The sequence below is a fragment of the Zea mays genome, chromosome 7, assembly GCF_902167145.1.
Source record: "Zea mays cultivar B73 chromosome 7, Zm-B73-REFERENCE-NAM-5.0, whole genome shotgun sequence".
Lineage (NCBI taxonomy): Eukaryota > Viridiplantae > Streptophyta > Magnoliopsida > Poales > Poaceae > Zea > Zea mays.
In genome coordinates this window covers 166,941,528-167,012,408 of record NC_050102.1, presented here as the reverse complement: position 1 = coordinate 167,012,408, position 70,881 = coordinate 166,941,528, and the positions used below count along the sequence as shown (strand labels likewise).

At 45.0% G+C, this 70,881-nt stretch overlaps 3 protein-coding genes across 6 annotated transcripts; 2 read left to right on the top strand and 1 right to left on the bottom strand.

Moving 5' to 3' along the window:
- Positions 1-33,145: 33,145 nt before the first annotated feature.
- On the top strand, positions 33,146-47,718 carry LOC100383058 (uncharacterized). 4 transcript variants are annotated; one of them, XM_008653469.3, is made up of 32 exons: positions 33,146-33,613; positions 33,708-33,874; positions 38,356-38,477; positions 38,559-38,617; positions 39,002-39,059; positions 39,153-39,237; positions 39,328-39,531; positions 39,623-39,681; positions 39,792-39,861; positions 39,946-40,014; positions 40,091-40,213; positions 40,332-40,385; positions 40,490-40,578; positions 40,701-40,797; positions 40,907-41,005; positions 41,087-41,290; positions 41,394-41,504; positions 41,612-41,796; positions 41,883-42,506; positions 42,610-43,027; positions 43,138-43,377; positions 43,490-43,613; positions 43,726-43,874; positions 43,963-44,319; positions 44,474-44,640; positions 44,724-44,935; positions 45,059-45,204; positions 45,999-46,112; positions 46,420-46,556; positions 46,632-46,920; positions 47,028-47,123; positions 47,218-47,718. In XM_008653469.3, the coding sequence occupies exons 1-32, from the start codon at positions 33,499-33,501 to the stop codon at positions 47,278-47,280; spliced, it is 5,106 nt and encodes a 1,701-aa protein (XP_008651691.1). In that variant the 5' UTR covers positions 33,146-33,498; the 3' UTR covers positions 47,281-47,718. The 4 variants fall into 4 exon arrangements, with proteins under 4 accessions (XP_008651691.1, XP_023156318.1, XP_023156317.1 ...); XM_023300550.2 differs by having other exon boundaries at positions 33,160-33,613; positions 39,623-39,702; XM_023300549.2 differs by having other exon boundaries at positions 33,160-33,613; positions 39,623-39,702; positions 45,041-45,204.
- A 3,871-nt stretch (positions 47,719-51,589) lies between these two features.
- On the top strand, positions 51,590-56,779 carry LOC100303986 (SC3 protein). Its single transcript, NM_001165524.2, has 13 exons — positions 51,590-51,874; positions 52,196-52,258; positions 52,369-52,473; positions 52,580-52,642; positions 52,929-52,962; positions 53,404-53,526; positions 54,500-54,562; positions 54,645-54,738; positions 54,833-54,878; positions 54,994-55,061; positions 55,546-55,594; positions 56,087-56,152; positions 56,237-56,779. The coding sequence occupies exons 1-13, from the start codon at positions 51,818-51,820 to the stop codon at positions 56,321-56,323; spliced, it is 918 nt and encodes a 305-aa protein (NP_001158996.1). The 5' UTR covers positions 51,590-51,817; the 3' UTR covers positions 56,324-56,779.
- Positions 56,780-57,405: 626 nt separating this feature from the next.
- On the bottom strand, positions 57,406-60,623 carry LOC100279865 (Internal alternative NAD(P)H-ubiquinone oxidoreductase A1 mitochondrial). The gene is made up of 6 exons (NM_001367332.1): positions 60,439-60,623; positions 58,922-59,817; positions 58,610-58,770; positions 58,446-58,511; positions 57,878-58,336; positions 57,406-57,771 (listed from the first exon to the last, which is right to left on the bottom strand). Exons 2-6 carry the CDS (start codon positions 59,751-59,753, stop codon positions 57,616-57,618), a joined length of 1,674 nt encoding a protein of 557 aa, NP_001354261.1. The 5' UTR covers positions 59,754-59,817; positions 60,439-60,623; the 3' UTR covers positions 57,406-57,615.
- Between the last annotated feature and the right edge of the window lie 10,258 nt (positions 60,624-70,881).

The window sequence follows — 70,881 nt, the reverse complement described above, 5'->3', positions numbered from 1 at the left end:
CGGCCTCAGCGGTGGATAGGGCAACGGAAGTTTGTTTCTTAGAAATCCATGACACCAGGGACCTTCCTAAGAATTGGCACGTCCCCGAGGTACTCTTCCTATCGACCTTACATCCAGCATAGTCGGAATTTGAATATCCAATCAAGTCAAAGTTAGATCCCTTTGAATACCAGATCCCGAAGCAAGGCGTAGCGACTAAATATCTAAGAATTCGCTTCACAACCACTAAGTGACACTCCCTTGGATCGGATTGAAATCTAGCACACATGCATACGCTAAGCATAATATCCGGTCTACTAGCACATAAATAAAGTAAAGACCCTATCATAGACCGGTATGCCTTTTGATCAACGGACTTACCTCCTTTGTTGAGGTCGGTGTGTCCGTAGGTTCCCATCGGAGTCTTTGCGGGCTTGGCGTCCTTCATCCCAAACCGCTTTAGCAAGTCTTGTGTGTACTTTGTTTGGGAGATGAAGGTGCCGTCCTTGAGTTGCTTCACTTGGAACCCAAGGAAGTAGTTCAACTCGCCCATCATCGACATCTCGAATTTCTGCGTCATCACCCTGCTAAACTCTTCACAAAACTTTTGGTTAGTAGAACCAAATATTATGTCATCGACATAAATTTGGCACACAAACAAATCACCATCGCAAGTCTTAGTGAAAAGAGTTGGATCGGCTTTCCCAACCTTGAAAGCATTATCAATTAAAAAATCTCTAAGGCATTCATACCATGCTCTTGGGGCTTGCTTAAGTCCATAGAGCGCCTTAGAGAGTTTACACACGTGGTCGGGGTACCGTTCATCCTCGAAGCCAGGGGGTTGCTCAACGTACACCTCCTCCTTGATTGGTCCGTTGAGGAAGGCGCTCTTCACATCCATTTGGAACAACCTGAAAGAATGGTGAGCGGCATATGCTAGCAAGATACGAATGGACTCTAGCCTAGCCACAGGAGCAAAAGTCTCCTCAAAGTCCAAACATGTGACTTGGGCATAACCTTTTGCCACTAGTCGAGCCTTGTTTCTTGTCACCACCCCGTGCTCGTCTTGTTTGTTGCGGAACACCCACTTGGTTCCCACAACATTTTGCTTAGGACGAGGCACCAACGTCCAAACTTCATTCCTCTTGAAGTTGTTGAGCTCCTCCTGCATGGCCAACACCCAGTCCGGATCTAGCAAGGCCTCTTCTACCCTGAAAGGCTCAATAGAAGAGACAAAAGAGTAATGCTCACAAAAATTAACTAATCGAGATCGAGTAGTTACTCCCTTGCTGATATCACCCAGAATTTGGTCGACGGGATGATCCCTTTGAATCGTCGCTCGAACTTGGGTTGGAGGTGCTGGTTGCGCTTCTTCCTCCATCACATGATCATCTTGTGCTCCCCCTTGATCACACACCTCCTTTTGATGAACTTGTTCATCATCTTGAGTTGGGGGATGCACCATCGTTGAGGAAGACGGCTGATCTTGCTCCTTTTGTTCCAGTGGCCTCACATCTCCAATCGCCATGGTGCGCATTGCGGCCGTTGGAACGTCTTCTTCATCTATATCATCAAGATCAACAACTTGCTCTCTTGGAGAGCCATTAGTCTCATCAAATACAACGTCGCTAGAGACTTCAATCAAACCCGATGATTTGTTGAAGACCCTATATGCCTTTGTATTTGAGTCATAACCTAACAAAAACCCTTCTACGGCTTTGGGAGCAAATTTGGAATTCCTACCCTTCTTCACTAGAATGTAGCATTTGCTCCCAAATACACGAAAGTAAGATACATTGGGTTTGTTACCGGTTAGAAGCTCATATGATGTCTTCTTGAGGAGACGATGAAGGTATACCCGGTTGATGGCGTGGCAAGCCGTGTTCACGGCTTCTGACCAAAAGCACTCGGGGGTCTTGAACTCTCCAAGCATCGTCCTCGCCATATCGATGAGCGTCCTGTTCTTCCTCTCTACCACACCATTTTGTTGTGGTGTGTAGGGAGCGGAGAACTCGTGCTTGATCCCTTCCTCCTCAAGAAACTCCTCCACTTGAAGGTTCTTGAACTCGGACCCGTTGTCGCTTCTTATCTTCTTCACTTTGAGCTCAAACTCATTTTGAGCTCTCCTTAGGAAGCGCTTGAGGGTCCCTTGGGTTTCAGACTTATCCTGCAAAAAGAATACCCAAGTGAAGCGGGAAAAGTCATCAACAATAACTAGACCATACTTACTTCCTCCTATGCTTAGATAGGCGACGGGTCCGAAGAGGTCCATATGTAGCAGCTCCAGGGGTCTTGATGTGGTCATCACATTCTTGCTGTGATGCGCTCCTCCCACTTGTTTACCTGCTTGACAAGCTGCACAAGGTCTATCTTTTTCGAATTGTACGTTAGTCAAACCTATCACGTGTTCTCCCTTTAGAAGCTTGTGCAGGTTCTTCATCCCTACATGTGCTAAGCGGCGATGCCACAGCCAGCCCATGCTAGTCTTAGCTATTAAGCATGCATCTAGACCGGCCTCCTCTTTTGCAAAATCAACTAAATAAAGTTTGCCGTCTAATACACCCTTAAAAGCTAATGAACCATCACTTCTTCTAATGACAGACACATCTACATTTGTAAATAGACAATTATATCCCATATTACATAATTGACTGACAGATAGCAAATTATATCCAAGGGACTCAACTAAAAACACATTAGAGATAGAGTGCTCATTTGAAATTGCAATCTTGCCTAAGCCTTTCACCTTGCCTTGGTTCCCATCACCAAATATGATTGAATCTTGGGAATCCTTGTTTTTGATGTAGGAGGTGAACATCTTCTTCTCCCCCGTCATATGGTTTGTGCATCCGCTGTCGATAATCTAGCTTGAACCCCCGGATGCATAAACCTGCAAGACAAATTTAGGCTTGGGACTTATGTACCCAACTCTTGTTGGGTCCTACAAGGTTAGTCACAATTGTCTTAGGGACCCAAATGCAAGTTTTATCATCCTTGCATTTTGCCCCTAATTTCCTAGCAACTATCTTCCTATCCTTTCTACAAATAGCAAAGGAAGCATTTAAAGCATGATATATTGTAGAAGGACCATCCATAACTTTCCTAGAAACATGAATAATATTCTTTCTAGGCACATGATGAACATATCTCCTAGACATATCTCTATCATGCATATAAGAAGAACTAGAAGCAAACATAGCATGTGAATTATAAGCATGTGAATCATAACTTCTATAGTCATTTCTAGCATGTCTCCTATTATGATACATAAAAGCATGGTTCTTTTTTGTACTACTTGCCATAGGAGCCTTCCCTTTCTCCTTGGCGGGGATGGGAACCTTATGGCTTGTTAAGTTCTTGGCTTCCCTCTTGAAGTCAAGTCCATCCTTAATTGAGGGGTGTCTACCAATCGTGTAGGCATCCATCGCAAATTTTAGCTTATCAAATTCGCTCTTGCTAGTCTTAAGTTGAGCATTAAGACTAGCCAATTCATCATTAAGTTTGGAAATTGAAACTAGGTGTTCACTACAAGCATCAATGTCAAAATCTTTACACCTATTACAAGATGCAACAATTTCTACACAAGATGTTGATTTACTAGCTACTTCTAACTTAGCATTCAAAACATCATTAATGCTCCTTAAGTTAGAAATTGTCTCATGGCAAGAAGATAATTCACAAGAAAGCATTTCATTTCTTTTAACTTCTAGAGCATGAGATTTTTGTGCTTCTACAAATTTGTCATGTTCTTCATACAACAAATCCTCTTGCTTTTCTAAAAGCCTATTCTTATCATTCAAGGCATCAATCAATTCATTAATTTTATCTACCTTGGTTCTATCTAGGCCCTTAAATAAACATGAATAATCTATTTCATCCTCATCACTAGATTCGTCCTCACTTGAAGAAGCATAAGTAGAGTTTCGAGTACATACCTTCTTCTCCCTTGCCATAAGGCATGTGTGACGCTCGTTGGGGAAGAGGGATGACTTGTTGAAGGCGGTGGCGGCGAGTCCTTCATTGTCGGAGTCAGAAGAGGAGCAATCCGAATCCCACTCCTTGCCTAGATGAGCCTCGCCTTTTGCCTTCTTATAGTTCTTCTTCTTCTCCCTCTTGTTCCCTTGATCCTGATCACTATCATTGTCGGGACAGTTAGCAATAAAATGACCAAGCTTACCACATTTGAAGCATGAGCGCTTCCCCTTTGTCTTGGTCTTGCTTGGCTGCCCCTTGCGACCTTTTAGCGTCGTCTTGAATCTCTTGATGATGAGAGCCATCTCTTCATCATTAAGTCTGGTCGCCTCAATTTGTGCCACCTTGCTAGGTAGCGTCTCCTTGCTTCTTGTTGCCTTGAGAGCAAGAGGTTGAGGCTCATTGATTGGACCATTCAATGCGTCGTCCACGTATCTTGCTTCCTTGATCATCATTCGCCCGCTCACGAACTTTCCAAGTATCTCCTCGGGCATCATCTTGGTGTACCTAGGATTCTCACGAATATTGTTTATAAGATGAGGATCAAGGACAGTAAAAGACCTTAGCATTAGGCGGACGACGTCGTGGTCCGTCCATCACGTGCTTCCATAGCTTCTTATCTTGTTGACAAGGGTCTTGAGCCGGTTGTACGTTTGGGTTGGCTCTTCTCCCCTTATCATAGTGAATCTCCCGAGTTCGCCCTCCACCAACTCCATCTTGGTGAGCATTGTGACGTCATTCCCCTCATGAGAGATCTTGAGGGTGTCCCAAATTTGCTTGGTGTTATCCAAGCCGCTCACTTTGTGGTATTCATCCCTGCACAATGAAGCTAGAAGAACAGTAGTAGCTTGTGCATTTTTATGAATTTGCTCATTAATAACATGGGACTATCCGTACTATCAAAGTGCATTCCACTCTCTACAATCTCCCATATACTAGGATGGAGAGAGAACAAGTGACTACGCATTTTGTGACTCCAAAATTCGTAGTCCTCTCCATCAAAATGAGGAGGTTTACCAAGTGGAATAGATAATAAATGAGCATTTGTACTTTGAGGAATACGAGAGTAATCAAAATAAAAGTTCGAATTGACCGTTTTCTTTTTCTCGTAGTCGTCGTCGTCCTTTTGGGAAGAAGAAGATTCGTCGCTGTCGTAGTAGACGATCTCCTTGATGCGCCTTGTCTTCTTCTTCTTCCCGTCTTTGCGCTTGTGGCCCGAGCCCGAGTCGGTAGGCTTGTCATCCTTCGGCTCGTTGAAGATAGACTCCTTCTCGTTGTTGTTGACCACCATCCCCTTTCCCTTAGGATCCATCTCTTCGGGCGATTAGTCCCTTCTTGAAGAGAACGGCTCCGATACCAATTGAGAGCACCTAAAGGGGGTGTGAATAGGTGATCCTGTGAAACTTAAACTTAATGCCACAAAACTTGGTTAAGCGTTAGCACACTAATTGCCAAGTGGCAAGAAAGGAGTTTCAACAAAACACAATAACCAAAAAGATATCAATCACAGAGATGGCACGGTGGTTATCTCGTGGTTCGGCCAAGACCAACGCTTGCCTACTCCACGTTGTGGCGTCCCAACGGACGAGGGTTGCAATCAACCCCTTTCAAGCGGTCCAAAGACCCACTTGAATACCACGGTGTTTTGCTTTGCTTTTCTTAATCCCGTTTGCGAGGAATCTCCACAACTTGGAGCCTCTCGCCCTTACACTTGAAGTTCACAAAGAAACACGGTGCAAGGGAGGGATTAGCAACTCACACAAGACACTAAGATCACAGCAAATACGCACACACAAGACCCAGACTTAAGCTCAAATGACTATCACACTAGAACGGAGCTCAAATCACTAGAATGTCGAACAAGTGCGCAAGAATGATGTGTGAGTGATCAACAATGCTCAAAGGATGCTTGGTATTCTCCTCCATGCGCCTAGGGGTCTCTTTTATAGCCCCAAGGCAGCTAGGAGCCGTTGAGAGCAATCTGGGAAGGCAATTCTTGCCTTCTGTCGTCTGGCGCACCGGACAGTCCGGTGCACACCGGACACTGTCCGGTGCCTGATTTCTTACCTTACATGGCGAAACCGACCGTTGGCAGACTTGGAGCCGTTGGCGCACCGGACATGTCTGGTGCACACCGGACAGTCCGGTGCCCCCTTCTAGCCGTTGGCTTGGCCACGTGTCCCACGCAGATCGCGCGGCCGACCGTTGGCCCGGCCGACCGTTGGCTCACCGGACAGTCCGGTGCACACCGGACAGTCCGATGAATTATAGTCGTACGTCGCCGGTGAATTCCTGAGAGCGGCCACTTCGCTCGAACCAGCCTGGCGCTCCCACCACCGGACAGTCCGGTGCTCCCAGACTGAGCAGATTCTTGGCTGCTCGAGCCAAGACATTTCCAATTGGATTTTTCCTGTTTCCAACACTTAGACACAATACATTAGTCCATAAAACAATGTACTAAGTCTGAGAAACATACCTTTATCCTTGGTTTGTACTTTGTCCACCATTTTACACTTAAGCACTTGTGTTTGACACTAAATCACCAAAATACTTAGAAATGGCCCAAGGCACATTTCCCTTTCACGGACACTGTCCGGTGCGGATCTCTTTCCTTATTTGGCGAAGCCGACCGTTGGCGCCTTGGAGCCGTTGGCGCACCGGACACTGTCCGGTGCACACCGGACAGTCCGGTGCCCCCTTCTAGCCGTTGGCTCGGCCACGCGTCGCGCCCGGATTAAGCGGCCGACCGTTGGCCCGGCGACCGTTGGCTCCCCGGACAGTCCGGTGAATTATAGCCGTACGCCGTTAGTTAGTTCCCGAGAGCAGCACGATCGCCTGAGTCTGCCTGGCGCACCGGACACTGTTCGGTGCACCACCGGACACTGTCCGGTGCACCACCGGACAGTCCGGTGCACCCAGACTGAGCAGACTTTGGCTGAACAAAGCCATTACTTTTCCAATTTGATTTCTCCTGTTTCCAGCACTTAGACACAATACATCAGTCCATAAAACAATGTACTAAGTCTAGAAACATACCTTTTGACTTGATTTGCACTTTGTCCACCTCTTTGCATAGATCAACACTTAGGCACTTGTGTTGGACACTAAATCACCAAAATACTTAGAAATGGCCCAAAGGCACATTTCCCTTTCAATCTCCCCCTTTTTGGTGATTTATGCCAACACAACATAAAGCAAGTAGAACAAGTGCAAAATCAATTCAAATAAGAACTCAAAATTGTTTTGATTCAAATTTGACATATATGGATCACTCTTTGCCGCCACTTGGTTTGTTTTTGCAAATCAACCTCGAATTCCTATCTCTAGGTCAAAAACACTTGTTGAGACATAACAAGAGTTGTTCCAAGAGAAATTGATCAAAGATTTCAAAAACTCCCCCTTTTCCCATAATTAATCCTTCTCCCCACAAGAGACCAACTTTTGATAATAAGAGGCAAACAAGAGTATTTTATCAAACAAAAACTCTAACTCTACTTTTTCAAAATTTCTCAAGTGGTAGCTGATCCATTTCTTGCTTTGGCCTTATTTTCTCCCCCTTTGGCATCAAGCACCAAAATGGGATCAATTTTGGCCCTTTAACCCCATTGCCTCACCAAAATCTTCAACTAAGAGTAAAAGGGCAATAAGAGTACAAAGATGAACTTGGAAATAGTCACTCTTTCATCGGAGTGCAGTGGAAGTCTTGTATGGTCCAAGTCCACCTTTTCCCTTTCAAACCTCCTTTGAGACTAAATTAAGCAAACTCAAGCACACAGTTAGTCTCAAAGGGTCAAGTTGTAGCACATCTCCCCCTAAATTTGTGCATCACTTGCAAAGGACTTGTGAGGTCCGGGGAGTGCTTGTACAACTTGAGCACCATAAATAAACAACAAAATGCATTAAGGAACATGATCAAAGGCATAAACACATGTATGCTATAAATCAATCCAAGTTCCGCGAATCTAAGACATTTAGCTCACTACTCAGCTTGCAAAAGGTCTGCTCATCTAAAGGTTTGGTAAAGATATCGGCTAGCTGGTTCTCGGAGCTAACATGAAACACTTCGATATCTCCCTTTTGCTGGTGGTCTCTCAAAAAGTGATGCCGGATGTCTATGTGCTTTGTGCGGCTCTGTTCAACAGGATTATCCTCCATGCGGATAGCACTCTCATTATCACATAGGAGTGGGACTTTGCTCAAATTGTAGCCAAAGTCCCTGAGGGTTTGCCTCATCCAAAGTAGTTGCGCGCAACACTGTCCTGCGACAACGTACTCGGCCTCAGCGGTGGATAGGGCAACGGAAGTTTGTTTCTTAGAACTCCATGACACCAGGGACCTTCCTAAGAATTGGCACGTCCCTGATGTACTCTTCCTATCGACCTTACATCCAGCATAGTCGGAGTCTGAATATCCAATCAAGTCAAAGGTAGACCCCCTTTGGATACCAGATCCCGAAGGAAGGCTTAGCGACTAAATATCTAAGAATTCGCTTCACCGCCACTAAGTGACATTCCCTTGGATCGGATTGAAATCTAGCACACATGCATACACTAAGCATAATGTCCGGTCTACTAGCACATAAATAAAGTAAAGACCCTATCATTGACCGGTATGCCTTTTGATCAACGGACTTACCTCCTTTGTTGAGGTCGGTGTGTCTGTCGGTTCCCATTGGAGTCTTTGCGGGCTTGGCGTCCTTCATCCCAAACCGCTTGATCAAGTCTTGCGTGTACTTCGTTTGGGAGATGAAGGTCCCGTCCTTGAGTTGCTTCACGTGGAACCCAAGGAAGTAGTTCAACTCGCCCATCATCGACATTTCGAATTTTTGCGTCATCATCCTGCTAAACTCTTCACAAGACTTTTGGTTAGTGGAGCCAAATATTATGTCATCGACATAAATTTGGCACACAAGCAGATCACCATCGCAGGTCTTAGTGAAAAGAGTTGGATCGGCTTTCCCAACCTTGAAAGCATTAGCAATTAAAAAGTCTCTAAGGCATTCATACCATGCTCTTGGGGCTTGCTTAAGTCCATAGAGCGCCTTAGAGAGCTTACACACGTGGTCGGGGTACCGTTCATCCTCGAAGCCAGGGGGTTGCTCCACGTACACCTCCTCCTTGATTGGCCCGTTGAGGAAAGCGCTCTTCACATCCATTTGGAACAACCTGAAAGAATGGTGAGCGGCATATGCTAGCAAAATACGAATGGACTCTAGCCTAGCCACAGGAGCAAAAGTCTCCTCAAAGTCCAAACCTGCGACTTGGGCATAACCTTTTGCCACAAGTCTAGCCTTGTTCCTTGTCACCACCCCGTGCTCGTCTTATTTGTTGCGGAACACCCACTTGGTTCCCACAACATTTTGCTTGGGATGAGGCACCAATGTCCAAATTTCATTCCTCTTGAAGTTATTGAGCTCCTCTTGCATGGCCAACACCTAGTCCGGATCTAGCAAGGCCTCTTCTACCCTGAAAGGCTCAATAGAAGAGACAAAGGAGTAATGCTCACAAAAATTAACTAATCGAGACCGAGTAGTTACTCCCTTGCTAATGTCACCCAAAATCTGGTCGACGGGATGATCCCTTTGAATCATCGCTCGAACTTGGGTTAGAGGTGTCGGTTGTGCTTCTTCCTCCATTACTTGATCATCTTGTGCTCCCCCTTGATCACACGCCTCTTCTTGATGAACCTGTTCACCATCTTGAGATGGGGGATGCACCATTGTTGAGGAAGAAGGTTGATCTTGCTCCTTTTGTTCCTGAGGTCGTACATCACCAATCGCCATGGTTCGTATTGCGGTCGTCGGAACATCTTCTTCATCTACATCATCAAGATCAACAACTTGCTCTCTTGGAGAGCCATTAGTCTCATCAAATACAACGTCGCTAGAGACTTCAACTAAACCCGATGATTTGTTGAAGACCCTATACGCCTTTGTATTTGAATCATAACCTAACAAAAACCCTTCTACAGCTTTGGGAGCAAATTTAGAATTCCTACCCTTCTTCACTAGAATGTAGCATTTACTCCCAAAAACTCGGAAATACGAAATATTGGGTTTGTTACCGGTTAGTAGCTCATACGACGTCTTCTTGAGGAGGCGATAAAGGTAGACCCTGTTGATGGCGTGGCAAGCCGTGTTCACGACTTCCGACCAAAAGCGCTCGGGGGTCTTGAACTCTCCAAGCATCGTCCTCGCCATGTCAATTAGCGTCCTGTTCTTCCTCTCTACTACACCATTTTGCTGTGGTGTGTAGGGAGCGGAGAACTCGTGCTTGATCCCTTCCTCCTCAAGGTACTCCTCCACTTGAAGGTTCGGACCCATTATCGCTCCTTATCTTCTTCACTTTGAGCTCAAACTCGTTTTGAGCTCTCCTTAGGAAGCGCTTGAGGGTCCCTTGGGTTTCAGATTTATCCTGCAAAAAGAATACCCAAGTGAAGCGGGAAAAATCATCAACTATAACAAGACCATACTTACTTCCTCCTATACTTAGATAGGCGACGGGTCCGAAGAGGTCCATATGAAGTAACTCCAGGGGTCTTGATGTTGTCATCACATTCTTGGCATGATGCGAGCTTCCCACCTGTTTCCCTGCTTGACAAGTTGCACAAGGTCTATCTTTTTCGAAAGTGACATTAGTTAGACCTATCACGTGTTCTCCCTTTAGAAGCTTGTGAAGGTTCTTCATCCCCACATGTGCTAAGCGGCGATGCCACAGCCAGCCCATGCTAGTCTTAGCAATTAAGCATGCATCTAGACCGGCCTCCTCTTTTGCAAAATCAACTAAGTAAAGTTTGTCGTCTAATACACCCTTAAAAGCTAATGAACCACCACTTCTTCTAAAGACAGACACATCTACATTTGTGAATAGACAATTATATCCCATTTTGCATAATTGACTAACAGATAACAAATTATATCCAAGAGACTCAACTAAAAACACATTAGATATAGAGTGCTCGGATGAAATAGCAATTTTACCTAACCCTTTTACCTTGCCTTGATTCCCATCACCGAATATTATTGAATCTTGGGAATCCTTGTTTTTGACGTAGGAGGTGAACATCTTCTTCTCCCCCGTCATATGGTTTGTCCATCCGCTGTCGATAATCCAGCTTGAGCCCCCGGATGCATAAACCTGCAAGGCAAATTTAGGCTTGGGTCTTAGGTACCCAACTCTTGTTGGGTCCTACAAGGTTAGTCACAATTGTCTTAGGGACCCAAATGCAAGTTTTATCTCCCTTGCATCTTGCCCCTAACTTCCTAGCAATCACCTTCTTATTCTTTCTACAAATGGCAAATGAAGCATTGCAAGCATGATATATTGTAGAAGGTTCATCAACTTTCCTAGGAACATTAACAACATTTCTCCTAGGCATATGAACAACATATCTCCTAGACATATCTCTACCATGCATATAGGTAGAACTAGAAGCAAACATGGCATGAGAGTCAAAAGCATCATAAGCATTACAACTCCTATAAGATTGTCTTCTATCATGGTACATAAAAGCATGGTTCTTTTTAGCACTACTAGCCATAGGGGCCTTCCCTTTCTCCTTGGCGGAGATGGGAGCCTTATGGCTTGTTAAGTCCTTGGCTTCCCTCTTGAAGCCAAGTCCATCCTTAATTGAGGGGTGTCTACCAATCGTGTAGGCATCCCTTGCAAATTTTAGCTTGTCAAATTCATTCTTGCTAGTCTTAAGTTAGGCATTAAGACTAGCCAATTCATCATTCAATTTGGAAATTGAAACTAGGTGTTCACTACAGGCATCAATGTCAAAATCTTTACACCTATTGCAAATCATAACATGTTCTACACAAGAGTTAGATTTACTAGCTATTTCTAGCTTAGCATTCAAATCATCATTTATGCTCCTTAAGCTAGAAATTGTCTCATGGCAAGAAGATAGTTCACAAGAAAGCATTTCATTTCTTTTAACTTCTAAAGCATGAGATTTTTTGTGCCTCTACAAATTTGTCATGCTCTTCATATAAAAGGTCCTCTTGTTTCTCTAAAAGTCTATCCTTTTCATTCAAGGCATCAATCAATTCATTAATCTTATCTATTTTAGTTCTATCCAATCCCTTGAACAAACTAGAGGAATCTATTTCATCACTGGGCTCATCATCACTAGAAGAATCATAAGTGGCATTGTTTCGAGTACATACCTTCTTCTCCTTCGCCATGAGGCATGTGTGACGCTCGTTGGAGAAAAGGGATGACTTGTTGAAGGCGGTGGCGGCGAGTCCTTCATTGTCGGAGTCGGATGATGAACAATCCGAGTCCCACTCCTTGCCAAGGTGTGCCTCGCCCTTAGCCTTTTTGTATGCCTTCTTCTTCTCCCTCTTGTTCCCCTGTTCCTGGTCACTATCATTATCGGGGCAGTTAGCGATAAAATGACCAATCTTACCACACTTGAAGCATGAGCGCTTCCCCTTTGTCTTGGTCTTGCTTGGTTGTCCCTTGTGACCCTTTAGCGTCGTCTTGAAGCGCTTGATGATGAGAGCCATCTCTTCATCATTTAGCCCTGTCGCCTCAACTTGTGCCACCTTGCTAGGTAGCGCCTCCTTGCTTCTTGTTGCTTTAAGAGCAAAGGGTTGAGGCTCATTGATTGGACCATTCAATGCGTCGTCCACGTATCTCGCCTCCTTGATCATCATTCGCCCGCTCACGAACTTCCCAAGAACTTCGGGCGACATCTTGTTGTACCTAGGATTTTCACGAATATTGTTCACCAGATGTGGATCAAGTATAGTAAAGGACCTTAGCATTAGGCGAACGACGTCGTGGTCCGTCCATCGCGTGCTTCTGTAGCTCCTTATTTTGTTGATGAGGGTCTTGAGCCGGTTGTATGTTTGGGTTGGCTCCTCGCCCCTTATCATTGCAAATCTCCCGAGCTCACCTTCTACCAACTCCATCTTGGTGAGCAAGGTGACGTCGTTCTCCTCATGAGAGATCTTGAGGGTGTCCCAGATCTGCTTGGCATTGTCCAAGCCGCTCACCTTATGGTACTCGTCCCTGCACAAAGAGGCTAACAACACAGTAGTAGCTTGTGCATTTTTATGAATCTGTTCATTAATAAATATAGGACTATCCGAGCTATCAAATTTCATTCCATTCTCAATAATCTCCCATATACTTGGATGGAGAGAGAACAGGTGACTACGCATTTTGTGACTCCAAAATCCGTAGTCCTCCCCATCAAAGTGTGGAGGTTTGCCAAGAGGGATGTAAAGAAATGTGCATTTGAGCTATGCGGAATACGAGAGTAATCGAAAGAAAAGTTCGAATTAACCGTCTTTTTTTGTCGTAGTCGTTGTCGTCGTTGTCCTTTTGGGAAGAAGTGGACTCATCGCTGTCGTCGTAGTAGATGATCTCCTTGATGCGTCTTGTCTTCTTCTTCCCATCTTTCCGTTTGTGGCCCGAGTCCGAGTCGGTAGGCTTGCCATCCTTCGGCTCGTTGACGAAAGACTCCTTCTCCTTATCGTTGATCACAATTCCCTTCCCCTTAGGATCCATCTCTTCGGGCGATTAGTCCCTTTGTGAAGAGAACGGCCCCGATACCAATTGAGAGCACCTAGAGGGGGGATGAATAGGTGATCCTGTGAAACTTGAAACTTAATCCACAAAAACTTGATTAGGCGTTAGCACAATAATGCCAAGTGGCTAGAGAGGAGTCTCAACAAAACACAATAACCACAAGAGATCAATCACAGAGATGGCACAGTGGTTTATCCCGTGGTTCGGCCAAGACCAACGCTTGCCTACTCCACGTTGTGGCGTCCCAACGGACGAGGGTTGCAATCAACCCCTCTCAAGCGGTCCAAAGACCCACTTGAATACCATGGTGTTTTGCTTGCTTTACTATATCCCATTTGCGAGGAATCTTCACACTTTGGAGCCTCTCGTCCTTACACTTAAAATTCACAAAGAAGCACAGAGTAAGGGAGAGATGAGCAACACACTCAAGACAAGAAATCACAGCAACACCACGCACACAAGTCGCAACAAGAGCTCACAACACGACTCAATGAGTTCACAACTCAACTAGAGCTCTAATTGTTATCGCAAGGAATCAAAAGCACGGAATCGATGTCTTAGTGCTTAGGAATGCTTGGTGTATCTCCTCCATGCGCCTAGGGGTCCCTTTTAGAGCCCCAAGGCAGCTAGGAGCCGTTGAGAGCAATCCAGGAAGGCAATTCTTGCCTTCTGTCGCCTGGCGCACTGGACAGTCCGGTGCACCACCGGACACAGTCCGGTGCGGATCTCTTTCCTTATTTGGCGAAGCCGACCGTTGGCGCCTTGGAGCCGTTGGCGCACCGGACACTGTCCGGTGCACACTGGACAGTCCGGTGCCCCCTTCTAGTCGTTAGCTCGGCCACGCGTCGCGCCTGGATTAAGCGGCCGACCGTTGGCCCGGTGACCGTTGGCTCACCGGACACTGTCCGGTGCACACCGGACAGTCCGGTGAATTATAGTCGTACGCCGTTAGTTACTTCCCGAGAGCAGCACGATCGCCTGAGTCTGCCTGGCACACCGGACAGTCCGGTGCACCCAGACTGAGCAGACTTTGGCTGAACAAAGCCATTACTTTTCCAATTTGATTTCTCCTGTTTCCAGCACTTAGACACAATACATCAGTCCATAAAACAATATACTAAGTCTAGAAACATACCTTTTGACTTGATTTGCACTTTGTCCACCTCTTTGCATAGATCAACACTTAGGCACTTGTGTTGGACACTAAATCACCAAAATACTTAGAAATGGCCCAAAGGCACATTTCCCTTTCAACAACCCCCCGACTTTGAGGACGACAGGTATCCCGACCACGTGTATAAGCTCTCTAAGGCGCTCTATGGAAGCCCCAAGAGCATGGTATGAATGCCTTAGAGATTTCTTAATTGCTAATGCTTTCAAGGTCGGGAAAGCCGATCCCACTCTTTTTACCAAGACTTGTGATGGTGATCTTTTTGTATGCCAAATTTATGTCGATGACATAATATTTGGTTCTACTAATCGAAAGTCTTGTGAGGAGTTTAGCAGGGTGATGATGCAGAAAATCAAAAAAATCTATTCGCGTGTAGTTTCCCAAATTCGGTACGACGCTTCATCACTCAATAGAGATTTCTTAATTGCTAATGCTTTCAAGGTCGGGAAAGCCGACCCCACTCTTTTTACCAAGACTTGTGATGATGATCTTTTTGTATACCAAATTTATGTCGATGACATAATATTTGGTTCTACTAATCAAAAGTCTTGTGAGGAGTTTAGCAGGGTGATGATGCAGAAATTCGAAAAATCTATTCGCATGTAGTTTCCCAAATTCGGTACGACGCTTCATCACTCAATAGCCAATGTGGTGCTCTACATCGCTACCGGGACACAGATTGGTCTTTTCGTGTGATTTTAGAAAAAAAGTATAATTGAAAAGTATCTAAAATCACAAGAGATGATGTATGTATAATTATAGTAATTAGATACGTGTTTATTTTCTGTTCTTTTCTTATGAACCAAGATCAAAATTAACACAAATGTGCATATATCAGAAACGGAAAATGAATCTAGTTTAGTTTGTGCAGAATGATGGAGTAGTTCGGTATGTTTTATCGGCAGGGGATTGATGATCGACTGACCTGTCGGAAAATTAGGCACGCCTATCTCGGAGCAGCATGACAGGAAGTCTGATGGCGATGCCGAAGAGGATGCGATAGGTGAGGAGCACGAGGACAGGGAGGGCTCACCACCTAATTAGTTTCTGCTCAAAATGTTATGTTTCTTGATAGAAGGGTTAAAGTAGCACTCAGATTAATTGTTCATGGCCGAGTTCCTATTTAGTAACTTATGCAAATTATTAGCTGTGTAGAAACCATTGAGCAAAATAAAAACCTCATTGGTAAACTCTACATCGCGTCTAAAATTAGCCCCCATAAAACAGGGAGACACACTAACCAGGCTGCACACAAGTGTTGCACTTTGTTCCAAGATATTCTAAACAAAAAACCACCAAGTGAACTAAAATGATTTGATAAGAACAAAAGAGATACAACGCTTGGAAAGAAAGTGGTACCTAGCCAACTTTGCTGCATCCGCTCCATGAAGTGGCACGTGGACCTCGACGCCATTGGAGCGAAGCAAGGAGCCAGAGAAGGCGCGCCACTCCTTGCGCCCCCTGTGGGCTCCATCTACGGTGAGGCGGCCCTCGCCTCTCCGGGCCATCCATCTATTTCCGACCAAGGTTGACAACAAACATTAGTCACCTTCAATCAGTATCCACCACCATTTAATTCTCAGAAAAAGGGGAAAAGGTTTCGAAAAATTTATTCGCGTGTAGTTTGTGACACCCCAGGTGTCTATTTTGCGTTATGTCAGGAGATTAATCCTAATCTCGGATGCTCAGTAAAAATTTCTATTTCTCGATCGTGCTTATCTCTGTTTATCAGGCTTTCTCTTGGAAGTTCACCGAATTCAGAGTTAATCGATCGCGAGAAACAACCAATTTTTGGAGCGTGTTAAAACTTTTATTTCTCGGAACGAATGCAAACTCGATAATCATTCTCAATTTATCAAACTCGTCTAAAGCTCGTTTAATCAAACGCTCGACAGCTGCTAGTCGAGCTGTGTCCGACTTCGATTTCTCGATGTTCGATCTATGTCCAAAATTAATCCGACTCTGTACACTCAGACGGAATACTCAATATGTCGTCCTCTAATTAATTCTTACTCGACTCAGCCGAATATCTCTATGTCCAAACCGAACTCAAAACCCCGTATCGACAGCAATTTTAAAATATCACGATTTGCCTTCTCCGACTAAAAATCCAAAGCCGATCAAATCTTAAGACGATTTATTTTCAAATCACGCGTAGGGAATTATTTTCGAGCGAAATCAGATCAGACTCTCGGTCGAATTAATCGCTCAATCGTCCGTTCGCTGAAACTCTAATTCGCTCTGTTCTCTGTAGAAACGAATTCTGCGGGAGCATTTTTATTTTGGAAAATAAATTAGCGCAACCCGATAACGTGTTTGGGCCAGCCCAACCCAGCCCATTTGGCCCACTAAGGAAACCCTAACCCTAGCCATCTTCTATAAATAGGGGTGCCCTTCCCTTGCACTTGGGCAATTTTGCACTCCCACCCCTCAAAAAAGTTCAGCCGCCACTCCCTTTCTTCCTCCTTGCTCCACGGCAGCAGGCTTGGCTTCTCTCCCTGTTCATGGCGCCTCCACCCCCCTGCTTGGGCGCTGGCCGAGCCCTTGGAGCAGGCGCCTCCAGCTCTTATCCATGGCACCCTTCTTCCCCACAGCGGCTAGCAGGGAGACCGGCCAGCCATGGCGTCCTCCCCTTCTTCCCCAGCGCAGGGAGCACGGCTCCTTCCCTCCCATGGCCGCGACACCCCCAACCGGCCGCCATCTTCCCCAAGTGCTGGCGCATGGGAGCCATGTTCCCTCTGTCCAGAAAATGTAGAGCTCGAGCACACCCCTCTGCTCCCGCGATGGACACCGGGGCACCCTCCTCTAGCCCATGGCCGCCAGGATCCATAGAGCAGAGCAGCACCTCTGCTCCTGCTTCCTTCCTCCAATGTCGACCGACGCCATGGAGCTGAACCCGAGCCCCCCTCTCTAATCCAGCGCTCAAGGCTCCTCTCCCCCTCTCCCATCCATGGCGCCACACTCAGCAGCAGCTTCTTCCCCCTAGCGCTCGCTCCCTGCAGGCGAGCAGCTCGACCCCTTCCGCCCTGCGCAGCGCCTCTGCTCAGCTACCTCTCCCGCAGCCCCACAACGTTGGCGCTTCGCGGGTGTTCGATGAAATGCTCGGGTGAAGCGGTATGTCGTGGACAGCATGCCATGAGGCCCGTTGGATGCTTATTGTGTTGCGCAGTCCCGTCCGCGGTGTCGTCGACCCTCGGTGAGACATCCCGCTATCCTTTTTGTTTTTGTGACCATGGTGTCGACGATATGCCAAGTCCCTAAACTCGTGTGTTATCGCAGCCACCGTCAAAGTCGCGCTCGCGCCTTGCTCGTTCGACGAAATACCGAGCCATGTGGACAGCCATGCGTCTAGTCACGACTCGTTCAGGTTGATTGATTTATAGTTTATGATACATATGCTTTGGTTGATGTCGGGCAATGCATTTATATATGTGGATGTGTGTAATATGTTTCGGCTATACACGTTAGTAGGATCGCATTTGCGGTTAAAGAACAAGTGGTTGTTGATGTGTGCGATTTGTAGTTTGTATAATTATATTTTGGTCGATGTGGTGTACATTGGTGTTGGAATGTGTGTGGGTATAAAAATGTTTTGGTAATATGCCGTAGCAAGGTTGCCTTAACGTTTAGGTAAGCAAACGTGTTGTGTTGTTTAATATGATGAGTAAATTGGAAATACATGGAATGCGAGGATTTAATTAGTACACGTATGTGCGTGTGTGCCGTGGTGTATTATAGGAATGGTGGCGTAAGATATTGATTGAGGCGTGCGGGTATATGCCGTGATATGGTTATACTCGTAACGGGGGAAGATGTATGTATTGTGACATGACGCTTAGGTCGCTATTATATAATCGTGTAAAGGGTGCTCGAAGACTGTATTTGTCGAATATGGTTAACTAGATGCTATGCACATAATAATTGGTAACGATGATTTGGTGTAGAACGTTAGGGAGATGATCGCCTCTATGGTTGAAATGTTTGGTGGTAGGTCGTAATTGGTTGTGTTAGCAACGTGGAATTATGGTAAGCATCGTCAGTGTCCATGATGTATTAGATTAAGCGTTGTTATGCGATAAAACTAAAAACGTGAATGTCATATGTTGTGTTCCAATTGAGTTAGCCCGTAGATTTAATATGTGTCGTTCGCAATGAATTATTAGTAGGGCCTAAATGGTGAGTTATGTGTGAACTGTGTTAGAGCCTTCCGAGATAAATAGATTTAACCTATGCTATGTTGTCATGCAAATAACCTAGAAAGGTGGTATATGTTAATAATTGGAAGGACAGTCGTTCAGATTGGTCAGTCCAATTAAGAATGATTTTGCGTGTGAGGTGAGGTGGTGACATGCCCAAGTAGTCACTGCTCCCCTATGTTTATAAGCCGAGTCAATACCCATTAGGCATTCATTAATTTTCACGTCACGCATAGTGTATGGTTGTACTCGTGACAAGGAGGTGTATGTCTTACTCAATTAGAAGTTTGGTTGGATGTGATAAGTAGATTGGAAGTGTGGGTTTGTTGAGCACTGTGTTGTTGGACGTGTATGTCGAAGTACGTTGTAGTAGTAATTGCGTTAACTTGAATAAGAGTCTCAAGTGCATGTCGTGCTATGGTTGTATTTGAGGTAGTAAATTATAAGAGTTGCGCGATATGAGGTTCGATCGATGTAGTTAATATGGATTGGACTGTAGAGAGGTGGTGACATGCCGAAGTAGTCATTGCTTTCTCTGCGGTTAAGTCGAGATCATGTGTGATCATGCTATTTACGTGGTGAATGTGTTTGTTGAATTTATGTGGTAATTTTAGTACACTAAATGGCACGGATAAAAATTAGTAAGTCTACTTATTAGTTCCCACTTGGTTATTTTAACTCTAACAATTGTCAAAGTGCTAGAATAATTCAAGTATCTAGAACGCGACAATTCTTGAATTATATAAGAGCTGAAAATTTATTGATTGTTGTTTTGGACTGCACGCATTGTTTTTGTTGTGCTGTTTGTTTGATAAACCAAATCATGTTTTCTGTAGAAAGGTCATATAGAAGAGTTGTAGATAACATGATTATCTTGCTTGTACTAAAATTTGACAGCCATAAACCTGATCGTTTAAGAGTTGTGCTTTTCACAAGCCCAGCACCTGAATCTGTCGAATTTCTGAATAGATTTCAGAAATTGCAATGGTTGCTTAAGTTAATGTTGAAATAAGTTATTAGTGTTCACAAGAAAGTTGTAGACAACTCTATTATCTTACTTGTGTTAAAATTTGACAGTCATATGTCTGACAGTTTAGGAGTTATGCTTTTTACAAATTCAGTAACTGAATCTGTCCAATTTCTGTACAGATTTCAGAAACTGCATTGTTTGCTCAATTTAATGCTGCAATCTGTTCATGGTCATTATAAGAAAGTTGTAGATGCTTTTCTGATCTTGCTTGTGTTAAAATTTCATAACTAAAGGCCTGACGGTTTAAGAGTTATAAAATTTACGAACTGATTGTTGTGTTCTGTCCTCTGTCAGAACAGATTTCGAAAACTGTAATGTTTGATTTGATTAAAACTGGAATCACTTCTTGGTGATTATAAAAGTTATGTAGGGATTTTTCTAATCTTTCCAAAGAGTCTTGGATCACTCTTTTTGGTGGTCTGAAGATTTAGTTATGAATGTTTAAAGTCGGAAGACTAAATCTGTCCAATTCTGGACAGCAAGGTCTTCTAGTGTCTTTTATCCTTAGTTAAATATGGAATCACCTTGAGATGTTTATAAATTATTTGTAGAACATTTATTTAGCTTTCCAGAAAGTCTAATATCACTTTGTTTGGATGTCTGAATCTTCAGTTATGAAATTTTAAAGTCACAAGTCTGAATCTGTCCAAAACCTGGACAGATCTGTTGTGTGAGCACTTTTAACCTTGCTAAGTGTTGAACCTTGTTGAGGTGAAAATACCAAAGTTGTAGTTCACCTTTTAAGCTTTCCAGAAAGTACTAGTTTAATATTTTTGGATTAATATTTGAAGATTTATGATTGAAACGAGTGACTGCTGTGCTGCTGTCCTAAAAATCTGCAAGCACTCATTTGATTGTTAGTTCACCCTTTTGGCTAAAAATGATTGGTTGGCACTAAATTCACATAGAATTGCCATGACTAAGCTTGAGATAATATATGTGTCATGCTTTTATACGTTTATTTCTCTAGTTAATTGTGATGTATTATTGTGTTGTGTAAATATCCAAAATGTTTGTCGTCTTTTTAGTGGTGTAATGTTGTGCGCTCGACGATATGTAGTTAGCTAACGCTAGTGGGTGTGGTTGCTTGTGATGTCTAGCTACTTAGTATCTAATTCGCTAGCGTGTACTTAAAGCATCTTGTGCTATTTCATTATATTCATACATATGCATATTGCATCTCATTTAGGACCGAGAGATGATGATCGAGCCATTGATGTGGTGCCAACCACAAGATGCAGTTGGTGGACGACCTGAAGAATGGTGGACTTACCCAGTAGATGCTCGCCAAGCGAGTACCTCCCCCAGCAAAAACTATCTAAGTGTTAAAAATTAAAGGCAAGCCCCGGTTTTATGTATAACCAGTTCTATACATGCTATTTTACTGCACTTAATGTTTGTAGGCTTGTACTGTGCACTTAAGTGTAGGAGTTGACTGAAACCCTAGTTGCATGAACTCAGGATTCCCTTTGAGATGGATACTAGTATGCTAGGTCGAGTAGCTGCTTTACTAATTAGGGATCTCGGTAGAAGTCGAGTGATTTTTCTAGCACTCACGCGAGGTCAGGAATTGATTGTATCCATTTTTATATCAGAATGATGATGGTCTGTTGACAACGGTCCATGGGGATGCGTTGTCTACAAGACAGAAATTGGAATAAGGATTAAGGTGTGGTACCGTGAGTCAAGCGTTTGAACGTACTAAGCACATGCCGAGAAATATGGTAAATCGGTAAGCCTAGTACCTGATTGAACCTGGCAGTGGACTTTACCCCTCACGCGACCTGAGACGTGGTCTCCCATTCCGGTTATGGTGGGTACAAGTGCGGTCACTGCACGACGGCAGTCGGGGTCAGTGAGGCATTGTGCGCCAAGGCGGTGAGCCCTGATCTGCTGACGGGGAATCGATGGGGACGGTTGATGTGTGTGGGGACGGAGTGCCCCTACATATCGTGTGTTTAGGTTTACCTTGCAAGGTTTAAAAACTCGATTCGAAACGTCTGCTTCTCGCAGCTAATGAGACTGCTTGATCCATGCTGCTACATTGAGTAACAAGTGGAAATGTGTAGACTTGGCAAAACATGTTGATTGTTAAAAATGTTTGACACCATGTATGAGTAGCTAGGTACTCATCTAGTTTTAAAAGGATCTTACTAAAACTTGAAAAGCTAAAACTTGATTTTAGACTCAGCTAGTGCTTTTGGCAAACCAAACCCCTCAGCCAAACAGCTGCATGTCTAGAGGTAGAGGAGTAGACTCCTCACACCGGGCAAGTCTAGCTGAGTATTAGTATACTCAGCCTTGCTTGTGGCATAATTTTTGCAGGTACTCCTTAGGATGATTGGTTGATGGTGTGACTTGGCCTCCATCCCTGCCACCGGGATAGACGGTCGAGTGGGTTACTGCTTCCGCAGGAGAGGACCAGGAGGAGTAGCGTGGTTAGGCTTCGCCATGTTACCCGGTTTTCTCCGTTAGTTATTTCCGCTGCATTAAAATTTATGGTTATTATTTCTGAAACTCCGATAATGTAATTACTACTGATACTTATTAAATTTGTGGTATTATGTTTTATTGTATTTCTCTGTTCCTCACCTTCGAGTGAGCTGGGGGTATTCGATCCTGGTTAAGTGGCTTTATCGGACTAGATCCGAGGGACTCACGATTTATTCCTATTTAAGTGTGGTCTAGCCTCTAAGGCGGGGCTTAGGCACTTAAGTTGGAATAATTCGGGCGGTTCCGCCACAGCTGGTATCGGAGCGAATACCAGTACAGAGAAGTCAATAAGTCATGATTACCAACCTTTTCTAAAGTAAAACTTGCTTAGAAACCAAAGTTGGATAGATATCAGGACGATAAGGATAGACCTAGGACGTGAAGCCTTAGGAAATAGATGGGTAGCTAGGTGGCTATTTATATAGGCCATAAAGGCTATTACTACTACTATTAGTAGGGATGCTGTAGAAGCACCCGAAAATTAGTTAGGTCTGAGAAGACGACTAGAATGAGCATGCATCATGATTGTCGCATTATAATTGTCTCTTGTGCATCAACATGCTTCTCTCACCCTTATTCCAATAATAAGAACTTGTGAATAATGTGATGTATTGCTATGAACTGCAAAAAAATGCCTTACTTCGTGTCAGATTGGTAAGTCTTGTTAGGTCGTGTTGTGTGTTTCTCTTGTCTTGCTATCTAGGTGGCATTGTAATTGTTCGACCCTTTTGCAAAACATTTAGTTGCTTGTTCTGTTCATAAAAGGACCCCCTCCAAACAACCTTGAGTTTAGCAAGTGAAACCTCAAAAAAAAATTATGCTTGTGTTGATATTTTCTAGCCCTCGCGTGTCCATGCTTGAAGTTACACCTGCACAGCTTATAGACCCCCACAGCTTGACCGCTAGGCCAACCCAAGTCTTCTTGTGCACTTGTGTCAATATATATATATATATATATATATATATATATGTTGTTGGTGTCTAGTTGCGCAAACCCTATCAAAGCCGTGTTTCTTTCCATGAGTCCTTGCCCCTAAAACTTCATAACATTTCTCTTGATCATCCTAGCTGATCATGTTTGCCTACCTCTCCTTTGTCCGAATTTGGTAATCATTTTCCTTGTGAATCATGTTGTGGCTTATCATCCGAATCTCGGGATCCCCTATTGAATCTGCCCCGTTATCTGGTTATCTGCTATAACCCGTTCTCAATTATCAGATGTTGATCTTGCCTAAATCTCTCATTTCTGATCATTCTCATACTCTTTGTCTAAGGATCATGACGCTTATTTTATCAACTTATCTCTAAATGGCATATCCATTTGGTTCAATGGATTTGATTGTTGTCCTTGGTTCTCTCATGTCTCTAAAAGCTCATCAATCTTGATCTCATGGTTGGTTCCTCCTCGTATTAAATATCGTATCAATCTTTGGCTGATAATCCTCCTGATGATCATAAAATAGTTCTCTAAGTTGAAGAGTTCTCATGTGATGCTCTTTTGCCAATAATCTCTACTTCAACTTTGATCACATTCTTATTTTCTGAGCCATACTCTTATGGGCTCATTCTATCTGTGCTATGTGGATTTCTTATTGGTTACGTTTGGTAATGGCGTCATGACTAACGACTGATGGTGCCGCGACGAAACCGAGAGCCTAGTATGGTGCACACATGGTTGAGCTACTCGGCACGCGCTGGTATCGCGGTTAATAGTCGTGGTCCATTACGAGACTATACTGATGTGCTATCTTTTGTGGATATTCTCTCAAAGTGGTCGCTGCATTTTGTCTCAACATGCCGCGATATTCTACCCAAATCTATCTTCAGTATCTTGTTAGATCACATCTCATAAATTTGCATCTATCTCCAGCCTAGGAGTTACATGCTTCTCCACCCTTGAAGGTCCTCGTTCGAATCTCGGGACGAGATTCTATTTAAGGGGGGAAGGCTATGACACCCAGGTGTCTATTTTGCGTTATGTCGGGAGATTAATCCTAATCTCGGATGCTCAGTAAAAATTTCTATTTCTCGATCGTGCCTATCTCTGTTTATCAGGCTTTCTCTTGGAAGTTCACCGAATTCAGAGTTAATCGATCGCGAGAAACAGCCAATTTTTGGAGCGTGTTAAAACTTTTATTTCTCGGAACGAATGCAAACTCAATAATCATTCTCAATTTATCAAACTCGTCTAAAGCTCGTTTAATCAAACGCTCGACATCTGCTAGTCGAGCTGTGTCCGACTCCGATTTCTCGATGTTCGATCTATGTCCAAAATTAATCCGACTTCGTACACTCAGACGGAATACTCAATATGTCGTCCTCTAATTAATTCTTACTCGACTCAGCCGAATATCTCTATGTCCAAACCGAACTCAAAACCCCGTATCGACAACAATTTTAAAATATCACGATTTGCCTTCTCCGACTAAAAATCCAAAGCCGATCAAATCTTAAGACGATTTATTTTCAAATCACGCGTAGGGAATTATTTTCGAGCGAAATCAGATTAGACTCTCGGTCGAATTAATCGCTCAATAGTCCGTTCGCTGAAACTCTAATTCGCTATGTTCTCTGTAGAAACGAATTCCGCGGGAGCATTTTTATTTTGGAAAATAAATTAGCGCAACCCGATAACGTGTTTGGGCCAGCCCAACCCAGCCCATTTGGCCCACTAAGGAAACCCTAACCCTAGCCATCTTCTATAAATAGGGGTGCCCTTCCCTTGCACTTGGGCAATTTTGCACTCCCACCCCTCAAAAAAGTTCAGCCGCCACTCCCTTTCTTCCTCCTTGCTCCACGGCAGCAGGCTTGGCTTCTCTCCCTGTTCATGGCGCCTCCACCCCCCTGCTTGGGCGCTGGCCGAGCCCTTGGAGCAGGCGCCTCCAGCTCTTATCCATGGCACCCTTCTTCCCCACAGCGGCGAGCAGGGAGACCGGCCAGCCATGGCGTCCTCCCCTTCTTCCCCAGCGCAGGGAGCACGGCTCCTTCCCTCCCATGGCCGCGACGCCCCCAACCGGCCGCCATCTTCCCCAAGTGCTGGCGCACGGGAGCCATGTTCCCTCTGTCCAGAAAATGTAGAGCTCGAGCACACCCCTCTGCTCCCGCGATGGACACCGGGGCACCCTCCTCTAGCCCATGGCCGCCAGGATCCACAGAGCAGAGCAGCACCTCTGCTCCTGCTTCCTTCCTCCAATGTCGACCGACGCCATGGAGCTGAACCCGAGCCCCCCTCTCTAGTCCAGCGCTCAAGGCTCCTCTCCCCCTCTCCCATCCATGGCGCCACACTCAGCAGCAGCTTCTTCCCCCTAGCGCTCGCTCCCTGCAGGCGAGCAGCTCGACCCCTTCCGCCCTGCGCAGCGCCTCTGCTCAGCTACCTCTCCCGCAGCCCCACAACGTTGGCGCTTCGCGGGTGTTCGATGAAATGCTCGGGTGAAGCGGTATGTCGTGGACAGCATGCCATGAGGCCCGTTTGATGCTTATTGTGCTGCGCAGTCCCGTCCGCGGCGTCGTCGACCCTCGGTGAGACATCCCGCTATCCTTTCTGTTTTTGTGACCATGGTGTCGACGATATGCCAAGTCCCTAAACTCGTGTGTTATCGCAGCCACCGTCAAAGTCGCGCTCGCGCCTTGCTCGTTCGACGAAATACCGAGCCATGTGGACAGCCATGCGTCTAGTCACGACTCGTTCAGGTTGATTGATTTATAGTTTATAATACATATGCTTTGGTTGATGTCGGGCAATGCATGTATATATGTGGATGTGTGTAATATGTTTCGGCTATACACGTTAGTAGGATCGCATTTGCGGTTAAAGAACAAGCGGTTGTTGATGTGTGCGATTTGTAGTTTGTATAATTATATTTTGGTCGATGTGGTGTACATTGGTGTTGGAATGTGTGTGGGTATAAAAATGTTTTGGTAATATGCCGTAGCAAGGTTGCCTTAACGTTTAGGTAAGCAAACGTGTTGTGTTGTTTAATATGATGAGTAAATTGGAAATACATGGAATGCGAGAGTTTAATTAGTACACGTATGTGCGTGTGTGTCGTGGTGTATTATAGGAATGGTGGCGTAAGATATTGATTGAGGCGTGCGGGTATATGCTGTGATATGGTTATACTCGCAACGGGGGAAGATGTATGTATTGTGACATGACGCTTAGGTCGCTATTATATAATCGTGTGAAGGGTGCTCGAAGACTGTATTTGTCGAATATGGTTAACTAGATGCTATGCACATAATAATTGGTAACGATGATTTGGTGTAGAACGTTAGGGAGATGATCGCCTCTATGGTTGAAATGTTTGGTGGTAGGTCGTAATTGGTTGTGTTAGCAACGTGGAATTATGGTAAGCATCGTCAGTATCCATGATGTATTAGATTAAGCGTTGTTATGCGATAAAACTAAAAACGTGAATGTCATATGTTGTGTTCCAATTGAGTTAGCCCGTAGATTTAATATGTGTCGTTCGCAATGAATTATTAGTAGGGCCTAAATGGTGAGTTATGTGTGAACTGTGTTAGAGCCTTCCGAGATAAATAGATTTAACCAATGCTATGTTGTCATGCAAATAACCTAGAAAGGTGGTATATATTAATAATTGGAAGGACAGTCGTTCAGATTGGTCAGTCCAATTAAGAATGATTTTGCGTGTGAGGTGAGGTGGTGACATGCCCAATTAGTCACTGCTCCCCTATGTTTATAAGCCGAGTCAATACCCATTAGGCGTTCATTAATTTTCACGTCACGCATAGTGTATGGTTGTACTCGTGACAAGGAGGTGTATGTCTTACTCAATTAGAAGTTTGGTTGGATGTGATAAGTAGATTGGAAGTGTGGGTTTGTTGAGCACTGTGTTGTTGGACGTGTATGTCGAAGTACGTTGTAGTAGTAATTGCGTTAACTTGAATAAGAGTCTCAAGTGCATGTCGTGCTATGGTTGTATTTGAGGTAGTAAATTATAAGAGTTGCGCGATATGAGGTTCGATCGATGTAGTTAATATGGATTGGACTGTAGAGAGGTGGTGACATGCCGAAGTAGTCATTGCTTTCTCTGCGGTTAAGTCGAGATCATGTGTGATCATGCTATTTACGTGGTGAATGTGTTTGTTGAATTTATGTGGTAATTTTAGTGCACTAAATGGCACAGATAAAAATTAGTAAGTCTACTTATTAGTTCCCACTTGGTTATTTTAACTCTAACAATTGTCAAAGTACTAGAATAATTCAAGTATCTAGAACGCGACAATTCTTAAATTATATAGGAGCTGAAAATTTATTGATTGCTGTTTTGGACTGCACGCATTGTTTTCGTTGTGCTGTTTGTTTGATAAACCAAATCATGTTTTCTGTAGAAAGGTCATATAGAAGAGTTGTAGATAACATGATTATCTTGCTTGTACTAAAATTTGACAGCCATAAACCTGATCGTTTAAGAGTTGTGTTTTTCACAAGCCCAGCACCTGAATCTGTCGAATTTCTAAACAGATTTCAGAAATTGCAATGGTTGCTTAAGTTAATGTTGAAATAAGTTATTAGTGTTCACAAGAAAATTGTAGACAACTTTATTATCTTACTTGTGTTAAAATTTGACAGCCATATGTCTGACAGTTTAGGAGTTATGCTTTTTACAAATTCAGTAACTGAATCTGTCCAATTTCTGTACAGATTTCAGAAACTGCATTGTTTGCTCAATTTAATTTTGCAATCTGTTCATGGTCATTGTAAGAAAGTTGTAGATGATTTTCTGATCTTGCTTGTGTTAAAATTTCATAACTAAAGGCTTGACGGTTTAAGAGTTATGAAATTTACGAACTGATTGCTGTGTTCTGTCCTCTGTCAGAACAGATTTCGAAAACTGTAATGTTTGATTTGATTAAAACTGGAATCACTTCTTGGTGATTATAAAAGTTATGTAGGGATTTTTCTAAGCTTTCCAAAGAGTCTTGGATCACTCTTTTTGGTGGTCTGAAGATTTAGTTATGAATGTTTAGAGTCGGAAGACTGAATCTGTCCAATTCTGGACAGCAAGATCTTCTAGTGTCTTTTATCCTTAGTTAAATATGGAATCACCTTGAGATGTTTATAAATAATTTGTAGAACACTTAATTAGGTTTCCAGAAAGTCTAAGATCACTTTGTTTGGATGTCTGAATCTTCAGTTATGAATTTTTAAAGTCACAAGTCTGAATCTGTCCAAAACCTGGACAGATCTGTTGTGTGAGCACTTTTAACCTTGCTAAGTGTTGAACCTTGTTGATGTGAAAATACCAAAGTTGTAGTTCACCTTTTAAGCTTTCCAGAAAGTACTAGTTTAATATTTTTGGATTAATATTTTAAGAGTTATGATTGAAACGAGTGACTGCTGTGCTGCTGTCCTAAAAATCTGCAAGCACTCATTTGATTGTTAGTTCACCCTTTTGGCTAAAAATGATTGGTTGGCACTAAATTCACATAGAATTGCCATGACTAAGCTTGAGATAATATATGTGTCATGCTTTTATACGTTTATTTCTCTAGTTAATTGTGATGTATTATTGTGTTGCGTAAATATCTAAAATGTTTGTCGTCTTTTTAGTGGTGTAATGTTGTGCGCTCGACGATATGTAGTTAGCTAACGCTAGTGGGTGTGGTTGCTTGTGATGTCTAGCTACTTAGTATCTAATTCGCTAGCGTGTACTTAAAGCATCTTGTGCTATTTTATTATATTCATACATATGCATATTGCATCTCATTTAGGACCGAGAGATGATGATCGAGCCATTGATGTGGTGCCAACCACAAGATGCAGTTGGTGGACGACCTGAAGAATGGTGGACTTACCCAGTAGATGCTCGCCAAGCGAGTACCTCCTCCAGCAAACACTATCTAAGTGTTAAAAATTAAAGGCAAGCCCCGGTTTTATGCATAACCAGTTCTATATATGCTATTTTACTGCACTTAATGTTTGTAGGCTTGTACTGTGCACTTAAGTGTAGGAGTTGACTGAAACCCTAGTTGCATGAACTCAGGATTCCCTTTGAGATGGATACTAGTATGCTAGGTCGAGTAGCTGCTTTACTAATTAGGGATCTCGGTAGAAGTCGAGTGATTTTTCTAGCACTCGCGCGAGGTCAGGAATTGATTGTATCCATTTTTATATCAGAATGATGATGGTCTGTTGACAACGGTCCATGGGGATGCGTTGTCTACAAGACGGAAATTGGAATAAGGATTAAGGTGTGGTACCGTGAGTCAAGCGTTTGAACGTACTAAGCACATGCCGAGAAATATGGTAAATCGGTAAACCTAGTACCTGATTGAACCTGGCAGTGGACTTTATCCCTCACGCGACCTGAGACGTGGTCTCCCATTCCGGTTATGGTGGGTACAAGTGCGGTCACTGCACGACGGCAGTCGGGGTCAGTGAGGCATTGTGCGCCAAGGCGGTGAGCCCTGATCTGCTGACGGGGAATCGATGGGGACGGTTGATGTGTGTGGGGACGGAGTGCCCCTACATGTCGTGTGTTTAGGTTTACCTTGCAAGGTTTAAAAACTCGATTCGAATCGTCTGCTTCTCGCAGCTAATGAGACTGCTTGATCCATGCTGCTACATTGAGTAACAAGTGGAAATGTGTAGACTTGGCAAAACATGTTGATTGTTAAAAAATGTTTGACACCATGTATGAGTAGCTAGGTACTCATCTAGTTTTAAAAGGATCTTACTAAAACTTGAAAAGCTAAAACTTGATTTTAGACTCAGCTAGTGCTTTTGGCAAACCAAACCCCTCAGCCAAACAGCTGCATGTCTAGAGGTAGAGGAGTAGACTCCTCACACCGGGCAAGTCTAGCTGAGTATTAGTATACTCAGCCTTGCTTGTGGCACAATTTTTGCAGGTACTCCTTAGGATGATTGGTTGATGGTGTGACTTGGCCTCCATCCCTGCCACCGGGATAGACGGTCGAGTGGGTTACTGCTTCCGCAGGAGAGGACCAGGAGGAGTAGCGTGGCTAGGCTTCGCCATGTTACCCGGTTTTCTCCGTTAGTTATTTCCGCCGCATTAAAATTTATGGTTATTATTTCTGAAACTCCGATAATGTAATTACTACTGATACTTATTAAATTTGTGGTATTATGTTTTATTGTATTTCTCTGTTCCTCACCTTCGAGTGAGCTAGAGGTATTCGATCCTGGTTAAGTGGCTTTATCGGACTAGATCCGAGGGACTGACGATTTATTCCTATTTAAGTGTGGTCTAGCCTCTAAGGCGGGGCTTAGGCACTTAAGTTGGAATAATTCGGGCGGTTCCGCCACATAGTTTCCCAAGTTCGGTACGACGCTTCATCACTCAATAGCCAATGCGGTGCTCTACATCGCTGCCGGGACACAGATTGGTCTTTTCGTGTGATTTTAGAAAAAAAGTATAATTGAAAAGTATCTAAAATCACAATAGATGATGTATGTATAATTATAGTCATTAGATATGTGTTTATTTTCTGTTCTTTTCTTATGAACCAAGATCAAAATTAACACAGAATGCGTATATATCAGAACGGAAAATGAATCTAGTTTAGTTTGTGCAGGATGATGGAGTAGTTCGGTATGTTGTATCGGCAGGGGATTGATGATCGACTGACCTATCGGAAAATCAGGCACGCCTACCTCGGAGCAGCATGACAGGAAGTCTGATGGCGATGCCGAAGAGGCTGCGATAGATGAGGAGCGCCAAGGTTTGCTGAATGGACTACAATTCCAATTACGAGATAACAGTAAAAAACATACACACCCGTTGCAACCTAAAGAATGATTGGTTGGGTGGGGAGGGGGAGGATTGTACCTTGCTGTTGCGCTGGAACGAGTAGCGTAGCTCAGGGTCGATCAACTCCTCGTCGAAGTCATCGATGGCGAGCTCGAGATCCTGGTGGCGGCCGTGGGGCACGCTCATGGTGGCAGTCTCACCAAGGTTGTGGCCTTGCAGGTGACGCTCACCTTCCCCTCGTGGCTCGGCCAGGCAGCCTCGTCGTCCTCCCTCCCTCTCCTCCTCCACCACCCACCTGAGAATTCTGCGAGAATCAAAATTAGGATCGGACTATTGCATCTGAATATCTGATAATACTGAATTTAAACAAGAAAACTCACATGTCCAACCCAAAACGCTTTCTCCTTCCCCAATCATAATCAACAGTTCAACACCAACTCCCACCCAAATCAACACGAACCCCAACCTCCATCTCGTTCCCCATCCCAAATCAACACCAATCCCACATATTTGTTCCACTCCTTTTGAGAGTGCAAGGGCTTTGTTCCTAGGCTAGAGAGGGAGAAGGTTGCAGCAACGATTCGTGTATCCCACTCAACAAGCAATCGAACCCCAGATTCATGTATCCCAGTTAACAACCGCCAGGGGAAATGTAATAAGGATATGGGGCAGCCATGGCACTACCTCTCGCAGCTGCTCGTCGGTGAGCGCACCCTCGAAGGCTTCCTCCTCTTCTACCACCACCATCGATGCTCACCCCTCCACACATCGCGGACCCCAGACAGGCTAGATCGGCGGAGATCTCGAGCGGGAGGGGGATGGGGGCTAGATGCCTATGCGGGCGTGGGAGCGGGGGGCACGGCGGGGGGTCCGCGAACTTGACCTCGAACCTCTTGTCTCGCGGTGGGGAGGGAATCACGCCGAGCGCCGGCTGTCTCCCGTGACCGCCATCACCGCCCGCGTGCTTGCGCTAGATTCGGGTGGCCGGTTCGAATGGGGCTACGTTGGAGTCGTCCTTAGAGTCCTCGTCGACGGGAGGGAGAAGAGAGAGGTGGGCATCGACGGGAGCGCGATCGAGGGGCAGATGGAGAATGGAGGTGGCGTCGGCTGGAAGCAAAGGGAGGGTTAGGGTTTGCCCCCACCCTTCCTTCCGCCTCTGGATCTAGGCCCAACGACGACGACAGAGTGAGGCGGAGGGGAGGAGTCGGGAAAGGCTAGGGGACGGGACTGACCTGCTCCTTTGCCATGGGGGTCGCCATCAGATCGACAAGCGCAGCGACCTCGTGCAGGAGGCGCTGCGATGCTGGGGATAGGGGTCCGGACGGGCGTGGGGGTGATGACGTGGTGGAGGTCATGGCGGGCGTCGAGCAGGACGATGAGGACGGGGGTGGGGATGACGACACGACGGAGGTCGCGAACGTCGACTGAAGACAGCTTGGGCTCCATGCCGCACCGGTGGATAGGGACTGAGGGGAGCGTGCCGCGTTTGCCGACCTCGCGCGTGCCTTTACTCCGTTTGTCTCTCGTAGGAAGGGAGTGGGGCGGGGGACTACAACAGGCATCACGCGGGCGGGGAAGAGACGCCTATGACGGGGCGGGGCGAGGATGAGGGCGTAGCAGCCCTGGATTGCCGGCGAGGGGCGAGGGTGTCGGGGGCGGGTGCCAATCTCGCAGCGGCGAGGGGCGAGGCCCATCAAGTTTGAGCGGGGCGAGTCTGAGGATGGCGGACGCGGACGCAGAGGATCCCTGAATGGCGCCTTCCATTCACGGAGAGCGAGCGCGGAGGCGAGGATGTCGGGGGCGGGCGCCGCTGCGAGATTGGCGGGGGGAGGGCGAAGGCGGAGCCGTGATGATACCGATGAACGCCCTCGTATCAACCTATAGAGCAGTAGAAATATATTTTTTAAACTTTACTATATAAATACAATAAAAAATAATGTTTTAAACGACCCTATACACGATTAACTCTCTATAACCTTAGTTTTAAATAAAACACGAACAATCTTTATCACAGTACCGAGTACCGACTACCCGAGCACACGACAGTACCCAGTACGCCGCGACAAGGCAAGCATATGCCTGCGTAAAAAAAAAACAGAAAATCAGAGATGGTCCTGGCGATCTGCCTGCTGAAACTGTGAAAGCTTCTGAAGACAAATCAGCCGAGCGAGCGTGCGTGCGTGCGAGACAACCAGGTCCGATCCGCCCCCGCCGAGCCGAGGACAGCAGCGGGGGCTCTCGGTCTCCTCCTCCAGATCTTGCACCCAATCCAGATCTCGCGCCCTCTCCGTTCCTCTCCTATGTCCATTCCCCCTCCTCGGATCTAACCACTCCGTCCCTCTCCCCGTCCCCGCGTCCGGAGCTGAGATCCGTGGTCATGGCCGGCGCTGCAGGTGGGTTCGTCACGCGGGCGTTCGAGGCCATGCTCAAGGAGTGCGCCGCCAACCGCGGCAAGTTCGCCGCGCTGCAGCAATCCATCCAGTCATACCTCGGTGCGTGCGTGCGGCCTCTTTCCTCCCTCTCCTCCCGCGCATTGGGATTTCGTGGTGGTTGATGATGGAGCTGCGGTGGTTCGTGTCGTTGCAGATAGCATCAAGGGGGCTACGGCGGAGGGCGCGGTCATCACGGAGGCGCTCGCGTCGGCTGGGCGCGTGCTCGACGGACCGCAGGCCGAGCTGGTGCTGCAGCCGCTCCGCCTCGCCGTCGAGACCAAGCACGTCAAGCTCGTCGAGCCCGCGCTCGACTGCCTCCACGTAATTACTAATCATCATAATCATTATCCCGTTTCTGCTATTCCTTTCCTTGCCTGCATGCCTGAGGCTCATGAAGCGTCAGACGTTACCATGGATGCTTTGGACGTTAGCAGGCTAGAAACACATGTCATTGTCTAGGGTACGTACTCGCATCGACCAGTCCTCATTTTGTACGTGCAGAGTCAAGTCCCCGAATTTGGTTGTTTGGGCTAGAGATGGTAGATAGTTCCAGGTTTATGCTATTTGACTTATTTACGATTTTGGGAATATTATGATGCAACAGACTGTTGTCATATGAAGATGATAGAACTCAGGAATCAGGATGGTAAAATGAGTGTGCAGTATGAACAAGCAGCTGTGTAGACATTAAGTTGATACATCAATATGCATTTTGCATTGACATGGTTCAATATGATAGGATGCTATGCTATGCATTATCTAATATTCAGAAATATGATGTATAGATACGTCCATTTAAGTTCTGTGTTGCCATCATATACATCTCATGTAACACTGAATTTGGACCCTTGTGCAGTAATTGCACACACACTTACACAGACGTGAGATTTGGTCATTGGGTGCCTTCTTATCTTGCTCACAATTCATCCATAAATCAAATTTCCATATTTGTTCCCTTATACCATGTGCTCAAAAGTTTGGGGAGTGCTAAATTACTTAAGGTAGAGTTAGGGGGTGTTTGTTTGGGATTATAATCTGCCTAGATTATACAATCCAACAACTTTTGAACTACATAGTTCAGAAGTTGTTGGATTGTATAATCTGGACAGATTATAATCCCAAACAAGCACTCCCTTAAAAGTGTGGGTTTTGCGATAGTTGCAAAGCAGTTCAGATCAATGTGCTATTTTCTGCTTCTTTTCCACCACATTTCATTTTGAACCACGGATACAACAACAACAACAAAGCCTTTTTGTCCCAAGCACGTTGGGGTAGGCTAGAGATAAAACCCCGTATGAAAACCTCAGAGCTCAACCCCCAAAGAACAGAAAAGGGAAACAAAGGCAAAGGAGAACCGAAAACAACGAAACGGGGAAACACATAAAAGAGATAAAACCCACAAGGACCAGCAAGATCTAAAATGGACACAAGAAAAGGTCAAACGATTAAGGAGGAAAAGCGAAACTATCAATCAGGGTTCTGGCACGTGAATTGCACACTTCCACCCCTTCCTATCTGCGGCGAGCTCTTTGTCAATATTCCACTCCTTCAGGTCTCTCTTCACAGCCTCTGTCCACGTCAAAGTTGGTCGACCTCTACCTCTCTTCACATTTTCGGGACGCCTAATTATTCCGATATGCACTGGTGCCTCTTCAGGTCTTCGTTGGATATGTCCAAACCATCTCAAGCGATGTTGCATAAGCTTCTCCTCAATTGGCGCCACTCCTACTCTCTCTCGTATATCATCATTCCGGACTCGATCTCTCCTTGTGTGGCCACATATCCAGCGCAACATACGCATCTCTGCCACACTTAGTTGTTGGACATGTCGTCTTTTAGTGGGCCAACATTCTGCTCCATACAACATAGCCGGCCGGATTGCTGTCCTGTAGAATTTGCCTTTTAGTTTGTGTGGCACCCGGTGGTCGCATAAGACACCCGCAGCTTGTCGCCACTTCAACCATCCGGCTTTAATTCTATGACTGACATCCTCATCGATGTCTCCCTCCTTTTGAAGCATTGATCCTAAGTAACGAAAAGTGTCTTTCTTGGGTACCACTTGCCCATCAAGACTAACATCGCCATCCTCATACCCCATGGCACTGAAATCACACTTCATATACTCTGTTTTAGACCTACTAAGCCTAAAACCTTTTGCTTCCAGCGTCTGCCTCCACAATTCCAACTTTTGAGAAACACCACTCCTACTCTCCTCAATAAGTACCACATCATCGGCAAAAAGCATACACCACGGTAAAACTCCTTGTATGTCCCTTGTGACCTCATCTATCACCAAAGCGAAAAGATAAGGGCTCAAAGCCGACCCTTGATGTAGTCCTATGTTAATTGGAAAGTCATCGGTGTCTCCATCACTTGTTCGGACACTTGTCACAACATTAGTGTACATATCTTTAATAAGATTAATGTACTTTGTTGCTACTTTGTGTTTTTCCAAGGCCCACCACATTACACTCCTAGGTACTTTGTCATAAGCCTTCTCCAAGTCTATGAAGACCATATGCAGGTCTTTCTTTTGTTCTCTGAATCTCTCCATAAGTTGTCTTAGTAAGAAAATGGCCTCCATAGTTGATCTCCCGGGCATGAAACCAAACTGATTTTGGGTCACGCTCGTCATCTTTCGCAGGCGGTGTTCAATGACTCTCTCCCATAGCTTCATTGTATGGCTCATGAGCTTAATTCCACGGTAATTAGTACAACTTTGAACATCTCCTTTGTTCTTGAAGATTGGTACTAATGTACTCCGCCGCCACTCGTCGGGCATTCTGTTTGCCCGAAAGATGGTGTTGAAAAGCTTAGTCAGCCATACTATCGCTATGTCTCCAAGACATCTCCATACCTCGATAGGGATACCATCAGGGCCCATCGCCTTTCCTACCTTCATCCTTTTTAGCGCCTCCTTAACTTCATATTCTTGTATCCTTCGTACAAAACCCCTGTTGTTGTCATCGAATGGTTCGTCCAATTCTATTGTAGCACTCTCATTCCCTCCATTGAACAATTTGTTGAAGTACTCCTTCCATCTGTTCTTGATCTCTTCACTCTTCACTAATAGTTGGTTTGCTTCGTCCTTGATGCATTTGACTTGGTTGACATCCCTTGTCTTCCTTTCACGAATCTTGGCCATCCTATAGATATCCTTTTCTCCCTGCTTTGTGTCCAGCCGTTGATAAAGGTCGTCATAGGCTTGACCCCGGGCTCTACTAACCGCTCGCTTTGCAGACTTCTTCGCTATCCTGTACTTCTCTATGTTTTCTGCACACTTGTCATGATGTAAGCGTTTGTAGCAATCTTTCTTCTCCTTGATAGCCTTTTGGACATCTTCGTTCCACCACCAAGTGTCTTTAACTTCCCTTCTGTTCCCTTGACTCAACCCAAACTCTTCTGAAGCTATCTTTCGGATGCATGTCGCCATCTTCCTCCACATGATATTTGCGTCTTCCTCTCCTGCCCAAGGGCCCTCCTCGATAACTCTCTTCTTGAAAGTTTGGGCCACATCCCCTTTAAGCTTCCACCACTTTGTTCTAGTGACCTTGTTATGCTTATTTCGTTGTAAACGAATCTTAAAACGGAAGTCAGCAACGACAAGCTTATGTTGGGTTACCACACACTCTCCAGGTATAACCTTGCAATCTAAGCAGGCATGCCTGTCCTCTTTTCTCAAGAGGACGAAATCAATCTGGCTAGTGTGTTGGCCACTACTGAAGGTCACCAGGTGGGATTGCCTCTTCTTAAAGAAAGTGTTTGCTATAAACATGTCATAGGCTAGGGCAAAGTTCAGGATTTCCTCTCCTTCTTGATTCCTAGTCCCAAAGCCGAAGCCTCCATGTACACCCTCGAAACTGGTGCTAGATGTACCCACATGGCCATTGAGATCTCCTCCTATGAAGAGCTTCTCGCCAACTGGCACACTACTAACCATGTCCTCCAGGCCTTCCCAGAACTCTCTCTTTGAGTTCTCATTAAGGCCTACTTGAGGAGCATACGCGCTGATAACATTGAGAACCAAGTCTCCAATGACCAGCTTGACTAGGATGATTCTATCTCCTACCCTCTTAACATCTACTACCCCATCTTTGAGGCTCTTGTCGATCAAGACGCCTACTCCATTCTTGTTTGTTGCAGTCCCCGTGTACCACAACTTGAAACCTGTACCTTCCACTTCCTTCGCCTTCTGTCCCTTCCACTTGGTCTCTTGAACGCATAAAATATTTACCCGTCTCCTCACCACAACGTCAACTATTTCTCGTAACTTACCTGTTAAGGAACCTACGTTCCAACTGCCTACACGGACCCTAGTTGGCTCGACTAGCTTCCTTACCCTTCGCACCCGCCGAGGAAGATGCAAAGACCCTTGCTCATTTTTCACTACACCCGGGCGCCGATGTAGCGCGCCACTAAGGATGCGACGACCCGATCCTTGCTCACTTATCACCGACTCCAGATCAAGAGACAGCGCGTCACTTGAGGGGTGACGACCCGGCCCTTGCTCATTTAACACCATACCCGGGTTCCGATATGGCGCGTCGCTAAGAGGGTTACGCCCCAACGGTTTTCTTTGTGGTTTCATCTCCATAAGATTTGGCTGGTTTTTTACGTTGGTTTGCCGGACCTAACACAACCCTCCTCCTTTACCGGGCTTGGGACCGGCTATGTTGAAACGACTCAAGGAAGTCAGTCCGCTAATATATCTATACCGCCTTTTTTGTTTTATAAAACCGCAATATTAGATGACACATCATCAACAATCCATTCTGATTGAGTTGTTCAATTTCTGTTACCAGAAACTTATTGCTTATGACCATTTAGAAGGCGATCCTGGTTTAGAAGGTGGTAAAAACTCCCCAATATTTACAGACATCTTGAACATGGTATGTGGTTGCGTTGATAACACATCCTCTGACAGGTATGCATCACATTAACCGAGATAATGCCGTGTCACACTTTTGCACAAGTACTAACATGAGTATGGTTCTATGTACTGTAGTACTGTTCTCCAAGTCTTGAAAGTGCTTCTCAATGCTGTTGCTTCAAATAGGTTTAGAGGTAATTTTTACAAGCATATTCTCTACTCGTATTTTTATTAGGTAAGTTTAGCTAATGCTGTTTTTTTAAAAATGCATTTATGAGATATGAGCTTATAAATAATAACATCATGCATTAACCGGTTAAGCTTATGCACAACACTGCAACATGCCTGTATTAATTTGGACAATGTTCGTTCTCATTTTTTTTTTCTGTATCTGTAAGTGTATGAAAATCATATAAGGAAATAAGTTGCAAGTTGTTTATAAATTCTTATATTTTACTGTAACAAAGCCAGTGGGGCCAAAGTAGTTCTGCATGTAGATATATTTCTATGTTAAAGTACAATGTAAGCTGCAAAACACAATTCATCTTTTGTGTTTGATTCTGTTTTTTGGAATGCAGTTCATGGAGAGCCATTGCTTGGGGTCATTAGAGTATGCTATAACATTGCTCTTAATAGGTACCTGTTATATCACTACCTTCTTGTTTGCAGTATGTTGCCTTGTTGCCCTTTGGACCATGTATGATAATTTATTCATTTGTATTTTGTTAGCAAGAGCCCTGTGAACCAGGCTACCTCAAAGGCTATGTTAACCCAGATGATCAGCATTGTATTCAGGAGAATGGAATCTGAGCAGGTAAAGAATTCCACATATCTTATCTTGTGCCTAGGAAAATGATTCATTGAGGTTGTTTCTCTAGGTATTATTTTACTTTCTTGGTTCCAGGTTTCTGTATTGCCTGCAAGCTCTGTGGTTAAAGATACACCTTCATCTATCACAAATGAATCTGAAAATGGAGAAATATCTACCGATGGCCAAGATGAGGAAAAAGTTACTCCGGGAGATGCATTGTCTATGAATCGGCCTTCTGAAGCACCTCCAACATCTGTTGAAGAGCTTCAGAATCTTGCTGGTGGAGCAGATATTAAGGTACTGAAACTGGATCTCGTTGCTCTTGGAACTTTCAAACGTGTCTTAGGTATTGCATTGGTTCCATCTAATTACAAGAGATCTTTTACAGGGGCTGGAAGCTGTTCTAGACAAGGCTGTTGAACTTGAAGATGGGAAGAAAGTGTCACGGTTTGTTAAGCTTGTACTAAGGTTTTTTTGCATCTCTAAGGTGATGCATCCGGGACTCAGATGTGGCAGTAGCTAATTACCTTTGCCCCTCCCCTCTTCTGTTTTTCCAGTGGAATTGACCTGGACACTGTGAACATAATACAGCGGGATGCACTATTGCTCTTTCGAACTCTTTGCAAGGTTGGTTGCTTTAGTAATGTTACTTTAGTCGGAGCTATAAGAAAGTAACAATTATATCCTAACTATGTTGTGTTATCCTTTTAGATGAGCATGAAAGAAGAAAGTGATGAAGTTGCTACCAAGACAAGGCTGCTATCACTTGAACTGCTCCAGGTTAGCTTACTTCTTTGAGGTTGCTTATTTTTATTTTTTTCTTTGTTTTGATTTTATTCGTAGCCATTCTCTTCAGGGATTGCTAGAGGGAGTCAGCAACGCATTCACAAAAAATTTCCACTTCATTGATTCGGTTAAAGCATATCTTTCATATGCTCTTCTGCGAGCATCTGTCACTTCATCTCCAGTTGTTTTTCAGGTGAAAATTTGAAATTCATTCAGTTTTGGTTTTTATCATACCTGGTGTAACGGTACTCATCATTTCTGTAATAAAAGTGGACTATCATGTTAAGTTGACTTCTCTTCTTTTATTACAGTATGCTTGCGGTATATTTTCAGTTCTGTTGCTCCGTTTTAGAGAGAGTCTGAAGGTAAAATTATTATTAAGAGGAGTCATGGATGGAAATATTGTTTGTTGTGTTGTGTTGCTTTTAGTAACATTACATTCTTTGTTTTTTTTCAAATATTGGTGCAGGGGGAAATTGGTGTCTTCTTTCCTCTGATAGTTTTAAGGTCTTTGGATAGCTCTGATAGCTCCCTCAGCCAGAAGGCTAGTGTTCTTAGGTGACTATTCTTTTCCCTTATGGAATCCCAGCTGTATGCATAATGTGCGAACAGACACAGTTTGGTCATTCGAGACATCTGGTACATTTTTGTTTGATGTTATTGGACTGATTTCGAATCAGGATGTTGGAGAAAGTTTGCAAAGATCCCCAAATGCTTGCAGATGTGTTTGTGAACTATGACTGTGATCTTGAGGGACCAAATCTTTTTGAACGCACGGTAATCATATTTTTTAAATGTCCAGAAAACATAGCTTCTGAATTTCTCATAAAATGTGTTTTTTTCTTTGGCTTGCAACACATCTGACTGATAATCTATCTCCTACCAGGTTAGTGCACTCTCAAGAATAGCACAAGGGTCTCAAATTGCTGATACTAACTCCATTGTGTCATCCCAGACAGTTTCTGTAAAAGGCTCGTCTCTCCAGGTTACTATGATTTAGGTTACAATGGCCTCCTTTATAATATCTTGTTTATTGTTAGTTTTACATGAAGATTTTGGATTGCAGTGTTTGGTGAGTATTCTGAAGTCATTGGCTGTTTGGGAGCAACTTCGAAGATATTCCTTAAAGCAAGGGAGCATTGTTGAATCTCATGAAGGGGATGCTTCAAGGAGCGTGACAACTGATGAGATGAAGAGCCAAGAGGATGTTCGGAATCAGTTTGAGAGAGCCAAAGCTCATAAGTCGACACTGGAGGCTGCAATCTCAGAGGTGGGATGCCTGCAGTTTTCTTAATCAATTCAGAACTGAAATATCACATTGTTTCTTGATTGTTTTAGTTCGTAGCTGACACCTTCGCCTTAATCTTTTGCAGTTTAATCGTAAACCAACTAAAGGGATTGAATATTTGTTGTCAAATAAATTGATAGAAAATAAGGCATCATCTGTAGCTCAGTTTCTCAAGAGCAACCCGGGCCTGGATAAGGTGATTTCAAAATTTCATTGAGTGTCTTGCTGTAACAATATAACTGTTATTTAATGTTATTTGTCAAAAGGGTGTACACACATCTAACTTTTGTTAGCTATATGCAGGTTATGATTGGTGAGTACTTGGGACAGCATGAGGAGTTCCCTCTTGCTGTGATGCATGCCTATGTTGACTCCATGAAGTTTTCAGGATTGAAGTTTGATGCTGCAATTCGTGAGTTCCTGAAAGGATTTCGCCTTCCCGGTGAGGCACAGAAGATAGATCGCATAATGGAAAAGTTTGCTGAGCGGTAGGTTTATATGTACTTATAGAAAACACAAATTTCTTTAAGATTTTGCCCCCGTCACCCTCAGATACTGATATGTTTATTTGCAGGTACTGTGCTGATAATCCTGAGCTTTTCAAAAATGCAGATACTGCTTATGTTCTTGCTTATGCTGTTATAATGTTGAATACTGATGCACACAATCCAATGGTGTGGCCTAAGATGTCAAAATCAGATTTTGTTCGTATGAACACTGCGAGTGATGCAGAAGAATGTGCCCCAAAGGAGCTCTTGGAAGAAATTTATGATTCCATTGTCAAGGAAGAGATAAAGATAAAAGATGATTCTCATGATACTTCAAAAACCACAAAGAGACCTGAAACAGAAGAAACAGGCCGTCTTGTCAATATCCTCAATTTAGCCCTTCCAAGACTGAAGTCAGCTAGCGATACAAAGGCTGAGAGTGAAAAGATCATCAAACAGACACAGGCACTTTTCAGGAACCAGGGACAGAAGAAAGGTGTTTTTCACGTTGCACAGCAGGTGGAGCTTGTTAGGCCAATGCTTGAAGCTGTAGGATGGCCTTTGCTTGCAACATTTTCTGTGACCATGGAGGAAGGTGACAGTAAGCCTAGGGTTGTATCATGCATGGAAGGGTTTCGTGCTGGTATCCATCTTACTCGTGTTCTTGGGATGGACACCATGCGCTATGCTTTCTTGACGTCCTTAGTGAGGTAGGTTTATCCTTTGAACTTCTTCATATGATGCAACTGCATATACTTTTCATATATCAATATGAATATAATGCTACCCTTTTCGTTCATAATCGTTTTGCAGGTTTACATTTTTGCATGCTCCCAAGGAGATGCGTAGTAAAAATGTCGAGGCACTGAAGACTCTTCTTGGTTTAGCTGACACTGATATGGATGCTTTACAAGATACTTGGAATGCTGTTTTAGAATGTGTATCGAGACTCGAATATATCACTTCAAATCCTTCAATTTCTGCAACTGTAATGCTGGGATCAAATCAAATATCAAGGGATTCTGTAGTCCAATCGCTGAAAGAGTTGGCTGGGAAGCCTGCTGAACAAATCTTTGTAAACAGTGTAAAACTGCCAAGTGATTCAATTGTTGAATTCTTCACCGCCCTTTGTGGCGTTTCTGCTGAAGAGCTAAAACAAACACCTGCTCGTGTCTTTAGCTTGCAGAAGCTTGTAGAGATAAGCTATTATAACATGGCTCGCATACGGCTGGTATGCTGTTTCTTGTTCTCTGCGCCATTCATTTTATACCATTTTTCGTAGACAGTAATTGTGTGAAGTAATAAATAAGCTGGTGTTAACATTTATACATGGAAATGTAGGTGTGGGCTAGAATCTGGTCTGTGTTGGCCCAGCATTTTATTGCTGCTGGAAGCCACCACGAGGAGAAAGTTGCAATGTATGCCATTGATTCGCTAAGACAACTTGGTATGAAGTACTTGGAGCGTGCTGAATTAAACAACTTCACATTTCAGAGCGACATACTGAAACCCTTTGTCATTTTAATGAGGAATAGTCACAACTCAAAAATCCGAGGTTTAATTGTTGATTGCATTGTTCAGGTATGTCCATATGCATGAATTTTGACACATCTATAAATCTATGAAATGTAATGATCTGGTGTTTCTTATCAAATGATGCTACATATAAAAACTTTGCTGGATGTACATGTAGTTGATCAAGTCAAAAGTTGGCAGCATAAAGTCAGGGTGGCGTTGTGTATTCATGATATTTACTGCAGCGGCTGATGACGAGGATGAATCAATTGTTGAGAGTGCTTTTGAAAATGTAGAACAAGGTAAATAAGGAATTTATATAGCTAGCTCGTAAAGTACCTTACCCACCTTATATCCTACAACCTATCTTGAAATTTTATTGGCTGACTTTGTGAATGAAACGGTGTCTTACAGTTATCTTGGAACATTTTGATCAAGTCGTTGGTGATTGCTTCATGGATTGTGTCAACTGTCTTATTGGTTTTGCAAATAACAAGTGCACTCCTCGGATTAGTTTGAAGGCTATTGCTCTCCTGCGTATATGTGAAGATCGTTTGGCAGAGGTACAGATTATCTGTAACCATCACCTACATATTTATGAGAACTGGGGACGACCTTTTGTATTCACTCTCATTTATCTTTATTGTACAGGGATTCATTCCAGGCGGTGCTGTTAAACCTATTGATGTTGTTCCAGAGGCCAATTTTGATGTGTCTGAGCATTACTGGTTTCCTATGCTAGCTGGTTTGTCTGATTTGACTTTGGACTCTAGACCAGAAGTCAGACATTGTGCACTGGAAGTGTTGTTTGATTTGTTGAATGAAAGAGGACATAAGTTCTCTTCTCCCTTCTGGGAGAGTATTTTTCATCGTGTACTATTTCCAATTTTTGATCATGTAAGGCATGCTGGGAGGGATGGACTTTCTTCTTCTGGGGATGATTGGCTTCGTGATACTAGCATTCATTCACTGCAGTTAATCTGCAACCTTTTCAATACATTCTATAAGGTAACTTATATTGTGCTTCCTTTTAGTTGCTTCAATGACATCCTTTGCATAATTCAGAATATCAGTGTGATGAAACTGGTCATCCCCTACATTCCATAGACATCAGACTGAAACTTGTTTGGTTGGTCATCGTCTGATTGTGGCATTTACACAGGAGGTATCCTTTATGCTTCCACCTCTTCTCAGTTTGCTGCTTGAATGTGCGAAAAAAACAGACCAAACTGTCGTTTCAATTGCTCTTGGCGCTTTAGTTCATCTGATTGAAGTTGGTGGTCACCAGTTCAGTGATGGTGATTGGGATACATTATTAAAGAGTATTAGGTATTTTCTGAAATTTTGTTCGTACCAATTTTTTTTACCTTTCCATTATTTATTTATTTGTCACTGTTGATATCACTTGTCAGGGATGCATCATACACAACACAGCCTCTTGAATTGCTCAATTCATTAAGATTTCAGAAATCAAAACACCAGCAGTTACTTTCAAGAGAAGAAAGCAATGCACAAGGCAATAGTTACCTTGACAGCCAGGGGGAACCCTCCATCAGTGACAGTAATAATGGTGAGCATAATCATCCAGAGGCAGGTCTGCAAACTATCCTGGAGAATTCAGAAGGTATCATGATCTGAGGTGTTCATATCGCTGTTTTTATGCACTAATTTAGTAAATTCCATACAGATTGGAACATGAAAGGTTTACAAAATTTATGCATTTATCTAGATTTACCGTCACCATCAGGGAGAACACAACCTGCCGTTTTCCCACGTGGCCAAAGCTTTGGACAAAGAATTATGGGCAATATGATGGATAATATTTTGGTCAGAAGTCTTACGTCCAAATCAAAAGGTCGAACAGATGATATTGCTCCACCCTCACCTGTGAAGGTATATGTATGCTCTTTCCTCCATCCAGCACATGTTGATAGGTCATAGGTACTATGGTTTGGGCATCAGTAGTCTAGTGCTCCCTCTGTTCTAAATTATAAGTCGCTTAGGTACATAGCTTTTTTGCTAGGTATCTAGACATTGCATATATCTAGACACATAGCAAAAGCTCTGCACTTAGAAAAGCCAAAAGACTTATGATTTGGAACGGAGGGAGTAGTTGCTTGTAGCTTGGTGTATCTACGATTCTACGTATCAATAGGTATTTGACCACACATTCCTAGAAAAAAATTGCTTCATTTGGTCTTTTCTCAAATTTTGTTTTGATCCATCTCACAAAGAATGCTAGTATTTTGTATTAGTTTATATGTTTACTCGCTGACACTTGAATCCTATGTGAGCAAGAGATGTATCACATGAACTCATAATTATAATGATACTCATAATTATAATGATACTCATAATTATAATGATACCATGTATGGTTAATGAACTTATATTATGCTACTCTATTATTGTGACAGCCAATTGTATGGGTCTTCATTAGTCTTCAATGTATTATTTTGAATAAATTTTGAAGTTAGTTTTACTAAACTCTCTGCTATTCTAATCTTCCAAAAAAAATGTTGTTGAAAGCTGAAGCTGCTTTAGCTCATATGAGCTTTGTTTAGCTGTTCTAACCCTCATATTTGGTAACTCATCTGGCATCCAAAAGGTAGCCATGAACATTTCTTAGTGTGCCTAGTATGAAAGTACTGATATTTTCTCCTCTGGCTTTGTGCTTGTTTATCTAGGCCCCTGATGATGAGGCTGACAAGGCTGAAGAGGAAGAAAGCCCTATGATGGAAACTGTCAGGAGCAAATGTATTACACAGTTACTGCTGCTTGGGGCAATTGAGAGCATACAGGTAAGCAGTTTCCACTTTATATGCATGCTCTTAGATTTGAGTCCATCCATGGTCTTTCTGACAATGTGGATCTGGACGCACCTTGTCTGCTATACAGTTGAGGACCCTCAAAATTCTAGTAGCAAGTAAGGCTGTGTCCAGTAGATCGTGTAAAACACTGTTTTGCACTGTAGACAGAGTGGAGTTTGAAATAGGAGGTGGGATAGGAGAGCTGTTGGAGATAGCCTAAGGAATTCATCGCCCTAATATATTAGCCAGCCCTACTTGGGTTGATGTACTGTGACTAACTATGGATGGAACATTTCAGAAGAAGTATTGGAGCAGGCTAAAAGCTACACAGCAGATAGCAATAATGGATATCTTGCTCTCACTCCTAGAATTTGCTTCTTCATATAACTCACCTTCAAATCTTCGGACGAGGATGCACCATATACCTCCAGAAAGGTAAGACCTGAAGACCAAAGCATTTTTGCTTTTGGTTATCTAGGAATCAGTTTCTAACATCTTAAATTTGTGTAGACCTCCACTGAATCTTCTCCGGCAAGAACTAGCTGGAACAACGATTTATTTAGATATCCTCCATAAATCAACAGTGGAGCAGGATGAAAAGGACTCCATTGAGGAAACAAATGGTTTAAATGTGGAATCTGATGACCAGGAAAAGATCAAGTACCTAGCAGAAGGGAAGCTGGTTTCTTTTTGCGGACAGGTTTTGAAAGAGGCGTCTGATTTACAGCCTAGCACTGGGGAGGCTGCCAGTGCAGACATACATCGTGTATTAGACTTACGGGCACCTGTTATTGTCAAGGTATATATCTGGATCCCGTAAGCTTTATGTTAGCTCTTTTGAAATTCTTGACCATATTTTAGGATAATCTGTTTATGCTCTGAGATGAAATTATGTTTGCATTTCAGGTTTTGAAAGGAATGTGCATCATGGATGCTCAGATCTTCAAAAGGCACCTGAAAGAGTTCTATCCATTAATTACCAAACTTATCTGTTGTGATCAGGTACATACTTTCTCAGGTTTAGTTTCTAGAATTCTAGGTACCATCAACGAAACATGTGATAACGCCAGAGCTTTAATTTGTGGTTACACTTCAGATGGATGTTCGTGGAGCCCTTGGTGATCTCTTTAGCAAACAGCTTACTCCACTCATGTCCTGAAGTATGGCAGTATTTCCTCCGTTGCATATATCTTGTTGGAATATATTCGTCATCAGCATTTTTGTGCAAACATGGAGCACCGTGTTTTCCCTAGCGACTTGGATGACACAAGGGATGATGCTTCCATTATACAGTAGAGTAGTGTTGGTGACATGTACGCATTGTTCAGGACATTGTACTTGAGGCCTGTTGTTATTTTATGGCAATAGTAGATTATTTGCGGCAAGCCTCGTTTTTGTGCGTCTAATAAAGTGAGGTCCTGATGTATAGCCTTGTCTGACTTGCAGAATTGCGTTGGCAAATTCCCTTTGTCCTCCAAGTTGCTGTAATGTTGACATGACGGTGCATTTATCTGCTGGTACTAGTGTCTTGTCCGTATTGGGTTCATGCATTGTTTGATATTCCGTAGTTGAAAGCAATGCATATATCATTATTTTCTGTATTTTCCATTAAAGCAGGTGCATTTATCGGGTTTCCATATTTTCAGTCACCTGTGGAGAATCCGATAAGTCAAGCGAATCCAACCATTCATTTGCTGCCACAGCAGGCGCATTGCAAATTGTTTATTTGGTTTCGTATTTTCAATCATCTATTGAGAATCCGAGACGGTCAAGGTGAATGCAGCATATTGTGTATTGAATATTGATACTTCATCTTGTGTACTAGAATTGATCGCTGTAGAACGAATCGGCAAGACCGATAAATCCACAATGACCAACACCAACCCAAGTGAACAGGTTGCGAGACTCGGGTCACTATAATATGGCCAGAATGTTTGATTGTACTACTGTCAACATCATGAAATACTCATGATACAAAACATAGCATTTGCAGGCTCCGCCACATCATTTTTTGGTTAAGGCTAGGTCTATCACTCGGAGACATGGACCGTTGATGTGGCATGTAGATTGGTCGATACCGACCGATCTGGTCTTAACCGAGTCTACTGATCAGTCAGTTCGAACAATAAACTCCGTGTTGGAGCTGGCGTCAGTCGGTTAGATCGGACGTTAGATTGTCCAATCGTCCAATCGGTACCAACCTAGATCGGACATGACACATTTTGACTAGTTTAAGGAGGTGTTTGGTTTCTATGTGCCAATTTTTAGGGATGTTTGAATGTACTAGAGCTAATAGTTAGTGACTAAAATTAATTGAAGACATCCAAACAGTTTATCTAATAGTTCAACTATTAGTTATTTTTAATAAATTAGTTAATAGTTAGCTATCTATTTGTTAGCTAGCTAAGAGCATCTCCAAGAGACTAACTAAATAGCCTGTCAAGTTAAATTTTAGCTATTTCTAATCTATCTGACTCTCTAAATTAACTCCCTCACTAGCCAAATTTGGCTAGCAACTCTTGCTAGCCAAGCTAACTTGTATGTTGGAGAGTCCGTTGGAATGAGATGTTACATATAGAGTTTAATATTTATAGAGATACAAATACAGAGTTAAATAGAGAGTAAAAAATAAAGAGTCTCTTGGAGATGCTCTAATTTTACTAGCAATTTTTAGCCAACTAATTATTAGCTCTAGCACATTCAAACACCCCTTAGCCATCTATTTTATTCTATTTTAATCCCTAAATTATTAAATACGGAAGTTTCCGTATTTAACAATTTAGAATTAAAATAGAATAAAATAGATGAACTAAACATTAGTCTCTATCCTAAGTGTATGTTACATCAACTATCTATTTTTAATCATTTAAAGTCTAAAAATTCAAATGTATGTTACGAAACATGTGATTTACATTTATGTTTGTTGTATTATGCAACTTTTATTTATTTTAGAATTATGTAATATTTAATTAATTGATCAAGTCTCGGATGAATATTTTATTTCATAAAACATCGTGTTTTAGTTGAACTAATAGTCTGTACACATGAAGCAAAGTTTGTACACAAGAAGCATGACTCTAAGGGGTGTTTGGCTCCTATGACTAAAATTTATTTCATGTCATATCAAATGTTTAATATCAATTATGAGTGTTAAATATATGCTTAATTAGGTTTAACAAGGCATCGTTCTAGAGCAAAACTTTAAAGAGGACCTGATTAGAGTCAGTATAACTCTAGAGTTGTTAACTTCATAGAGTTTTGAGGGTCATAATACAAAATTTTTTTTGAAATACCTCTTTTAGGCCTTTTTCGGCCAACTCCAACTCTAGAAAATTTGGTAGAGTTAGTGGAATATGTCATTAGGTGCTCTAGAAAATCATGGAGTTGGAGTTGCAAGCCTTTAAACATTTAGATAAGTCATTTTATTTATTATTTAGATTAAAAATATTTAAATTGATATTTTAAACTATAACTCCACACCGGAGTTGGAACCTAGAACCATACCAAACATCTCCTTAGTTGGGTGAAACTAGACACCCAAAGGGCCGATTTGGTGACCAGATAATTGGAGGGAATCCACTAATAAGTCTCCTTCAATTCTTTGGTCACTAAACTAGCCTAAATAGGAAGCAGAGGAGAAATTTGATGATAAGAGAGAAACAATAAAAAATAATTGATTAGTCATTGGTTTGGTGGAATTTGGGGTCTGTTTGGTTCGTGGCAAAATATGTCACACTTTGTCTAAGATTAGTCGTCTGAATTGAATAACTAACCTTAGTCAGAATAGTTAGACAAAATGTGACAAATTAGACAGTGAACCAAACATGACCTTGGTGACATGCACGGCCATATATGGGCCCGCATGGTTCATGCCCTACCAGGCAATTGCCTCCCAGGCAGCTGATCCCAGCTCCAGGCGCTCGAAATCAAACGTCTGTATCGAATTTTTTGTTTTTAGCCCCTTTCGAGACAAAAATTTACGTTTGGACCCCCAGAAATTTTATTTACACGTTTGGACCCGATGCTCGGCGCTATAGGTTGTGGCGCCGAGGTAACACAGCTCGGCGCCACGGCCTATGGCGCCGAGCTGTGTGACGTGGCAGTACGCGTGGCACCTAGCTCGGCGCCACAGATCTTGGCGCCGAGCTAGGAAATACCCGCAAACTACCTTTCTCTCTGCGCGTTTCTTCTCTGTTGGATTCACTTACCGCAAAACCCGCCGCCGCCGTTCCCGAGTCGAAATCGCCGCCGCCCGCCGTTGGTCTACGAAGTGAAACTATGAGCAACTATGAAACTATGAGCAACTATGAAATTAACAACCCAATATAAAAAACGAATCAATTGGGCATCATACCTTGGTCTACGAAGTGAACCAACTCAAATCTTTGAATCCAACAAATTTTGACGAAGTTTGGAAATGAGATGAAATGCGCTGCTCTCGGCCAGCCGCGCAGGCGTTTTTATAGGAATTCGTAGCTCGGCGCCAAGATCTGTGGCGCCGAGCTACGAGGTCGCGCCTGCCACCACGTCAGTGCCAGGTCAGCCCTAGGCTTAAGTAGCCGTTGCTGCCACGTCACAGCTCGGCGCCATAGGCGCCACAGCCTATGGCGCCGAGCATCGGGTCCAAACGTGCAAATAAAATTTTTGGGGGTCCAAACGTAAATTTTTGTCACGAAAGGAGCTAAAAAACAAAAAATTCGGACGTCTGTAGGTGCTGGACGAGACAAGTCTGGCCACCGGTAAATCAAACAGCACGAGGTTATGAGACACGATGATCTTTGCATCCAGCCATCCATCGAATAAATGAACGCTTAGGATCATATACCTGAACCACCAGAGGGTCAGACTTAGTTATTGTTTGATTCACATATTTATAACATGAATGATATTGATAACGTTAAACTATATTTATTTAAATCTAATCATAATCAAATATCATACTATAAAATAATATCGTTCTATTCAAACTTGTTAGCGTTGATAATCGAATATTAATTATTATCTTTACCGTTTTCGTTAGAATCAAACGACACCTTATTCCTATCTGATCTCGTCATAGGAACAGACTCATTTTGTAATATGGAGCAAAGACGGACTCCATATTTGAATCGAAAAAGAGTAGAGTGAACATTAAGGGGTGTTTGGTTTGCCCCTGCTAAAATTTAGCCCTTATCACATCGAATGTTTGAACCTCCGTTTGAGGTATTAAATGTAGTCGGATTATAAAACTAATTTCTGAGCCGAAGATTAAAAAGTGAGACGAATCTAGTACAGTTGGTTGGGTCTATATTTCATACTCCTATTTGAAAGTCAAACGCTTGGGCTAAACTTTAGTCCACAGAACTAAACACCCCTAAGTGATTAGGGGAAGATGAAAAAAAAACTGTCCACGTCGAGGCGCCCGCCTGAGTTGACCACTCGCCGCACACCCTATAAACAATTTAATGGGCCCACGAGATACGGAGGGAACGAATGAAAAAAACTAAACAAAAGTTTGGCCCACGAGCGGTTACTGGGTGGACAGGTGGCTCCGCGTGTGCGCGTTCACCCGCCTCATCCTCTCCTTCGCAAGACGGCAAAGAGGAGTCGCCATCGCCCGCCCCATCTAGTCGGTGTCGGTGTGGTGTGGGGGCGGTGCTGCGCGTGTGCGCTCCTCTGTTCGGCAGGACTCCTTCAAGCAGAAGGGGCGGAGCAGCATGGCGGGGCGCTACGACGGCAACCCCTTCGAGGAGGAGGACGTGAACCCTTTCTCGGTACGCGCGCCCACTCCTTCCACCCCTATGGCCATGGCGATCCCGCCGTTGCCCGGGCGCAGATCTAGTTTCCTTATCTGTCATCGGCTTTCTCCCGAGAATCAGCGGGGCATTCGCTACTTGGCTCCTGTTTGGATCTGGAGGGGGCGCAGATCTGACCACGTCCCGGCGATAGAAAAAGCAAATGCATATCCTCCCTTGCAGTATCGCCGTGGCCGACGCTGCTAGTGGGATTTTTTTTCTGGACTGATGATGCAACGGTGCCTGAACCTCTTGCGCGTGTCTCTGGTTGAAGTTTTTATTGGTGGGTTTCCTTGATAGGAACAAGCGCGCGGCAAGGCTGGCGGGCAGTCCAACTTCGGCGGTGGTGCGTTTTACATGCCTGTGAGTTGTTCTGTTCTTTATGAGTTATGCGATCCCCGTGGCATGTTATAACTGCTAGGGGTTACATATTGCTTACCTGCTATTGTTGTGCGGTTTCTGCCGAAATGTAGAACACCAGAAACATGCCTCCTGCATCCAATTCGCGCCTTTCGCCGCTTCCTCCTGAACCAGCAGACTTCAGTGCTACAGTGGACATACCCCTGGACTCGTCAAAGGTGCGAGTAAATGTGCATTGCCTTCTCACGTGCAAAATGCAGCTGTAATGTACACACTTACTAGAAAATGCTGTTCAGCGCTACCAATAACATGTGCTTTATCCAGGACCTGAAGAGAAGGGAGAAGGAGCTGCAAGCAAGGGAAGCGGAATTGAACAAGAGGGAGAAGGTATTCTGCACATGACACATGCATCTGCATCTCCCTGTCAGTTTTAATTAAAAACAACACAATCATAGCTCACTTTTCTTCAAGGTCGAGATAATTGGTTTTGTTGTTGTTGAGATCATTGGTTTAGTTTTCATTCCAAGCACGAGGAACTGCTTACTAGGCTTATATGTGAAGTAGAATGCACTGCTTAAATCCCTACTAGACTCTACTTTGTTGCCGCAAATTGATGCCTCTGAAGAACTGTTGCCAGATTCTGACTCTCTGCCTTCTCTGTTATTTTGAATAGGAACTAAAACGGAGAGAGGAGGCTGCAGCGAGAGGTAAATACTCATTATTGTTTGTTTATCATTGACTCAGTACAAGCACTGTACCTTTCGTTCCCATTAAAGAAGAAATAAGCATGTGATACACATATTGTTTTTTGAGCATCTATACACCTAACCTTGGCATGCTAGAAGTATGTATATTACATCTGATGATCTGAAAGAATTACATGGTAGCTAATTCTATACGATGAATTTTGCAAAACCAGGGTCTAATTTGTCTTGAAGGGAAAGGGTACTGTGGTAAATGACCTTACATAAATTATGTAAAACAAGTACGAATAGTGAACAGCAGAAAGTTGGAAGGCTTTCATACATTCATTCTCTTTCCCACTCAACTGGGCCTTGTCATGAAGATTATTTGTTCCATGTTTTTAATATAAAGCTCATTTTGTTTCAGAGGTTGCTAAGCTTACATTTTATTATTTTGTTTGGCAGCTGGCATTGTCATTGAGGAGAAAAATTGGCCTCCTTTTCTGCCACTCATCCATCATGATATCACCAATGAGATACCGAGTCACCTTCAAAGAATGCAATATGTTGCATTTGCGTCGTTTCTTGGTATGCTGCCTCTGATTCTCAATGTCATGAAACCTTTCACTCTGATGAATAATCTTCAATATTCTCTTTTATTTAATGTTGCAATGGACATGTTTTCCATGTAAGCAACGAGACTCTTACCTTCATCGAGAGGATGACACTACGAGTTGGGCAATTTTCGTTTATTTCTCAATTCTCACACACTACTCAAATGCCATACCCATCTAAGAGTTGAGATACATATTTATAGCCCAAGGGGCTGCAACATATGCTTCCTAGAGATACGAATATGCTATTGTACAAACTGCACTAAACGCTACACAAAAGATGATGTCATCTAGTCAAAAGAACTGCAGCAATGCACGTCGTTGGAGAACTATAAAAGAACTTGTACTTGAGTATTACGAAGTTCGCTGGTTGTTTGTTGCATGAGAACTGGAGTTTGTGGTCATATGTATGTTGTATGTCATTTTGTTGAACACATGTTGTGCGGACCAATTATTATTACAAATGAAGATTTTCCATTGGTTTTATCGTCTCACCGGTGGCTTGTGAACCTATATGTAAGACATACAAGCAATTTGTTCCAACCTTTGAATCAATGACTCCGGCATTCCTGTAATTGTTTTGGTCAGATATATTTTAGAATGGAAAACTGATACTTTGATACATTTCTTATTTTTTAGTCAGAATACAAGTAATTAAATTGATATGTGCGCCGATGAAATTATCAGTGGTTATGTTCTTGTATGTCTGCATTCTCCAAACATGTTAAATTAATTTCTTAAACATAGGGAGGAGCTTTCAATAAGAAATTGAGGTACTCAAAAGTTGCATTTCATTAGAAGTTTTGCAGAGCTATATCGCATTGAGAATTCTACTTATTTTCTTATTTTATAGTGGCACAGATCGAAGGATTAGCAATTTAACTTATTAATTTGCATATGATCTATTGGAGCATACCATTTCAACAGTTTTATTTGATATTGAATAGGGTTGGTTTGCTGCCTCTTCTGGAATGTCATAGCAGTTACTACAGCTTGGATCAAGGGGGAAGGTATACTGAATCATTTTGGTGTTATTTGTTGTTCTATCAATTATATCGTGCTCACACTTTAAATTGTATCAACCGTTTTCAGGCGTTAAGATCTGGTTGTTGGCAATAATCTACTTCATATCTGGTGTTCCTGGTGCATATGTTTTGTGGTATCGTCCTCTATATAATGCAATGAGGTATTTTATTTGAAATCTCATTACATTATTTTGTGCATCTACCATTTTTTTGTATGCACATATAGGTAATGCTTGCTGGCAACTTGTTTTGCAGGACTGATAGCGCATTGAAGTTTGGATTGTTCTTCTTGCTTTACGTGGTAAATATAATAAGTTTGTTAAGCATCTATGAATTATGATTCTATTTATGTTATTATTATGTTCTATATTTAATTTAAGATCACACGTTAATGCTTGAACCTTCTGCACTTACAGTTCCACATTCTTTTCTGCGTATTTTCTGCTGTGGCTCCTCCTGTTGTATTTGAAGGAAAATCATTGGCGTAAGTTTCTTGCCTGCCTTTTCTTAAAAGCTTTTGGCTTTTGTAAAGTTGCACTTGATCAAATGTGCTTTTACTATGATGTATGGGTGACAGGATATGTATATTCTGCACATTTCAATGTGTCTGTAAAGTAATGTTGATTTCAAAATTAGTTTAGTTAGATTTTATAGAACAAATCTCCACTGCTCTATTTCCTGGTTGACAACCCCCTCACTGGATGAAGATAAAAACACGAAGGGCTTGTTTGGGATCAAAGGTAATGGAGTGGATTGAGGGGGCTAGAATCCCCTACTACTTAATTTTGAATAGTGAGGGATTATAGCCCCCTCAATCCCCTCCATTACCCTTTGTCCCAAACAAGCCCGAAATGTTTTACTGATCTGGACAGGAGCATCCCAAGATCTTTTGATCCTATGTTTAGAGGGGCAATAGATAACTGAGACATCCTTGCATTAACTATAACCCCTCTCGTTTACTTTTGCAGAGGAATTTTGCCAGCAATTGATCTTATTAGCGTGAATGCTTTGGTTGGGGTAAGCTGATCACCTTTTTGTTTGCTAAATCAGATATATATATATATATATATATATATATATATATATATATATATATATATATATATATATATATATATATATATATATATATGGCAACATATCCTGTGTAAAAGGTTCTCGTGTGTAAACATGCTAAAACGCCTTAACAACCTTTGGATCCAGAATCAAAGGCTAATTTTAATCCCACCTAACCGCCACCGCACCAGATTACCAGGAGGGGGTTCTTTAGAAAAAAACACAAGATTATCAGGTGGGATTAAGATTAGCCTTTGATTCTGGATCTAAAGGTTGTTAAGACGTTTTAGCATGTTTACACACGAGAACCTTTTACACAGGATACGTTGCCTATATATATATATATATATATATCTTTGAAAATTTTGATAAATAATCATCTAGTATCCTTGATGCGAAACATAATTCTATGGTTCTTTTGGTAACCTAGTAATCCACACGCTTGTTCTGCAGATATTCTACTTTGTTGGATTTGGACTGTTCTGTCTGGAATCATTGCTTAGCATCTGGGTCATCCAGGTCAGTTTTCTATTATCAACCGTTCTAATTTTCCTGAACCAACTTCAGTGTGACATACTTGAGCCCTTTTTGGACCGCGTGCAGCAAGTGTACATGTACTTCCGTGGAAGTGGAAAGGCTGCAGAGATGAAGCGTGATGCGACGAGGGGTGCAATGAGAGCCGCATTTTAAGTGTGGTGTGGTATTTTTTTTGTGATGACAGTCCTAGGCCCAAGCGCATACTTCCGGTGGATAGGTTGTGCACCGAACAAAAAGCAGATGTTTCTTCCTTGGTTGCTGACTATGATACCAAACTGCCAGTAGGTTATCATGATGTTACAAGTGACATTATATCACTCCCCGTCCTGATCTAACAAGAATGGGGAATGTGCAGCTTTTACAGCTTTACTTAATCGTTTTGTTCTTGCTAGTTGAAATGTGGAATGGATTATGAATCAAGTTTAGTTAAGTTGTACAGTGCTGTTAACTATTTGTACTCCTTTTGAACGGCTATTGGTACTTCGTTGGAACAATAATACAGTGGTGATATTGGCGGAAGCATTTGGCAAGGCAGCAAATGATCATGCGTGATCGTGTATTGTTTGAATGCGGTGTTTGAAGCGTGTGCGTCTTCAATTGAAAAGGAATGGTTTTGCAAAATTAGATGCTTAGCTTATTTTGATGTCATGGAGTGGTATGAAAATAAGCTAGTTTTTAGCTTTTAAAAAAAATTGCAGCGGTACATTTCTACTATGCAAGCAGACCTTACATGTAAAGGTGCAATCGAGCGTTGGTTAAATCTTGATCTAACTATATATCATATTTAACACTAAAATCCTTCCACCATTAGTTTATCTAGCTTTATAAAAGAACTCTAATAAACTATAAATATATACGGTTGAATCATGATCTGAATCATGATCTAACGAAGGTTGAATCATGTTCTAACGAACTAGAAGACTCGCTTGTATTTAAGGCTTGCTTACATAGTTCTTACCATTCTAATTAACCCGACTGTATATATATCGCTCCACTTTTACAAGATTAGATGGTTCATTTATTTTGATGTCTTGCAGTGACATAAAAATGAACTAGTTTTTAACTTTTCAAAATTAAGATGGTATATTTTTAATTTACCCTGAAGGGAAAAAAGAGCGCTAAATATAGACAGAGAAAGAAAAGAGAGGCGAGACGGGGGAGGAAAATATGAGAGATAACATCTATGTCTATGTATTTTTCGTCTGTTGTACAAGCTCCATCGGCATCATATCTTTAATCTTTTTTTTAAAAAAGAAACTGGTGACTTACATTTGCAAGTCTGCACTTCATGACTTCATCTGACCAATAGAGAGAGAGAGAGTATGGAAGCCAATAGAAATCTCTCAGCACGTGTTGAATTACAAACAAAAGAACAACAATGACAGGCAGTCTCTTGTTCCCGTGGTACTATCCAGAGGAACACCAGCTTAAGCTGCTAAACGTCGTCAGCCAATCCTGGTGTTGTCCCTGCCAAACACAAGCGTCGTTCCCCAGTTCACCGCCACGTAGAACCTGTTCCTCCAGCTCACCACCCGCGTCAGGTACGCTGACCGCCACATCAGCCAGCTGAGGAAGCCAGCCATCGACACCCCCTTGGCATCCTGCAAGTACGAGAACCGACTTGTCAAATCTCGGCACTAATCTCATGCCACATTTTGCGTTGCACTGGTGAGTCAGAGGGGAGATTGAAGGGCTCAGCGGCAGTGCCTTGTTCTCCCTGAGGTCGACGAGCGCCTTGTACCGGCCGACGGACGCCATGCTGCCGATGTGCTTGTACACGAACGGCTCCCCGAGGTCGGCCTTGCCGGCGCAGTGCGCCTTGCCGCCGTTCTGCGCCGCGATCCTCCCGAGCAGCCGCGCCAGGTACCGGCCCTCCCGCTCCGCGACCTGGGCCAACGCCGGGAGCACCGGCTTGCCGGTCCCCTCCAGGAAACCCGCGCAGTCGCCCAGCGCGAACACGTCCGGCGCCGTGGGCACGCGGAGCCACTCGTCCACGCCGACCCTCCCGCCTGGGGACTTGGGAAGGTGCAGGGACCTGACGAACTCCGACGGGCCGACGCCCGTGGACCAGACCAGCAGGCCGTAGGGCACGCGGGTGCCATCGCTCAGGGTGATCTCCGTGGCCTTCACCTCCTTCACAATGCCTCGCACCAGATTAACTCCATACTGCCAAAGATGCAGCACGAAAGATTAAGCCATGCGATCACATTAAAATTGATCTCCATTTGCGAGAATGTTGTACTTCAGTGTCCTCACAGAAAGAAGCCTGTGTTACCTTTGACAGGTGATTCGTCGCGTACTGCCGCAGTCCGATATCGAACGATGACAAGATTTCGTTTGCCTGGAAGAACGGTCATAAACGAAGCGATGAGCGGAGACTTCTTCACTGTTCAGTAAATCGAGTCGATGAGCTAGGGTGCTCCGAGTACGTATACGTACCTCGATGAGGGTGATCTTGACGTAGTCCTTGACGTGCGCGTACCTCTGGCGCACGTCGCGTGTGATGAAGTCGCTGAGCTCGCCGCTGAACTCGACGCCGGTGGGTCCTCCGCCGACCACCACGCAGTGCAGGAGCCGCTCCTTCTCTTCCGCAGACAAGCCTAGGGAGCACAATGCTTGGTTACAATCACAGTCGAGCTTTGCAATGCGTGCTAACTAAAAAAAGATCAATATATAATGCGCGTAGTAACTAATGGTTGACGTATTTGACCGCAAGAGAGGTGTGTAAGTGAACCGATGTTCTGTTGTTACCTGGATTCTCGGCCAGCATGAGATTAGCGAGCAGCTTCCTGCGGATCTCCTGCGCGTGGCTCACCTCGCGGAGGAAGATGGCATGCTCCTGGACACCCTTGATGTTGAAGGTGAGCGGCTCGGCGCCGCTCGCGATCACCAGCTTGTCGTAGGCGACCTTGAACCGGTACGGGTGGCAGGGCAGCTGTCCGTCGCTGGACGCGGCCTCGCAGTACACCTCGTGCGCCTTGGTGTCGACGCCGGTGCAGGAGGCGAGGAAGAAGTAGGAGCCGGGGCGGGTGGCGAGCGCCGACTGGATGCGGCTGACGGGCTCGACGACGGAGCGGAACTCGAGCGTGCCGACGCACGTGGACGCCAGCAGCGGCGTGAACACCATGTGGTTCCGGGGGGACACGCACACGACGTCGTAGGCGCGCGTGTCCACGTCCTTGAGCAGCCGGCACGCCGCCCACCCGGTGCCCAGCACCACGACGCGGGGCTTCTCCCCGGGCCGCGTCGGGCCGAGGCTCGGCATCTGGCGAGGCGGCGCCGCCACGGCCTCGGACTCCCTCGCCTCCGCGTCCGAGAGCTCTGCCACCACTGCCGCGGACGACGCCGGGTGAAGCCTCGCGGGCGTGGTCACGATGCCCCTGCTCGGCGGCTGGAGGAGGTGGCCGGCGGACCTTCCCGCGAGGCTGTGGAGCGACGACGCGTGCTGGCCCCGGGCGCGGGACAGCGCGGCAGCACTGCGCAGCGTGGAAGCCGCCGACGCGCCGTCGTAGAAGGTCCTCGACAGGGACAGCGACAGCGACAGCTGCGCTCCCCTCCCGATCCTAGACCACACCGCCGCCATCTGCGGGAGCAGCTGCTTCAACCTTCAAGCGTGCGAGGGAAGTCCAAGTGTCCAACCAAACGAACTGCATTCAGGAGTGTGTGCATAACTGATGACAAATCTGCACGAAAATATATATGTCTGTGTGTCTGTAGACAACGCAAGCACAGCAAAAAGGACATGACGACTGCGACTTGGCTTTGTTTCCATGCGCATTTTCCCTGGGAGAAGTTTCGGTGCTAAGAAAAAAATTGGGCATGTGGTTAGTACGCTGATATTGACCAGCCCAGGAATTTGGAACTGACGAACTGTGTGTGCATCTACGACTTGTACTCCAAGTAAAAGCAGTCTCAAATTGTTTCCCCAGAAAAATTTGCTTTGCCGGAGAGAAGAACAAAAGCCCGTAGGCAAATCAGAACCCGCGCATGTACCACGTCGTGCAGGAGGAATATATACGGATGAACTCATCCGTAGCCACGCGCCCACGCGCATGGAAAACAAGCGGAACATTACAACGTAACCAGGAAAAAAAAACCCGGCCGCGGTCGATGGCGCGTTGTGCCCGCCGCTGCCCGCCATGGAATTTCGTTCATGGTTCCACATCCCAGTTCCCTCTCAGCCCGCGCGTACAACCCAAGAGCCCCAGCTTTCGTGGATGGCCGTTCCAGAACGCACACAAACGCGGGTAAAGTTTTCGAAGGATTACCGTGCGAAGATGACAACGAAGGCGACGAGGGAGAGGGAGAATCATCGGACGACGTCACGGCCTGTCGACATCGATCGCCTCCAAGATTACCAACAGAGCATCGCCGCGACAAGGACAGAGGGTATATGTAAATAATATGGAAGGAAATGGGACAAGGGTTTCGGGAAAATCTGGAGATATTGAGCCACGGCCCGTGCTCGTGTTGCTGCCTCACTTTATTTTATTTCCTGACTTGCCGGAGGGGGATCTCGCGGTCGCGGCGGGGAGACCTCGACTTGCGTAGCAAGAAGAAGAAATCGACCGGGACCCCACAAGCCCTCTCGTCTGCCCGGGTCTCTATGCGCGGTAGCCGCTGCCCGCTGGAACCCCTCGCAATCTCCAGTACACTCCCTTATACACGTTCTTCTTGAAACATCTTAGAATAAATTTAACAATTTCTCCTCATAAATCCTTATATTCATACCTTCTATTCATATTTAAATATCTTCTTCTTCCTCCGCCTTCACTTTATCTCAACCATTCTCCCTATTAGGTCTTCATATACATTTTAACTAAGCTGTTTGGCTTTTAAACATGCGTTTTTGGAGTTCAAAAAAAATTACTGCAATGTCTGTAGAATCGTAATACATATTATTATTAGGTAATTAAACTTGAAAAAATATTAGTTTTACCGATAAAACACTGATGAACGAAAAGAGAAGATTAGAGCCCCTCTATAGAGGGGATTTTCTTTATCTCCTGCAAAAGAAAGGGGCCATGGGGAACGTTAGGCCTATTCGGCAACTGAATAGAGGGGGAGCAAATGGGGAGACGTTGGATGCAGCCTTAACTTGTCTGCGATGAACGCTATATATGCTCACCTACTTTAAATATAAAGAATTAATAATATATTCTAAAGTCTTCTCTAAATATAGAGATATGCTAGGCAACCAATTAGACCCTATGCCTTGATGTCCTCTTGTTTTATCAAATTTTGGTTTTATGTTCTTTACTGAAATGGCCATTTACATTAGGAGATGGCTGATAAGGTAGTGCATGTTGAGGTAGATGAGGTTGATGTTGTTGAGACACCTGTTGCTCCTGTTGCTAGGAAGCAAAGAGCTATGAGGTGGACATGTGTGACGTCCTCCTTTGTCCTAAGGCATATGTGCAAGTTGATATTCACTAGTGCTAGGACTGACAAAGGTTTCAAAGAGGTTCATCTAAACTAGATCGCTAAGTCTCTTCAAGAGTTTAGTGGCATGAGGTGGCTAGCGCACAAGTCTACAACCACCTGCGTAAGTGTAGGCAGAGGTAGATTACGGTGAGTAAGTTTAGAGAGATTAATGGGGTTTTATGAGATGAGGACAATTTCAAGATTACATTAGAGCAAGAGCACTATAGGGGTCATGTGAGGGTGTGTGTAGTCTTTACATGTCATTTTATGAGGTTCTACTTCCCTCTTCTCTATACTTTCTTTGCATGCATTCTAGGTACACCCTAAGAGCATCTCCAACAGTTCCTAAGATTTCTACTCTCAATATCTTTATATCGGACTCCTCTCAAAAGTCTAAAAGCCCAAAAAACATACACTACTCCAACAACTCCTTATACGTACCCAATACAGTCCATCTAGCTCATTGATCGTTTTGTTAACTGCTGCGCCGCTGGCCGCCGGGTACTGCATGGTACATTGAGGATTACAAGCTAGTACATTGTGCTCATGGTAGTGTACTACAACATCTCACGATAGCCGAGCCTTACATAGAGGAACACCTGGATGAGCTTCGTAAAGAAAATCAGAACCGCACAGAGGACTGGATCATGAGGGAGCACAAACATCGTTTCAACGAATGGTTAATGGACAAAAACATCTCATTCAGAGACTCTTTGGAAGAGAAAACAATGAAGAATTTGGCTTTCTGGGCCATCGTGTTTTGTGACATCATGGCAAGCATATGACATCAATGGGTACACATTCTACACTAAATCAAAAGACATGAAAAGTGTTGCACAAAATAGCGGTGTTCGTATCGATGCTTTTGACCTACATGGACAGAAGACCACATATTTTGGATTCATAGAGGAAATATGGGAACTTGATTATGGCCCAAGCATGAAAATACCTTATTGAGAGCACCTAGAGGGGGGTGAATAGGTGATCCTGTGAAACTTAAACTTATAGCCACAAAAACTTGTTAAGTGTTAGCACAATAATCGCCAAGTGGCTAGAGATGAGTCTCAACAAAACACAATACCACAAAAGATCAACACAGAGAAGACACAGTGGTTTATCCCGTGGTTCGACCAAGTACAACACTTGCCTACTCCACGTTGTGGCGTCCCAACGGACGAGAGTTGCACTCAACTCCTCTCAAGTGATCCAATGATCAACTTGAATACCACAGTGTTATGCTTTTCCTTTCAATATCCCGTTTGCGAGGAATCTCCACAACTTGGAGTCTCTCGCCCTTATACTTGAGATTCACAAAGAAATACGGAGTAAGGGAGGGAAGCAACCCACACAAATCCACAGCAAAATGCGCACACACACGGCCAAGAATCGAGCTCAAAAGACTATCTCAAAGTTCTCACTAGAACGGAGCTCGAATCACTAAGAATGACAAACGGATGCGCAAAGACTGAGTGTGGATGATCAAGAATGCTCTAAGGTTGCTTAGTGTTCTCCTCCATGCGCCTAGGGGTCCCTTTTATAGCCCCAAGGCAGCTAGGAGCCGTTGAGAGCAATTCTGGAAGGCTGATCTTGCCTTCTGTCATCGGGCGCACCGGACAGTCCGGTGCACACCGGACACTGTCCGGTGCCCGATCTCCTTCCTAAAATGGCGCAGCCGACCGTTGCACGCCAGAGAGCCGTTGGCGCACCGGACATGTCCGGTGCACACCGGACAGTCCGGTGCCCCCTTCTAGCCGTTGGCTCGGCCACGTGTCACGCGCAGATCGCGCGGCCGACCGTTGGCCCGGCCGACCGTTGGCTCACCGGACAGTCCGGTGTACACCGGACAGTCCGGTGTACACCGGACAGTCCGGTGAATTTTAGCCGTACGCCGTCGGCGAATTCCCGAGAGCGGCCTGTAACGCCCTGAATTTGGGGGTAGAATTTTTTTCTTCTTTTCTCTCACCAAATTCGGGCGTTACTCTCTTTTCTCTTTCCCCGTTTGCTCCTTCTTCCCAATTTCAAACCAGTATAACGGCATGTGTCCGTGTCATGTATAAACCAAAACCTAAGTGTCATGGGTGTTGCATCATGCCGAAGCACATTTCTTTGTCTGATGTTGAGTGTTCGTCTCGTTCCGTTCCAGATTTTGATTCGCGTTTTAATTCCGTTTAGTGGTCCGCGCTCGTCGTGGGTTTTCGATCCGCGAAGTGGCCCGGCCCAACCTAGTCCAGCCCAGCCGGCCCGGCCCGCCCCGGCCTGCGCGCCCCCGGCGCCCAAACCCCCCCCCCCCCATGCGCCCCCATCCTCTCTCTCTCTCTCATTTGGATCTCCCTCGCAACAACCTCTCCCTCTTCCACCTCTCTCTCCCCGTGGTGCCCTAGGATTTGGAGACGGCGATCACCGGATTTTGGACCCCGAGGTGAGCTCCCCTCCCCTCCCCTTCTCCTCTCTCTCCCTCTCCCTCCTCTTCTCCCCCCCCCGCGCGCGCCCTCCCTCTTCCCCCTGCCCGCGCGCGACCCCACCCCGGCGGCGCTCGCCCGCGGCGGCGCTCGGCCTCGCCCGCCCGGCCTCCCTCCCCGCGGCGGCGTTCGGCCCCCCCGCCTCGGCCCTCCCCGGCGGCGCCCGCCCGCTCGGCCCCTCGGCGCGGCCCCGTCCGGCCTCCTCGGCGCGGCGGCGTGGCCCCCGCTCGGTCCCTCGGCGCGGCGGCGCGGCCCCGCCCGGCCTCCTCGCGCGGCGCTCCCCCGCCCGGCCTCCTCGCGCGGCGCTCCCCCCGCCCGGCCTCCCTCCCCGGCGGCGTGCGGCCCCCGCTCGGCCCCCTCGGCTCCCCGGCGGCGCTCGGCCCCGCTCGGCCCTCCCCGGCGGCGCTCGGCCGCCTGCCCCTGCCCGTCCCGCGGCGGCTCCCCGCTCGGCCCCCTCGGCTCCCCGGCGGCGTGCGGCCCCCGCTCGGCCCCGCTCGGCCCCTCCCCCTCCCTCCCCGGCGGCGCTCGGCCCCGTCCCGGCCTCCCCGGCGGCGCTCGGCCCCCCGCTCGGCCTCCCCGCTTGCCCGCGCGCCCCCACCCCCCCCCCCCCCCGGCTCGGCCGCCCCCGCGCCCTGCCCCGTGCCCGCCCGGCTCGGCCGCCCCTGGCCGGTTCAACCGCCCTCTGGGCCGGTTCAACCGCCCCCCCGTTCGGCCGCCCGTTCCCGTCCCGGCCTCGCCCGACCGTATCTTCGCTCGCCCGCGCTCGCGGTGATTATTCGTTAATTAGCGTGTTGCGTCGCGCGCTTCGCCGCGCGATGGATTTGTCTAAATTCAGATTCTATCTTGTGTGCGTCGTGCGCTTCGTCGCGCGACGATCCATTTTTTGTTTCAGGTTGTTTAAGGTGTAACGCCGCGTGTGTATTCACGCGACGTTCCACTTTGGACTCAGTTTAGTCGACGTATGCCGTCGTGCGCTTCGTCGCGCGACGTTTAACGTCTCCTCGTATCTAAGGCGAAGTGTCTCGCTGCGTGCTCGGTCGCGCGACGAGTCGTTGACTTTTAATTTGTTTTAGAGAGCTTTGTCGCGCGTCTCGCCGCGCGACCATCCTTTTTATTTATCTCCACCTGCTTATAATAATTAGACATGAAACATGACTTTACTTTACGCTAAACATAGTGTCTACATTAAATTTCCTTCCATTAAGCGAGTAGTTAATTTATAATCATGTAACATGATCGTTTCTCGACTGTCTTTTCCTCTTTCTCTCTTAACCGTACTCGCGAGCCCGCGTGGAACGTCTGTTTACTTATTACATTCTATTGTATGGTGTACTGTTCTTTTGTATTAAATGTGTGGATGTATGTATGTTTGCGCTCGCATAGAGAACGATCCGGTTGAAGAGCCCGAGGAACTCGCAGGAGAAGCCCCTGAGCAGCAGTCGGTTGGTGGAGGCAAGTGTCCTTTGACCTATCTCTGTCCTATTCATTCTTTAATTCACCTCCCGCTTTACATATTTATGCCTAAGGTTTGACTAGCTTTTGTTATCCCTATCCTTGCTTACCTATTTGGGTTGGATTATTACTGTTTAGCTTTATGCTATTGCTCAACTCTAATCAATGAACATGATGAGATTATCTATGATACGCTGTTTTCCCTTCTCTTATGATGATGTTGTACTTGTGACCTTCAAGGGGGCTCGAGCGGTTTCTCGAATGCCTCTCTGTAAGGACCTGTTCTATGGATGACCGCCCGGGAAAACAGTGCAACCATGAGGGTGGAATGGGATGCCCTTAGCTGAATAATTAGAGGATCCGGGGTGTAGTTCACTTAGCCGTCGTGCCGTCAATGGGGCTCGGTGTATGCGGCTCGCTCTGCCAAGGTTGATTTGTCCCTTGGGGAGGAGTGCGGTACATTTAGGAAACCTAACTGGTGGCTACAGCCTCGGGGAATCTTTGTAAAGGCTACGTAGTGATGCCCTGCTAGGCCACCTAGGTAGTGGTCAATGGGGAGTAGCTCTCTCCGGGCAGAATGGGAATCACGGCTTGTGGGTAAAGTGCACAACCTCTGCAGAGTGTTTGAAAACTGATATATCAGTCGTGCTCGCGGTTATGAGCGGCCAAGGGAGCTCCAGTGATTAGTGAGACTTGATCAGAGATACTTTGGTACAGGTGGTTATGAGATTGATGGTTTTGGTTATGACTATGATGCTGGTAAGTGGTGCTCTTTCCGTTTGGAAAGGAGTACGTTTGGGTTAATAACTTGGGTTAATGCTAAAACTTGGCTTTCTACTAGTAAGTAATAATCTGACCAACTAAAAGCAACTGCTTGACTTATCCCCACATACAGCTAGTCCACTACAGCCAAACAGGATACTTGCTGAGTATGTTGATGTGTACTCACCCTTGCTCTACACACCAAACCCCCCCCCCCCCCCAGGTTGTCAGCATTGCAACCACTGCTCAGGCGAAGATGAAGCTGTGGAAGGAGACCTCCAGGAGTTCCAAGACTACGATGAGTTCTAGGAGTGGGTTAGCGGCAACCCCCAGTCGGCTGCCTGTGAAGGCCGCGTTTATCTACGTTTCTTTTCCGCACTTTGATTTACTGTAAGAACTATATGGACGTCTCAGACGTATGATGTAATCAACTATTATTCCCTTTAAATTCTATTTTGAGCACTGTGTGATGATGTCCATATTATGTAACTGCTGTGTACGTGAATAACTGATCCTGGCACGTACATGGTTCGCATTCGGTTTGCCTTCTAAAACCGGGTGTGACATAAGTGGTATCAAAGCCGTGCTGACTGTAGGACCGCTAACCTAGAGTAGAATGGTCGTTCTAAGGACTATGGACCTCTGTCCCTGCCTTGACTTTGATATCTCTTCAAAAGTTGGTCATACCGACCAAACCTATGTTCTACTATACATTATACCTTGCTGAAAATCATGTTTTATTCTAATCCTTCATTCACTCATGATTCATTATTTGCTGGTCCTATTAATTCTGTTCTCACCCTTTTGCTTGCGATGTCTTTTGTAGATGGCTCGACTTAGACACACTGCACGTAAGTCAGTCATCCCCTTCTTACCCTCCCACCTTGCTGAGCGTCCGCTTCGCCGTCCCGTGGCCGGACAGTCCAGCCACTTGGAGAGACTACACCACCGCCTGCATGAGGAGCAGGAACGTCGACGACAGGAGCAGGAGCAGCAGGGCTCTTCTTTCTCGCTCCACCAGGAGATAGAGTCTGTGAGGAGCTGCTCCCCTGTGCTTCCTCTGGAGCCGCCCCCTGCACCACCACTGGGCATCCCAGCTTCTGGAGTAGCTGCTGGAGGAGACCCAGACGACGGAGGAGGCGACGACAGCTCGAGCCACGACACCGACTTCTCTGCTAACCTTGAGCCGGAAGGATGGGTTGCTCGACCCATCACTCGCGATGCTGCTCACGGGTGTCACTTCCACGATGCGCTCGACACCCTGCTACGTCGGGCATTTGACAGGCATACTTGGTCCGTCGAGTATCGCTGTGTGGTCTACCAGCATAGTCGCGGGGTCCACCCGGACCACTGGGAGGCAACCTGCTTGGTGCGCTGTCCGGAGAACAGTCTCCAGGGTGCTGAGGTCTGCTCAGAGCACTATTCTATTTCTGAGCGGGACTCAGCTGAGGCAGCCATGCAAGATGCTGCACGGCGTGCGCTTTCGCACTACTGCTCGGTTTTCGGTGGGGCAGCTGACGGTCTTGACCTGAAGTATTACCCCCGCCGTCCATCCGGCAGCACAGGAGGCGTGATTGTCTCACCTGTCGGTGAGGGCAATCCTAGGTTGAGCAGCACAGTCAACCTAGCCGCCGTGCTAAACACGGAGCTGGACCATGCACTAGATGAGCTGAGTAGGGCTCGTGCTGAGATCGCCCTGTTGCGGGCTGAGCGCGCGGAACGTCGTCACTTGGATGGTAGTTCCCCCGCTCCCATCGGGATTCAGCACCCGTACCGCTCACCTCAGCGTGGACACCAGTCTTATGGCAATCCCGACTGCAAGACCAAGATAACTCTAGAACCATAGATCGTTAGAGTTGGATCTTGTAATTAATACGAAATATATATACATAGAGGCTTCAGTCTTAGCGTTAGTCTCAGTTTTATTTAGTCTTAGTTAGACAGGGTAGTTTGCTATATCCTGTGCATTTATGTTTGTCATGATGAACTATGTTTGGTTTGGATCTTTGTAATGATTGTCACCAGAGTGTGGGTATCCCCTGCATTTTGGTTTACCTATTATGTTAATGGGGTTAGTTATATAGTTGGGAAACCCATTATTCTCCTTTCCTCTTTATCTGAGAAGTTGTGTGGTCTGTGTTGGAGATCAGTGAAGACGCTCATCTGTTCAGTGCTGTTGAAGAATTCTATCCTCTTTCCTTATGCTGCAAGATTTGCCAGATCAGTTCTGATGTGTGGTTGCATTCTGCAGATGTCAGAGAACAGGCGCAGAGGAGGAAGGCGTGCTCAACAGGAGCGAGCCGCTCCATAGGAAGAGGTGCCCCAGCAGCAGCACCTGCCGCCCCCACCCCCGATGTCCATCGAGCAGATGTTTCTGATGCAGACTCAGGCAGTTCAAGCCATCGGTCAGACCTTGGCTGCCATTCAGCAGCAGCAGCAGCAACAGCAGCAGGCCCCACCTCAGCCTCAGATGCCTCAGATGCCCAGAGACAAGCGTGCTGAATTCATGAGAGGTCATCCACCAACGTTCGCTCATTTTTCTGACCCTATGGATGCTGAAGATTGGCTGCGCACTGTGGAGCGGGAGTTGCATACCGCTCAGTGCGATGACAGGGAGAAAGTCTTGTATGGTCCCCGTCTGTTGAGAGGAGCAGCCCAGTCATGGTGGGAGTCTTACCTCGCCACCCATGCCCACCCTGACGCCATCACTTGGGAAGAGTTCAGAGGTAGCTTTCGTCAGTACCATGTTCCTGCAGGTCTGATGACAGTGAAGAAGGAGGAGTTCCTGGCTCTCAAGCAAGGGCCGTTGTCTGTCAGTGAGTATCGAGACCGGTTTCTGCAATTGTCTCGTTATGCTCCTGAAGATGTTAACACCGACGCCAAGCGACAGTACCGTTTCCTGAGAGGCTTGGTTGACCCTCTGCAGTACCAACTGATGAATCACACCTTCCCGACATTCCAGCACCTGATTGACAGAGCAATCATGACGGAGAGAAAGCGTAAGGAAATGGAGGATCGTAAGCGCAAGATCAGTGGATCACAGCCTGGAAGCAGCAGCCGTCCTCGTTTCTCAGGCAATCAACCTCAGCAGCATCAGCAGTTTCAAAGGCAGTATCCTCAGCACCAGTACCAGAACCGTCAGAGCAATCAGTCAGGAGGTCAGTTTCAAAGGCAGAATCAGCAAGCACCTCGTCTTCCTGCCCCAGCAACCCAGCAGAACAGTCAGGCAGCACCAGCTCAGGTTGGAAACAGAGCATGTTTCCACTGTGGAGAGCAAGGCCACTGGGTGATGCAATGTCCGAAGAAGGCAGCCCAGCAGCAGTCAGGCCCCAATGCCCCAGCAAAGCAGAATGTGCCTCAGCCTGGAGCAGGCAATCGCTCTCAGCCGCGCTATAATCATGGAAGGCTGAACCACTTGGAGGTTGAAGCAGTTCAGGAGACCCCCGGCATGATAGTAGGTATGTTCCCAGTCGACTCCCATATTGCAGAAGTGTTATTTGATACTGGAGCAACGCATTCTTTCATTACTGCATCATGGGTAGAAGCACATAATCTTCCAATTACTACCATGTCAACCCCCATTCAAATTGACTCAGCCGGTGGTAGAATTCGAGCCGATAGCATTTGTTTGAATATAAGTGTGAAAATAAGGGGGATAGCGTTTCCCGCCAACCTTATAGTAATGGGTACTCAGGGAATAGATGTCATCCTAGGGATGAATTGGCTAGATAAGTATCAGGCAGTTATCAGTTGTGATAGAAGGACCATCAAGTTGGTGTCTCCACTAGGAGAGGAAGTGGTGACCGAGTTAGTCCCGCCTGAGCCAAAGAAAGGAAGTTGTTATCAGATAACTGTTGATAGCAGTAAAGCAGACCCAATTGAGAGTATCAAGGTTGTGTCTGAGTTCCAAGATGTGTTTCCAAAGGACTTACCGGGTATGCCACCAGAGCGGAAAGTTGAATTTGCCATAGAGCTTCTTCCTGGAACCGCCCCTATCTTTAAGAGAGCTTACAGAATATCTGGACCAGAGTTGGTTGAGCTTAAGAAGCAGATTGATGAGCTGTCAGAGAAAGGTTACATTCGGCCAAGCACCTCGCCTTGGGCCGCCCCTGTCCTATTTGTGGAGAAGAAAGATGGCACCAAGAGGATGTGCATCGATTACCGAGCTTTGAATGAAGTCACGATCAAGAACAAGTATCCCTTGCCCAGAATAGAGGATCTGTTCGACCAGTTGAGAGGAGCCAGTGTGTTCTCCAAGATTGATCTGAAGTCAGGTTATCATCAGCTCAGGATCCGACCTTCGGACATTCCGAAGACGGCATTCATTTCCAAGTATGGTTTGTATGAGTTCACAGTGATGTCTTTTGGTTTGACCAATGCGCCAGCGTTCTTCATGAACTTGATGAACAGTGTATTCATGGATTACCTTGATAAGTTTGTGGTGATATTCATTGATGACATTCTGGTTTATTCTCAAAGCGAAGAAGAGCATGCAGATCATTTGAGAATGGTGTTGCAGAGATTGCGAGAGCACCAGTTGTATGCAAAGTTGAGCAAGTGTGAGTTCTGGATCAATGAAGTCCTGTTCTTGGGTCATATAATCAACAAAGAAGG

Bases quoted from the DNA above. Each gene is read 5' to 3' on its own strand.
- LOC100279865 (NM_001367332.1), bottom strand. From the start codon at position 59,753: ATGGCGGCGGTGTGGTCTAGGATCGGGAGGGGAGCGCAGCTGTCGCTG. The intron at 58,337-58,445 runs GTAACACAGGCT...CATCTTTGGCAG, and splicing joins CGACGAATCACCTGTCAAAG to TATGGAGTTAATCTGGTGCG. The intron at 57,772-57,877 runs GCACTGCCGCTG...TCGTACTTGCAG, and splicing joins TCGACCTCAGGGAGAACAAG to GATGCCAAGGGGGTGTCGAT.
- LOC100383058 (XM_023300549.2), top strand. From the start codon at position 33,499: ATGGCCGGCGCTGCAGGTGGGTTCGTCACGCGGGCGTTCGAGGCCATG. The intron at 33,614-33,707 runs GTGCGTGCGTGC...GTGTCGTTGCAG, and splicing joins ATCCATCCAGTCATACCTCG to ATAGCATCAAGGGGGCTACG. The intron at 47,124-47,217 runs GTACATACTTTC...GTTACACTTCAG, and splicing joins AACTTATCTGTTGTGATCAG to ATGGATGTTCGTGGAGCCCT.
- LOC100303986 (NM_001165524.2), top strand. From the start codon at position 51,818: ATGGCGGGGCGCTACGACGGCAACCCCTTCGAGGAGGAGGACGTGAAC. The intron at 52,963-53,403 runs GTAAATACTCAT...TTTGTTTGGCAG, and splicing joins AGAGGAGGCTGCAGCGAGAG to CTGGCATTGTCATTGAGGAG. The intron at 56,153-56,236 runs GTCAGTTTTCTA...GACCGCGTGCAG, and splicing joins TTAGCATCTGGGTCATCCAG to CAAGTGTACATGTACTTCCG.